The sequence below is a fragment of the Humulus lupulus genome, chromosome 3 (genome assembly GCF_963169125.1).
Source record: "Humulus lupulus chromosome 3, drHumLupu1.1, whole genome shotgun sequence".
Lineage (NCBI taxonomy): Eukaryota > Viridiplantae > Streptophyta > Magnoliopsida > Rosales > Cannabaceae > Humulus > Humulus lupulus.
The window spans coordinates 197,909,924-197,982,012 of NC_084795.1; the positions used below are offsets into that span (position 1 = coordinate 197,909,924).

At 39.2% G+C, this 72,089-nt stretch overlaps 2 protein-coding genes and 2 long non-coding RNA genes across 4 annotated transcripts; 2 read left to right on the plus strand and 2 right to left on the minus strand.

Annotated features, from left to right (window-relative positions):
* Positions 1–5,120: 5,120 nt before the first annotated feature.
* LOC133825301 (acetyl-CoA acetyltransferase 2-like) lies at positions 5,121–9,950 on the plus strand. The gene is made up of 8 exons (XM_062258263.1): positions 5,121–5,225; positions 5,331–5,386; positions 5,631–5,763; positions 7,298–7,399; positions 7,590–7,655; positions 9,270–9,336; positions 9,664–9,752; positions 9,828–9,950. The coding sequence occupies exons 1-8, from the start codon at positions 5,121–5,123 to the stop codon at positions 9,948–9,950; spliced, it is 741 nt and encodes a 246-aa protein (XP_062114247.1).
* A 104-nt stretch (positions 9,951–10,054) lies between these two features.
* On the plus strand, positions 10,055–11,327 carry LOC133821486 (uncharacterized). The gene is made up of 3 exons (XR_009887618.1): positions 10,055–10,259; positions 10,556–10,641; positions 11,235–11,327. It is a non-coding gene; the product is annotated as an uncharacterized LOC133821486 (long non-coding RNA).
* A 13,834-nt stretch (positions 11,328–25,161) lies between these two features.
* LOC133821487 (uncharacterized) lies at positions 25,162–25,877 on the minus strand. The gene is made up of 2 exons (XM_062253753.1): positions 25,475–25,877; positions 25,162–25,409 (listed from the first exon to the last, which is right to left on the minus strand). The coding sequence occupies exons 1-2, from the start codon at positions 25,772–25,774 to the stop codon at positions 25,395–25,397; spliced, it is 315 nt and encodes a 104-aa protein (XP_062109737.1). The 5' UTR covers positions 25,775–25,877; the 3' UTR covers positions 25,162–25,394.
* A 2,674-nt stretch (positions 25,878–28,551) lies between these two features.
* Positions 28,552–29,423, minus strand: LOC133821489 (uncharacterized). Its single transcript, XR_009887619.1, has 3 exons — positions 29,364–29,423; positions 28,684–28,826; positions 28,552–28,593 (listed from the first exon to the last, which is right to left on the minus strand). It is a non-coding gene; the product is annotated as an uncharacterized LOC133821489 (long non-coding RNA).
* Between the last annotated feature and the right edge of the window lie 42,666 nt (positions 29,424–72,089).

Genomic DNA, 72,089 nt, shown 5'->3' on the forward strand with positions numbered 1-72,089 from the left:
CGACTCTCAGAGAGTGGTACCTTCGTTTATTGGGTTGGGTAGGAGCGGAGGCCTTAGTGATCAAGAAATGAATGTTGTTGACACATTTAGCACCCCTGAACCAAAGAGGAGGTTCCGGGGCGGGGATGAGAACTGGGAGACTTACTAGAGTATGCTCGGTGCAGAAGATGCCACTTAGGAGAATGTCATGCTAAGGCATGTTTCTGATGCAGCGTGGAGGGTCATCTCAGGAATGATTGCCTGTAAATTGAAAAGGAGGAACTGAGGGAAAGAGACAATTCAGTTTCGGCCTGAGTAGTTGCTTTGGTACTAGCAGAGGCTGAGGGTAGTCCCTCATTTGTGATAGGTCAGATTTCTAGTTTTAACTCTTCTTACACAGTATGAATTTTGGCACTAGGCATGCAATTTTTTATTTTTATTTTGTAAGGTTATAGATGAACTAAGTAGACCCTGTGATATGTATGTTGTGGGAGTTGGGACGTTGTTGCCTATTGGAAATCAACAACCTCTAGAAGGCAGAATTAGAACTTTGTCTGTAGAGGTAAATAGTAGGGAATAGTCTACGAACATGATAGAATTAGTAGTGAAAGAGATGGATATGTTACTGAGTATGGATTGGTTGATCAAGTGGGAACCACCGTAGAATGTAAGAAAAAGTGGTGACTTTTGAGTTTGAAGGAGAGAACCTGTTATTGTTCATGGCTACTATGAACGGGCCTCGCAGTCCTATGACTTTGATATTGAAGGTCAGGGGCCTATCTCAAGGAGGGTGCATGGGATTCCGAGCTAGTGTTGTGGATATCACAAGGGTTTTACCAGTTGGATCATAAGGTCTACATGTATTGCTAGCGCACTAAGAGATTGAGGTCATTACTGAATGGACACTAGAGATAGAACCGGTATCCAAGGCACCGTTTGGAATGGCACTGGTAGAGTAAAAAGGAATGAAGATTCAGTGGAAGGAACTACTTGAATTGGGGTTTATTAGACCGAGCTTCTTACCATGGGGTGTGCCAATATTATTTGTTGTGAAGAACGACAATTCACTGAGGATGTGTACCGAATATGGATAATTAAAAAAGGTGATTATCAAGAATAAGTATCCACTACCAAAGATTGACGATTTGTTAGGCTTGTTGCAATGTACGACAATGCTCCTAAGGATTGATCTTCAATCTGGTTATTACCAGTTGAGGATCAAGAGAGAATACATTTCAAGAATTTTCCCCCGACACTAAACATGGACGTTGTGGATTTTCAGTGATGGCTTTTCAATTGACCAATGCTTAAGCAACCTATATGGAGATGATGAATAAACAGTTCGAGGATTATTTGGATAACCCATGTTTGAATTTATTGGTAATGTACTGGCCTACTCCTAATCAGAAACAGAACATGAGTTGCATCTCTTTTTGGTATTACAGAGGCTAAGGAAACATAAATTGCAGACAAGTTTCAAGAAGGATGAGGCTGGAATTCTTTTAGTTATGTTTGGGTCACATTTTTGGAAAGGATGGGATAGTGCTTGTTCTAGCTGAGATAGAAGCAGTAAAAGATTGGACAAGGGAACACTTAGAGGTTAGAAGTTTCTTGGGACTGGCGGAATACCATCACCATCTTGTTGATGAATCATTGAAGACTGCAGTACCCTCGACTGAATTAACACGTGAGAAAATGAGGTTTGTCTTGATTGGAAGATGTGAACTGAGCTTCCAAGAATTGAAACAGAATTTGATTATTATGCCTTGGTATCAATATAAGTATGTGGTGGATTGATAAACAGAGACTTTGTAATGGATAACGTCTTTGTTGTTTAAAAATGAGAATTTCGTGGTATTTTGAGGTGCGACATGACAGAGACTAGGATGGTTCTATATGTAAGCTGGGAAGGTGATTGGGTATGCTTTAAGGTAGTTCAAGGAATAAGAATAGAGATATTCTACACGGGACTTTGAGCTGCCAACCATGATGTTGCATTTAAGGTGTTGTGACTGTTCTTATGTGGGGAGAAGTGTGAGACATACACTGGCATAATATTTTAGAGTGTTTTATTACCTGTAGGGGTTCGAATATGAGATAAAGATGTTGGTGAGAACTGGTGAAGGACTGACAGTGAAATCCTTTATTATCAGGGAAAACGAACATGGTGGTTGATGCCTTGAGTTGGAAAAGTCTAGGCCAAGTGTATGACTCGAAGCAGATAACAACAAGGACAATGGAAGAAATGAATAGAATTGTTATAGAATTTATGATTGATCAATTGGCAATTATAAATCCACAAACGGTTAAATATAGAAAGAGAATCCTAATAGGAGTGGCTAAGGACACTACTATTTGACTTGGATAGGTTGAGATATTAGGATCGGCTATGTGTTCTGATGGATGCTGGCATCAAGATGGAGATTCTGGATAAATGTTAAACCACTCCATGCTCACTACACTTAGGAACGATGAATGTGTATCAAGATTTGAAATATGTATATTGGTGGATAAGCACCTATCCTTTCATCAAGTGAGGGTGAATACCAAAGGCCAGCGGCGTTATCATGACCTTTGGGCATTTTAGTATAAACATTGGGGTATATAATTATGGACCTGATGGATGAATTGCCCAGGATTGTGGGTAAAAGGATTTTGTTATGAGCAGTTGTGACTTGATACAAAATCTGAAAGAACAATTCAGACGTTAAAGAATATGCTTTGGGCATGTGAATTATGTTTTTAGGGACCCTGGATTAAGTACAATCTATTGATGGACTCTGTATGAGATATTGTGAGATATGAAGTAAAGACCACCCATTTCTGGGGATGAAATGGAAGAGTGGAAGTATTTTGATCCTGAAACGGTTTAGGGGACCAATGTAATTATTGGGAAATGTTAGAGCAAGAACATTTGCTTTATTGAAAGGACAGAAAAGCTGCACAATTATAAATATAGGAAAGTGGAGTTCCAGGATTGGAGATTTAGTGCTTCTCCGAGTATTGAAGATTCAAGAGATAAAATAATTTGGAAGAAAAGGATAAGTGATCCCTAGGCTTGTGAGACCTTTGAAATCCCGACGGGAATTAGGCAAGTGGCCTATAGATTAATCTTACGCTAGCATGAGTGGTGGCTCTTAGGGTGTTGTAGATATCGATGCTAAGGAAGGATGTGTAGAGTACTACACCCATTTGGGTTAAGAACCCTAGAATTATAGTGAGACTTATTATGTGAAGAAAAGCCAGTAGAGATTCTGGATAGAAATGATAAGGTCTTAAGGAATAAGACTATAAACTTAGTGAGAGTTGTATAAAGAAATAACACAGGAAAGAACATGACTTTGAAGTTAGAGTCAGATATGCAGGACCGGTATCCAGAGACGTTCAAGTAAATTTTGAGGACGAAAATTTTATAAGGAAGGGATAGTTGTACGTCCCAAAACTCCTTATAAGATTAAGAGCTTAGATTAGCGTGTCGGGAGGGCGCGTGGAACAAATATAGGACTTATATTAGGATATAATCGAGTATTCATAATTACGTGTATTAAATGTGTTTAAAGACCCGCTTTTCTTAAAAGGGGACATTTTCATAATTTTGACTCATTGAGGGTATATTTGTCATTTATGCACTATATGTCTGAGACCACATGGTTATATTTGTGATATTCGATAGGAGAGCGAAGAGGTATTTTGGTAATTTTAAATATTTGAGAAATTGTTGGTAATGAAATAAATTGGTGAAACGTTGGTGTTTGAGTGCTTGGTGGATTAATTAGGAAATTTGAGGTATAGTTAGATTTTTAGGCAAAATGACTAAAATGCCTCTGAAGATTGTTTAGAGGGTCATTAGTGGTAGGGGCAGAATACTCTTTTTGACCATTAGATAAGGGAAAAGAGGTCAAGTGCTGATGATGTTTAAACTCTCACGTAGACATATATATCTTCTCTATTGTTGGTTTTCTCTCAAAAAATGGGACTTTGGTTGGGAGATGGGAACTTATGAAGCTTTTGGAGACAAATCTTTGAGGAACGAAGCAACCATTAGGGAAACTAAGAGCTATGTGAGTCTTTTTTCAGCCAGGGGTTAACAAATTTGAGAGGAGTAGTAAGTTCTATCTCTAGATTTTTCATGCTTTGGTGTGTTTTTGTAGGATTGCTGAATTTGTGATTCATATGTTCGAACTGTTACTTTAAAGTTGTTAATGGGAGATTCTTCAATGTTATGATATGGCATATTAGTTCCTTTGAGGAATTGGGGTTTGATGCTTAGTCTTGAGGCCCATTATCAGAATTATTTCTTGATGAACATATCGATGATGTTGTGACTAGGGTTCCGCGAGGCTCAAGAAAAGAGGATCACACTCGAAGTCGCTTTGTCATTAGCACAAGACTTGAGGTAAGAAAACTGGCACATGCGTCGGGTGTAGGGCTTGAGCCCTAATTAGTGAGCGCGGGTGTGACCATGCCATGACTTTGTTTAAAGATGAATGTGTCTCTATATAAGTATTTGTTGCTATAACTGTTTTTAATGATTGGTTATTTCTTGTGATTAATCGGTTTGGAGATCGTCATCGACCTTGAGGTCGTTATTGGCACTAGATGCCTAATGTAGACCATAGTGGTGGGGCCATTACAGGGATGCGGTGTGCATCTTCTCGACATAATTCGCTATACTTGTTGGAAGATCCACGTGAATCTGGTTGTGATTTATAAAGCATGTATTTGATGGCACTACACCAAATACCCATTTCCAAAACACACGAATATAATACTAATCAAAAAGTGTTATGCTAGAGTAATATATTGGGCCACTTTATGAAAAAAGGGCGGTAATAATTCCACCATCCCGCCACACTTAGCTTTTTTTTTCATTTGTGAGACCTGCAAATATGTGAGACCCGAGAGACCCAATTCATTCCCTTCAATTCTTTCTCCTTTTTCCTCATCATTCTCTCTCCTCTATCTCAGATCTCTTTCTCCCACCAGACCCGTCGAAGCTTCGACCACACGGGCCCAAGCCCTCACACGACACCAGAGGCGAACGACGACACCGGAGGCCAGCTCTTCTTCTCCTCTTCCCTGTTTGTGGCCAAGCCTTCTTCTTCCCTGCGTGAGACCAGCTAGCTCCGGTCGGTTCAGCAATGACGGTTTCATCTAAGATGGTTTCGGTTTCGGTCCAGCTAGCTCTGGCCTGTTCAGCAACGACGGTTCAGCTAGCTCCGGCTTTGCCTTATGGTAAATTGCAGGTGACCTAGGATTACCTTTTCTATTAGTAGTTTTCTTTTTATTCCAAATTTTGGTGTTTAATGATTCCATTTTAATCAATTTGGTTTGTGATTTTAATTGTGAAGGTATTTCCCTGTGCTCGAAATGTGGGGAACTTGGGTAGGGATAAGAGGAAGAAGAGGTCATGAAAGGGAATACGAAGAAGGGCCTGCTGAAATTATCTGACAAGGAAATGAAATTATTTTCAAAAAGAAAAGGATCAGGGTCTCGAAGAAAAACAGTCAGCTAGATGACTTAAGTAGAAAAGAGGTCTGGATATAAATATCAAGTTTGGGTTCATTTGTGTATATATCTCCCTGTGAAGTGCTTTCTCATGTGGTTCGGCCAAGATTTAAACACTCAATCTTATTATATTCATTTTGCAGGATGTTGATAAGGCCACCTAATCCTCTTGCACCAGAATCTGAAACTTTTGCTAAGTATAGAAACTCATTGATGTCAGGACAACAATTGATTGAGAGTGTTGCCGAACAAGTACCAAATTTTGGAACTGAACTGGTATTTCTCCTATACTGTGTATCATGTCTCTCCAACACTATTTGTTATCAAGTTCTCGTCCATTAGGTTCCATGAAAAATGTTTAGTCTCTTCCAATTACATTAATTTGAGAGTGGGATCTGTTATTAGTCTGTCTTATATGTTTTGAGTTTATCTATGTGTTCAACTCATTTTGTGTTTGCTGGTATCACTACACCAAATATCTTTTTATTTGTATTTGGACTTGAAATGTTTTTAATTTTAGGTCTCATTTGGATTGTGTTTCCTCTTAATATGGACATTTATTTGACTTGTAAACTTAGGTCTAGGGAAATGCAGATAAGTAATGTTGTCATCATTAAATAATACTTAAGTCTATTCTTTGATTAGTTTTGGATTAGTTGACTCTCTTATACCCAATATTAACAACAATGCACTTCAGGCGTACTGCTAAAAGAACTCTTATTATATATAATTTTATTTGTACCATATTTGTGGTTGTGGTATGTATGCATTGTCTCTTATTAGGTCCATTATTATTGGCTTCTACACTGTTGGAGAGAAAAGTTATTGGGCTTGGCTTTGTATTCTCTTTTCTTATTTTAAGCTTTAGTATGAATTAAGGATTTGTAATGGTTTGGTATTTGTTTGTTTTTTAAAAATCTGAGACCAATCACAGCTGGTTGCAAGGTATTTATGCGATTTTTCATTCACTACACCAAGTGACCAGAAAATCAGAAATGATTGTCGTTTTAGCTTTTGGGAATAATACATACTTGTTGTACATATCTTGTATTTGGCATTTTACTAGGTTAAAATTGATGTCACTAATACTTGTCCTATTTTTCTAGTTAGTTCACTTCTTATTTTAAAGATATTTAGCACATCCATCCTGAAATGTAACAATTATAGAATAACTATCTATTTTATTGAGTAGGTTCCGAAGGCCCAAGTTGTTGGTGTTAAAAGTTTGTGCTTTTCCCCAAATTTCCAAATGGATTAAAGGTTCTTTCTTTGATTCTGTATCTTAATATATTGTTCTATATTATGACATAATATAATTGGTTTGTCTTTAACAGTCTCCAATAAAAGATGAGGTTTCAATAAGAATGGTTTAGTGTCCCCAATCTGGTTTCTCAAGGTCAAATTCCCTGGTCTTGTAAGTTAACATACCTTATAATTTTTTAGGCTAATGAGTTCTTATGAATATTGTTGACTGTTTTTAATAATAGATAATTTTTTAATTGTTTCATCTTTCTTTTGTCCAAGTAATCTATAGTGATTACTTTCTTTTTTAATAGTTCAGGGTATTTCTTTTTTTTAATACTTTCTTTTGTCAAACATCTTACTTGCCTAGATGTCATGTTAAGGATTATTTATTTCTTTAATTATTTTTATTGTTACACTAAATAAAGAGAAGTTAAGTTTTCATTTTTACAAAAACATTTACTTTTGCCCTTTGGCTACTGAAGTAATATGATAATTTGCAAACCTCTTTTTTTTCTCTATGGGATACTAAATTGTAGAAATGACAGCTTAACTGTCTATTTTGCAGATAGATGTAGGCATTGGATCTTCATCATTTGCAAGAGGTGTCATTGACCTTGTCTTGGGATATGTCACAAGCTTGGTGATTGACTTGGCTATTTCGATAGAGGTTTGTGTCTTGATACTAAGGGATATGTTTTCTGTTTATCAACTAGCATTTCGTCATTTTGTGTGGTCTGTCTAGTTGTACTTCCTTATTGCTTCTAGGAAAGCCAGACTTATTGCTTTATAAAAAGATTATTTTTATGGTTGAAGTTAATTTACAATATCCATCTTGGTTCACAATTTTGTAACTGTAGGTTGAAGTGCCTGGGGGCCGAGGGAAGCCATCCAAAATTGTTGACAAGGATGAAGGTCTAGAAAAGGTATGCACATCTAATATAAATAGAATTTACTTTAGAAAATTTGTTCTTTTGATAGTAAATTACATAAATTACTGTTGTAATTTTTTTTTCACAATGCAAAAATCAAAATTAGAGTCAGTTCAGAATCCATATTTCTTCTCTAGTTGTGAATGCTTCTTGCTGGCTCATTTGGAAAGCAGTTTTGTTCCATAATTATAAGTTTCTACTAGTGCAATTTATTGGCTTGATTGCTTCTAGGGTACTAGGATTTTCTGAGTCCATTTTTTTAAAAAAAATATATGGATGTGGGTTATCTTGATACTAAATGGTATCACTACTACAAATATAGGCTTTCTCTGCGCTTTTTTTCTTGCATTAAATTAAAAACGTAGAGAAAATGTTCAAATGATTCTGAAACACGAAGTTGGAAAAAAATAGACTTTTCTCCGCAGTTCCATAAAGAAAACCGTAGAGAAAAGTGTACAACTTTTCTCTGCGGTTTTCGCCCTTTTCTCTGCGGTCTTCTTTATGGAACTGCGGAGAAAAGTGGTACACTTTTATCACTTTTCTCTGCGGTTTTCTTTATGGAACCGCAGAGAAAGCCTTTACCCTACATAAAACCCTCGACTCACAACATTTACTCATTCTTCTAATTTCTTCCACTTTGGCAGACCCGAGAGGAACGGCGAAAACCCTTCTTCCCCAGCCACGGTTAGTGCTCTTTTCACCTTTTTTTTAGTTTTTTTTTTTTTCATTTTCTTCCATATTTAGGCTACAACTCATGTAAATATACATATATATTGATTTGTTTTGAAGTTTTAGGGAAAAAATGAAGATATATTGATTGAGTATAATGTGTTTTGAATGTATGTTTATAGGGTGATTTTCAAGCTTTTTTCCAACGTTTGTGAATGATTAAAATACATTTTATTGTTTAAATCAGGTATTGATCACTAAAACTTAACTTTTTTTGTTTTTTTTTTTTAATTATTTCACTTTTTTGTTATTTTTATATTATTTATCTAGTTTATATATTTTGATCATGTTAATATTAATTATGTTTACTCCTTAAAATGTATTGTATTTGACATAATTTTTTATATTTTTTATGAAATGTATATATATAATATTGAAAAATATTTATCAAATTAGGTTATAATATTGAAAAAATATATATAATCATAATTTAAAATAATTATATATAATCGAAATTGAAAAATAATTTTTTTTTATTAAAATGGCTTTCTCTGCGGTTGTATGAACAAAACCGCAGAGAAAGGTACCATTTTCTCTGCGGTTGTGTTGAATAAACCGCGGAGAAAAGGGTACCTTTCTCCGTGGTTTTTTCAACACAACCGCAGAGAAAAGTGTGGCTTTTCTCCGCGGTTTTCATGCCACTTTTTTCTGCAGTCGAATACACTGCGCTTTTCAATACTCTCGAAAACCGCAGTGTATGAAGTAAAAAAACCGCAGAGAAAGACCTTTTTTGTAGTAGTGTATATACTAAATTTTGTGAACTTGTATAATTATTAATATTTATATCATAGTAAGGTTTTCTAGTTAAAAGTAGATTCTAAGTCAGATTTTTCAATACTTGCTTCAGTACTTTTAATTTGTTTTTGTCTCTCTTCATAGTTTGATGCTGCAAAATTAAGAAAGCTAAGACCAAGTTTCAAGCAGAACGAGGGCTCTGTTACTGCTGGCAATGCTTGAATCTTAAGGTTCCCACCTCTCTCATTCCCCCCGCCACCAATGCTGAAAAAAAATTATTAACTTAGTGTGGTAATGCAATCAGATATATTGTTTCCTATGCCTTCTGTTTAGAGGCTTGTACTATCTAAATACTCATTTACTTTCTTGTACATTTAAGCAACTGGTGTGCAACACTTATTGTAGTTTATGCTACAACAAAACTAGTTTATTTTCCGTGGGCAGCCTTTTTCTTATTTTTATGTGTGTGTGACTAGGGTTTCAGATTTTAACTTGCCTTAATATGGTTTGGTTTTTATCATGAATAGTGATGGTGCAGCTGCATTAGTCCTAGTGAGTGGAGAGAAGGCACTTCAACTTGGATTGCAAGTAATTGCAAGGATTAAGGGCTATGCTGATGTAGCTCAGGTACTCCAATGAATTGGCTTCCTAGTTCTATTTTAGTGTTGCTGAAACATAGCTCAAAGAAGATTATCTTCGCAGGCACCTGAATTCTTTACAAATGCTCCAGCCCTTGTGATACCAAAAGCTATTTCAAATGCTGGTTTAGATGCTTTTCAGATTGATTACTATGAAATAAATGAAGCGTTTTCTGTAAGATTTTAGTACTTGTAATCCCTATACTGTGAGTTTGGAGAAAACTAGATAATTTCTTTCAAGGTTATTTACTCTTAAGTCTGAAATGTATGCTATTTTAAATGTGATCACTCTTCCATTTTCTACAATTTGTATAGTCATTCATCTGTCCACAATGCATTTCAGCTTTTCTCCATTTTGTCACTATCCTTATCTACATTTTTTTACTCTTCCAATTTCCAAATATCTCAGGAAAGCCTTAACGTACATGGTGGGGCTGTATCATTGGGACACCCATTAGGATGCAGTGGAGCTCGTATCTTGGTCACATTGTTAGGGGTAATCTATAAGCTTCCCTTCTCTTGCAATGCATTCCTAGTTTGACATTCTAATATCATTTATATAGTTCTCTGGTTTTGTTTACATGTTTTCTTAATGATCTAAAGTCATAGTCCGTGGTCATATCTAAGCTTATGCTTTCTACATATACTCATGTGAAGTGATCTCGTGTTTGTCATTTATTCTTTTAAATTTCTGTTGAGAGTTTAGCTGTGGAATAAAAGAGACATTGGTAACTATGCTCTCTCTGATATATTTTACTTGGAATTTCTGAAATAAGAATAATGTTGTTGCAGGTATTGAGACATAAAAATGGAAAGTACAGGGTTGGTGCCATATGCAACAGTGGCGGGGGAGCTTCTTCACTTGTTCTTGAGCTCATGTAAGACCTGTAATTGTTTTTGAGCTTATCTTAATTGAATTCTCCTGATCGGCTAGCCAGCTTATAAATAAAGCTAATTGGCTAACCCAATTGTACTCATCACTTGGTTCATTTTCAATAATAAGAATCAATTTCTCATTATTCTCTCATTTTTAATATGTGTCTCCAAATAATAATGGATAGTTAAGGTATATTTATTATATATAACAGTAGTTGTATTTGTTAGTTTTAAGTTGACTAAATTTTATTCTCTGTTAGTTGATTAGTTGTAATTTTCTTGTTCTTGGCTATTGATATTGTGTGAGTGGTTTTAGCTTAATTTATTTGTATTTTATCTTACAAACTTTTTCGGTGGTGTTGCTGTGATACAAGTAAACACTAGAGACATATTAAAGATGGTTCTCACCAGAGCTTACACACTTGGGTAATGAAAGAAAGTCCCATTTTTTCCTTATGATTATACAATGAAAAAGTTGCCACTTGATTTATTATATTACTAATTTTCCATATTTTTTTGGTAAATGTCTAATATTGGAGTTTTCTCTTGGTGTAATTGAACTGAATTTAATAATTGTTAATTATGAATTAAACAGGCCAAATTAATATTGAAACAAGGAGAAATTGAAAAACTGATTGATCCAAAGCTGGGAGGGGCCTATGATATTACACAGCTGAAAAGACTTGCCTTTGCTGCATCACTTTGCCTAAGGTCACTCACAAAATGGCGGCCTACCATCACCAAGGTATTAAAAAAAACCCTTTTAATGACACACCATATATCTATATGTATGTATATATATTATACTAATACTATAATAAACCTCTGCTAAATGGTATTTAAAAAATCATGATTCATATCAATAGAATAGCAAAACTTGTTGCTTATTCTTGCATTGTTGAGAGGAAATGATATTATATTATATATATATAACTTTGGTTCTAATCTTCTGAGATGCTTTCCTTATTAATATGGTCATATTATTTTTATATATGGAAATGAATAAGAATATGTAAAACTTTGTCAATAAACTATTTTTTCGTGGAGGAATATCATGGGTTTAGCTTAGACTACATATATTGTGCCACATGTTAATACAGTAGCCTTTAGTTGACTGACCTGGCCAGTAAGCAACATATAGTTTTATATATATGATACCATATTTGAATTAATATTTGTTTTCTTCAAACTATTTATGGTGGTTAATAATGAATTTGTGTCTAAAAACATGATGGTTCTGTTTCTTGAATTGCATGTCATACCATTCAGTATTTCGTTCTTTCTTATTTTTCCCATTTGCTTTTCATAATAGGTCGTCTTTATATTTTATTTTCTTTCCAATTGACACTTACCAGGCAAGAGCTCACCTTGCTTTAATTTGTCATATATATACCAGTGTTTATTGAGATCAATTTGTTTGAGAATTTTTGCTCTTTTTCTTTATTTAGTTCAATTAGTTGTCTTCTCAGATTTTGTTTGGTTATGAATTCTCATTTTAGTTCACAAATTCAAGAAACACCACACAAGAGACATTAAAAGTTCATAGTTCAAAGCTTTAAGCATTGAAGAATATATTTTTCTTCTTATTATTCTCAGTTTTCATATCCACCACAACATCATTTTCTTTACTCTTTTAACTGTTAACTGAAATATATTCAATAGGACCCTATTAATAATCACCATTCTCGGCTATGATTATTTGTGTGTGTGGTGCACAATATTTTAGTACTGTTGTTAAAGCAGCCAAGAACAGATGACACTACATATGTTTTTGTTTCGTTTTGGCAAAGTTAATCCCATTGCTTATTGGTCTAATTGGTATGAAGCCAAGAAGTTCCCAATCATTTCTTCCCATACTTTTGACTCAACTGGCCATCCCTTCAACATTTCCAGGTTGTTATGGAGGGTTGTCCTATTTTCTTATCTAGTACATGTTTGGTTTTCAGGTTGTACAGCTATTTTAGTTAATCCTATGCTATCAGACTACATAATTTTTTTGCTTGCTGTTTTTTTATTTTGCTGGTTTGTTTTCTGATTATTGTCTTGAATAATGAAGATCATTTTTCAGTGTTTAGATTTAAAAAAAAAAAAATCAAGTATATGGTTGCTTAGTAATTTTTTCTAATACTAAGAGTCTAAGACCTCTACTTTTTGTCTTCAGTACACTCCTGCAATAGATATTTGGAGCCTAGGATGTATTGGCTGCATAATGATTGTCTTTCAGGGTCATTTATTGATTATTAACTTGATTTCTCTTTTTTGAAAGTGAAACAATGTAGGGGAAAAGATATTTTCAAGATGTTATCTTCTCTATTTTATTTTATTTTCCCTAAAGAATTTGTTAACTGTACTGGTCTGTGCACATGCTCCTTTTGATGGTTTATGGATTTGGCATAAGTAAAATAATAATAGTTAGTGGTAGTTTACTTTTGGAAATTGGTGAGAAGATGTGTTCATTAAAAATCGATTAAGTCATGGAGCTTTATTGGGTCAAAACATGATAGGTCTGTTTCCTATTCTATTACTAAGAATGGTAAAGCTGATATTGATTGATAGTAAGATTTTCTTCTGTGCTTTTTTTGTCTCATATGCATTCTAATTTGGTTGGTTAATTGGTTATGGTCATTCTTACTAATCAACTGAGTTGAGGATCTTAAACATTCAAGGATCAAAGAATCAGAAAGAAAAAAACATATAAAACTCTGCAGCAACAATCTACTGCAGTAATCTTGTTATTCACTTTAAAGTTAAGACTTCCGGCAACAACACCTCTGGCATTCTACATATTCCCTAGGTATGGAGCTATGCCTTCTCTCATATTCATATCTCACACATAAGTTTATTAGCAGTGGCAATAGAAGTAACTAATTGTTGTTTTTTCCAGAGCATTAAGTGTCTTCCTCCTCTCTTCTAATTCTTTGACTTCTTTTAATTTTGCATTAATTCATATGCTCCCTATCATATAATATATATAATGCTATAGTTAGCTATGGAATTTCATATATATAATGGTCATTTTTGTATTTTAAAGAAACAGAAGTTGTTTCTAGCACAACTGAGCCTGAGAGCAATGATCATAGAGGAGAAAGATCCTATCTTCATATATTAAGTACTAGTTTAAGCTTTATGAGGTATTGGCATCATCTGAAAAGTTGATTCCTTAAGGAGAATACATAAAAAAATTAGGGTCGATAGAAGATTCTGATCCTGCAATTTCTCTTCTTCATGCTACTGGCTTTTAATATTTATCATAATAGGCAACAGCTTCCTAAGGAACCCTTAAAATAAATCAATAAATGAGTAAGCAAGAGGAATTATAATAAACTCTAGTGGAATCCTTGAGTTATTGATAAAGAAAGTCTAGTAAGTAATAACTCAGAGTTGAGGGTTCAGTTCCAACAGAGTTGTGCTGAGGATAAGTTAACTTGATATGCCTATAAACCTTGTTTTATTTAATTTCTCATTGAGGAAAGTTCTCAGTTTGAGTTTTCCTTAGGAAGTTAAGAGAGACTAAAAGAGTAGACAAGTTGGAGAAGAAATGCTATTACCATAGTTCTGATAAAAATAAAAAGTTCTCTAGAATTCACTCTTCTCTTCCTGCGGGTGGTTTATGCTAGTTTTCATTTCAAGTTGCTGTCATGTTAGTCGAGATGGTTTTTGGAATAGAAGTTCAATAGTAGTTAAGTTTATAAATTAGCCCCTAGATACTAGATAGTTTTTTTTTTCAATCTAGTTTTAATACTTATCCCTGTTGAAGGTGGAACTATTTTATGTACTAACATAGCAAACTTTCTATGTAATTAAAGAAGAAACTCAATTAATAATAAATGTGAGGATGTGACTTTTCTAATATATCATGAACAAACTTTTCCAGTTCAATGATTGTTTAGGAAGGCGTAGATTTTGGTCCTCTTTCAACATTATATATACTTATCAAAACAGTAATCATGATATATATGGTTGTAGTGCCAAATAGATGAAAACATATATTAATCAATGCATTAGTAAAGAGAAAAAGGGCTGACACACCCTGTGAAACTGGAAATTATAATTAAGACATTGATAAGAGCATAACATTATAAGGAACAACAATGACATGAATAAATATTAATAACAAAATTAAAAAAAAAATGTTACTGATGATGGCAGTGAGCAGCAACCCCTCATCTCTTTTGTTCTTTTATGCTGGTGCTGAGCTTGCCTTATCAAATTTTGGAAAAAAATTTATGTTTATTTTTTACTCATAGGCATATGCTATCTCCTGTGCAAAAAATAATTTTTTATTCAATATGTGATATATAATTAGTCTATGTAATTTGGTAGTTATATGGCATAAATCAAACTTCTGGGGCATGATGTGAAGACTATTATCTTAAGGGTTTCTTAGTTAGGTTCAGGTTTTGCTTAAATCTCTTAATATGAGAATTCACTTGACAATGTAGAGAAAAAGAAGTTGAGTCATTGTGATGTTGTTAATATATAGGAGCTCTATTTATTTAATTATTATATCATTTTCAATTTTAGCTCAATTTTTGTATACTTAAACTAATAATAGAAGTTGAGATTTAGTTTTTGACCATGTAGTTTACTTTTAGAGTTTGCACTGTTGTCAGAAAACAACACATGATTACATCAATACAGTGAAAGAAATTTACGAGATGTGAAAGTAGAGGAACCGTTTTTCTCCAGTTTCTACTTTGTTTTCTTTTGGAGTTGTATATGCATTAAAGGTTGTATGGCATATGATGAAGTTCGTCATGGTGCTTTTGAACTTCTTAATAAACATTCATCAGAAGCTTATGGTTGCTTTGCTAATGAATATACTGTGACAGTAACAATAGAACTATTGACTTTTAGCTATGTTAGTTAGAATGGTATAAATCTTTTGATCTTAGGTTTATTGGTAGATTTGACAATGGTGAAAAGAACTCAACTTTACCAAACTAGCAAATGCTAATCTATTCTGTGCGACTTCAGTTAATTGTTTCTTTTGCCCACCTGTCATAACCTGATGAAACCAAAAAAGAAAAAACTGCTAGTATTTCCTTTATATCTTATGTGGAGACTTGGAAATTATGGTTTTTGACACACTTAAGTAAAAGGCTCATTTCTGAGTAGTTTCGTAGTAGAACGGTTTTTGTTTGCTTTGGTGTAGTTGTGAATTCATTATTTTGTATGTGGTGTCCTTTCTTGGATATAATTTCCATAGCATTTTTCTTGAAGTAATTTGTGATGCTAGATAATAACCATAAAATATTTCTTTGTTTATTTTGCAGATGTGACAAGCGAAGTAGAAAAGGATACTTAAGACTCCTTGAAAGTAGTAACTTTTAACTATGTTGAATATTTAAGACTCTTTGAATAATTAAAGAACATTTTGTTGTTGATGACAGTGTTGAAAGTTTTAAACTAATTTGTGGATTGTTAATACAATGTTGAATGTTCTTACTTTTTGTTATTTGAAAATCAAGTTCATTTGATGATACTAGTATATATTAGAAAGCTAATTTTAATTATATAAAAAAAAATTAAAATATAATAGAATAAATTAGTGTTATATAAATAAAATATATAATGAGAATTTAAACATATCTAAATATAACAATAATACGAAAATTGTGTTATAATATCTATTACAATAACACTTTTTATGCAAAGAATTCTGTTATGCAAACTTCATTATATAACACAAATAATGTGTTATACTAAAGTGTAGTATAACACAAAATCTGTGTTATACTAAAGTGTAGTATAACACAAAAAAAAGTGTTATACTAAAGTGTAGTATAACACAAATTTATAAGTATTGAAATGTGTTATATAATCGACTATAAATAACATAATTAAACACTTATCTATATATTAAAATAACACATAAAGTGTGTTATCGTTGACAGTATAATAACACTTCTGTATGACACTGATAAAGTGTTATGTAAAGTACCCTGACCTACGATAACATAGTTGGTCTTAACACATCAAAAAGTGTTATGGTATGTTTTGATAACATATTTTCAGTGTTATTAAAAGAATTTTTTCTTGTAGTGGGACGTGCTTATCTGAATATCTGTTCTAACGACCCAAAACTGCTAATAGGGTTCAGTGCCTTGATTAGCGTGATTAATTGATTAAATGCATGACTATGTGGCATGCATGATTTATATGATAATATGACCATATTTAATTTCATGTTCATGAGTATTAATATGCATGTGGGCACGTTCTTGTTTATAAGGGCATATCTGTAATTTTGGCCCGTTAAGAGCATAATTGTGATTATATGTGCTAAATGATTGAGACCACATCATTATGTTGATATATTTGCAGTACACGGCTCGAGGCAATCCTAGTGAGCAGATTAGCGGAATAGTCACAGCAGGGTTTAATACCCGGCTCAGGGTGAGCCTAGGGGTATTTTAGGAAACTTAACATATACCTGGGACTTATCAGGTAACGAGTAATGAATTCGGTGAATAGTTGGGCATGTCGGGAATAATTGGGAATTGGTAGGATGTGTAACGACCCGGATTTTCAAGACTCGATAATGCGGAAATATAAATGTTTTCATTTAACAAAATGTCTCAAAAACCCATAGAAAAAAAACTTTTTGAAAAGTCGTATGGCCATACTTAACATTTAGTTACAAACATGTTTTACAAAGATTAGAGTGATCCTAGTTTAGGAAAATTACACAACATTTCCAAAAATAAAAAGGCTTCCCAAAAGGTCGGTCCACATGTACATTTGCAAGGAAGACTCCATCGCTCACTGCTCTGCCCTGCCCTTGCCCTTACCTACAACATGAAACAACTAGGTAAGCGAAAACGCTTAGTAAGATCAACTTTCAAACAAAGCAGATAGAGAACTAGGGACCCGGACCCATCCGGACCCTACACAATCAATTTCAAGAATGCTAAAGCATCCTGGCAAACTTATGGTCATGCCTGATAACCAAGGATAAATTAATTCCTATCTGGATAAAAATCCTGCACTCAGAAAAATCCCAGAACAAGCAGATATATTATATCACAACTATATCTTATCAACAATTATATCCCTGCACTCAGAAAATCCCAGAGCAAGCAGATATATTATATCACAACTACATCTTATCAACAATTATATCCCTGCACTCAGAAAATCCCAGAGCAAGCAGATATATTATATCACAATATAATTCGAGACCAACACTCGGCAATTTCCAACAATTCAGGCGAACGCGCCCTCCAACATAATTGCTAATCTGTAAAAGAGAACCGAGTCCCCACACTAAGATCTAGCCAATAAATATTCTCATCAAGGGTAACTATCGTGTTACCTAGGGCATCGCTACATATTCAAGAGTGTAATTCAATTTACACGGTTTTACGGAGACTTCTATGTTAATCAGTGGTGCTGGTGAGCAGCTGCCCCTAGGGTGTTCAGCCTCACTCAATCTTGGCAACCCCTAGTTTCTCTAGGCACTCTCACGGAATGGCCAATATTCACGACTGCTATCCGGGAATAACTTATCAGAGCACTTGCTCAGATTCTAACCGTCCAATGATTAAGTAAGCATGAGGGCCCCTAGGTCCCATTTATCTTGGCGCCCCTAGGTTTAACCAGCTTATCCTCATCTCATGGCCACTCGTCGCGGTAATGAACCGGACATAAATAAAATCAAGCAGTGTGATGGGGATCAACCGTCTAGGATATGACGGACTTCTACCGTTCATATTTTCTAAATCAGCACTCACTAGACTAACGTCTCTAAGCAACTTTCTATGACAGCCTATGTATATGCATGTATCCCTATACTAACATACAAGACAATAATCATTTCATGTTGCAACCATACAATATAAGTTGACTAACTTGGAGTCCTTAGCGCTCAGCAGGTTTTCACCCTCCAACGTTCAGTCCAGTTACGCTTAGCCAATACTGTAGTTATCCATACAGTATACTCGGATTAATTATGGCACTAATAATTCATTATTATTATTTTGGGCAGTTTGGTCATTTTAATAAAAGTCATTTGTAAGGATTTATAATCCTTATTTGGTTTTAAACCTATTAAGGAAAGTCATACAAAATATTCGAGACTAAACCCTAAGTCTCGGGGAGACCTATCCTAAGGTCTCGATACCTAGGCTCGGGTATCACAATGGTATTTCCCCACAACCCGCTAAAAATCTTACTCTTTCAAGGTATCGCTATTAACCCGCACTTTCGACTAGTCGGTTAAAATATGTAAGATTTTAGCCGGTATTATATCTAGAAAATACAAATAAATTCCTTAATTATTTTTAAAGAAAATAAACTCTTTAAATTTTCCTTTTATTTTTCTTAAGGTATTAATATCTAAAAACCGTTTTAAGAAAATTGCCTAATTTGTCTTAATTAGGAAAACCATTATAAATTTCTCATCTTGACTAATTAATTTTCCAAAAGCAATTAATCAATTTTACTTACTAGGAAAATAATTTATTTAATTATTTTATCAAAATATAGGGTTTTAAACCCTCTTTTAATTTATTAACTATTAATAAATTAAATCTCTCATTTTTAGAAAGAATAAAAACTCTTTAATAAAAATAATTCATTTAAACTCAAAGGGATAATTTTAGTGAAAATATGATTTCAAGACTTACCAATTTATATCTTGAAATAAGCAAAATTTTACTTTTTACCTTATGTTCAAAAATCTCATTTTTACACTAAGTGTGAAAAACCTAATTTTCACATTTTTAACTACATACTTCGTTAGTTCATAACTTGAAATTTACTTACCCAATTGTTACCAAAATTTCCCAATTCCATTTTTGTTATGCCATTTAGGTCTTTGTAAAATCTTAGGTCAAAATGAGCATTTTTTATTGGTGAAATCATTTTCCAACAATGAGGTAAAAATGACCTTATTTTCAAGTCCTTATTTTTTCCAAACTTTGACAGTTAATAACTTTCAAACCGTTCAATATTTTCTTACCAAATTTTACAGTGGACTAATAGGTTATGCCAGAAATATGTCCACAAAATTTTAGAAAAAACTGGGTTCATTTTCCATATACAGTGGCTGTCCAAACTTGGTTCCGAAAATAAGAATACGAAAAAACAGTTTTTTACCTAAACTTTGAATTAGCATAACTTACTCATTTCTAAACATTTTTTAGTGTTTCAAAAGCTCAATTTTATGTACTCAATCTCAAAAACATCACAGTAAAATTTAATTTTACAAAACCAATATACAGTGACTGCTTGACCCCTTGGAATTCACAGCTCAAAACATGTTTTGTTTTAGGGTATCCTACAAAACTCTTGGGGGTTTTGGTTCCCATTTTCAAAAATCAATACACATGCATCATAAAAATTATTAAACAACTACCATAACCTTATTACATCACCAACAAGAAACTTTAAGCATTAGATATACAAAATAATGCTTAAAACTAAAAACCCTACAACAAAATCATCAAAAGTAAACTTTTTACCTCTTTGGTGTTCTTGCTTAAGGTTTGGACCTTCCTATTAGCTTTGGCTCCTCCAAAACCTTTCAAAAAACCTAACAAACTTCCCCCAACAACATAGTCAATTAGCTATTTGAAACTCTATGCTTAAAACTTTACAAAAGCTTAGATTAGTGAAAGTTTACCTTAGGGAAAATACTTCCTAGACCAAGACTTAGCCTCAAAGTTTCCTTGGTGTTCTTGGGCTTGAAAAATGGAGAGAACACTTTGAGAGGTCATCAAAAATCAGATGAGTGAATGAGAGAGGGTGGTGTGGTCGGTTGGGGAGGGATGGAAGAGTTATATACTATCTAATTTATCTCAAAAACACTCAAGTGTTTTCCTCCCACTTGCCCACTTGACTTGACTTAGTTAAAATGAGATTTTATCTTTATTAAGTTGGGTTCACACCACCTAAAATAGCACATGGCCGGCCACCTTATGCCATATATGATCATTTCAATTTTTTATTTTTTTTTAATAAAGGTTTCATAAGAAGAAAAGTCCAAATTGGCTTTTGACACCTTTTTTCACTCTTATTAAGTTTTAATCACCAAACTTAACATTAATTAATTAAATTAAATGTCTCTCACATTTAATATAATTAATCACATAGTAAAATTTAACCTAAGGTCCATTCATGGAATAAAATTCCCCATTTCGGTAAAATTAGGCATTTAACACAAAATGCCCTAAAATTTCCATTTTCTTTTAGGTTTATTATTTTTGACCAAACTTTAACTTTTATGAATGTATTTTATGCCCAAAATATAATTGCCATGATTTTTCATTTTATTTTCCGAGATTTTTACCCGATCAGGGTTTTTGTGTCGGTCCAGGACCGAAAGTCTTATCTTGACTTTTAAAATCACAAAATTCATATTTTGGCTAGCAATAACTCATGGAATACTTACAAACAAAATATAATATTATTTAAAATAATATTCTTAACCCGGGGGAAAAATCCCGACCCGAGTCGTTTAAAGGTACCCAAAAACGTAGGACGTTACAGGATGTCTTGAGGAATTAGCGAGAATCTAGGTTAATGACCTTTTTGCCCCTGAGGGAAAATAGGAGGCTGGGTTAGTATAAGGGGCATTTTGATCATTTTAATTAAAAAGATGTAGTGCGAAGAGTTAGATTTAGGCTGGAGTGATCATAACTTAGTGGAACATATCAGGATACCTTAAACTGTCTCTCTCTCTCTTGCCCTCATGTTCTCACTCTCTTTCTCCCTTTGGAATGCTTTGAAGTTGAGGGAATTTCTGAAGAAAAAGGCAGGGGATTTCGCAGGGAAGTCTTGGAAATTAAGTTGGGATTAGTCAAGCAATTGCTGTGGATTGAGGCTATAAACTGAGGTAAGAAATCTGTCTTGTTTTTTATGGGAATTCAAATTGTGAGGTTTAGTTTAGACTGGTTTTTGGATGTTGATTGATTTTTGATTTGGGGTAGTAATTTCAGTAGGTTTTGGGGTGATTTGCTATGCCTAAACTATGTGGTTAAGAGTCCTAGACTTGGTTCTGGGTTTGGTTGAAGGTTGCAAGGGAATTTTGGTTGAATTGAACTGGGAAAAGTTTGGACAAATCGAGAGAATTCTAGGTTAACGGGGGCACGTCGCGACCCAGTTCATGGGCATTGCGGCTCATGTGCCCCAGAAGGCCCACGGGGCTTGCTAACTTGTGGGCGCGCCACGACCCTATGGGGGGCAAGTCGCTGCCCGAATCCTCCCTAAAGAAAGAGGCTGGCACCTCTGACTTTAGGTGCACCGCGACCTTTAGGGCCAAGTCGCGGCCTGCCTAGGCAGCCATAGCCTAGGTTGGTTTTTTAGTCTCGGGGACTTAAACCTAAGCACTCGAGACGAATTCTACTACCCAGTTTAGTAGAATTTGAGGTCCCGGAGGTTAGTATTTGATTCCAATTAAATTAATTGGATTAGAATTTGATAGTTATCCATTATTTCTTGTGACTAGGATTATTGTTAAGTCTCATAACTGAGGATCGTGCTCGGGATCACTCTTTACCCTTCGCTCGGGACTTGAGTCAAGAAAATTGCACCAAAGTTGTGAATGAAACTGAGATTCCATGTAAATGAACATGTGTGTTCTATAACTTGTATATTTGTTATGTGTGATGTTAAAGGACGACCTAAGGGAGCTGGGGCTGATGATAAGTGTACTGAACACAACTCGACCTAAGCAAGTCGGGATTAGCTAAATAAACAGAGGGCTCAGTCGAAGGGCGTCAACACCTAAATATTGTATTGAAGATCTTATTATTTATTTGGAAGTGGATGAGTTTATCGTTGCCTAGCTTAATACTTGTATTCTGCTGATTAGTTGAACTGATTGGACTAAAGTTTGTTATATACACGTGTTGTTGTCTATCTTTGTTGATTATGGTTTTCTTGCTAAGCCTTGGCTCACAGGTGCTACGTGGTGCAGGTAAAGGAAAAGGAAAGTTGAGCTAGCCATGAGGTGGAGAGCTTTAGGGGCGGTGTGTACATTAGCAGCTACTCAACCGCCACGACCGAGCGATTTACAGGGATTAGAGCTCAAAACTATATTTTTCCTTTTGGACTAGCTTTTGTTGTTCTAACTTTTCAGGGTTGTATCTTCCATGTTAACACGATTTTTTGGATCCCATGTATCAAACACTTATTTTAATGAAAGTCAACCATACTACGATCAAAATCTTTTAACCCTACACTACTACAAAATTGACATGGGACGATGGTTTTAAACCGTCTATGGACTCTCATACGTTGGTTCTAATACCGTCGTCCCATGCAATGTCATGCCATGTAAAGCATAAAACGACAGTTGAAATAAAAGTGTCATCTCCTGTCGTATATGAGATGATGGGTCCTATACAAACGTTGTCTCTTGTGGTACATGAGACGACAATTTCTGTGCAAGCGTCATCTACTGTAATAAATGAGACGACAGTTCGCACTAAAGCGTCATCATCCTGCAGTACATGAGATGACAATTTATGTGCAAGCATCGTCCCCTGCAATACATAAGACGACAAGTTCATGGAGACCGACGTCCCATGTAGAATATGAGAATTTTTTCATTTCTCTATTTTCAACCATTATATTCATTCATAATTTCCTGTGTAATTATAACATAGTTCAAACATAATCAATAGGGAGACAAAATCAATAGAACATGTTCCAAATCTAAAATTACAATATCAAAATATACACTTGGAATAACTATGTAAGTACTAACTAAATACTACAATTAGTATATTTTTTAATTCTGATTTCAAAAGTTACTCTAACTATGACTCATCCGCTCAAGAAGCTTGGCTGCCCATTCATTTCGAGTTTCATTAATTTCACCAAGTGTATATGTATTATTTCCACCACACTACAAAACACAAAATAAAAACTAAGTCATAAATTAAATCCAATAGAATTGTAGTTCAATACTAATAAATACACGTACATTACTAGTTAGCCATCACATTGGTGTCTCATTCAATCAATAGTCCTTCATCATCCTTATGATATAAAAGCCGCATTCTACTGACGACGTTTGACGAGGGCAATTGACTATTTTCCACTTGTAATTTTTTTCATTCCTTCCTGTCTTTCGCTTAATGTGTGAAGAGACACTATATATACATCAATATGAAGAGCATATTAATTTTTTATTTCCATATCAAATAACCATATTATATTCTAAAATGAGTTTCAAATGTATTACTTGTTCATAAGTTTCTTCAAATCATTTGGAGGAGATTTTCTAAGTGGATCAAGATAGTAACATGTATGGTCATCTGGATCAATGATCACTAACATCCAGTGACGTCTGCATTTAAACAAAGTTATTAAAATAAACATCATAAGGTATAAGTAAAATTAATATTAAATGAAAAAATTACTTACAAGAAATGATATGGCATTAACCAAGTTTGAGCCATTACTGTGTTATTGATACACTCTAAGATAATTTTAGCCCGATTATCCATATTTGTCCCAATTCTCGATGACCACGATGGCTCAATGAAACCAAAAAAGTGTGATATCTCTCTATCGCACAACTCGGAATATATTATACTACATACATAAAAGTTAATGATATTATAGTTATACGTAAAATGAAACTAAAATATATAATGTTTATTAATTTAAAATTTACCTGATATAGAATGAAATGCAAGACGCGCCGATTTCTTCCATAAGTCCAAAGTGTACTATATCCTCATGTGAGATATATAAGGTATATTGTTCGCCCATAATATTGGTCTCCATAAGAATGTCAATCATAAATCCTGGTTCTACGTACTTAACTGAACCTAGAAGTATCTTCAAAAACATGGGAAGTCCAGTGGGAACCTTGAAGATAATCGGCGACTTACTAGCCATACATGATCCTGCCTCTTCTTGAGTAGTGGGAAGATGTTGTGGAGGATGTTTTAGGTCTTGTGTTGGCAGACAAGCTGCTGAAATCCTCTTTCTCTTTAGTCTCTTGGGTTCCTTCACAATTAACATAGAAAAATTAGATAAAAAAATCACAAAATACATTCAATTTATTATCAATGCAAATGCCCGTCCAAAATTGATCTCTTCCTTTCATATATACATGTTTAAATATATATATAATATTCTTCATGGAGGGCTATAATTCTTTTAGTTGTAGTAAGTGAGAACAAATGTATTAAAAAATGTAAGAATTTAGGAGTGTGAACATATATGGTTGTACATGGGAGGCATAATGAGAAAGACATTTTGAAAATATCGCAAAAGAGAAGTTTCTAACACACTATTTTATTATCTGTCTACAGCAGCACTTGCAATTTATAGATTGTATTTTAACCAAAACCAATAATGTAAATATATAATTTAAGAGACTAATTAAGTATGCTATGTCAATTCCTTTGGCACATGGCTCCTCACCAGTACCACACCATATATTTCTTTGTCAAAATCCCCATCTATTACACAATTTACTCCCTCTCTCTCCATGAAATTAAACATTTATGGATCTTTCAAGATGAAATTTTTTACAGCAAACTAAAAGTTACCTGTTCATGTCATAAGTAATGATCAGATGCGATGGCCAAGCAACATAACTATTGACCGCATGAACCACAAGAGTCATCTCATCCCCAACTGAGACAGGTAGTTTTGCACTCCCATCTAGAAATCTATCAACAACCATGCGATAGTTACCAGGTGCTAAACTTTTCCCATGTACATTGCCTTTGGTAGCCACCACCCGTCCAAGAGCCACAACATCACCACCTTGCTCAATGTATAATTTTCACTTAACATCTTTCTGCAATGATGTTATAGTTAGTATAAGTTAAATAATCATTTCTTAAAAAATATAAGAGAATTTACCTTTAGTGGCTCAGGATGAATAGAAGGTGAAGGTGTAGGTGTCTCATACAAAGTACTAGTGTCAACAGGTGCCTCAACTCCTGGAGTAGGGTCCATCAGTACCTCAACTTCTGGAGTAGTGTCAATTGGTGCGTCAACATCTGGAGTAGTGTCCATCGGTGCCTCAACTTCTGGAGCAGTGTCAATTGGGGCCTCAACTTCTATTGTATTGACTCTAGAATGGCTGCCAAAGCTAGAATGACTATCAAAGTTAGCTTGCATATGTGCCATCTTGGTTGATAATTCTTCAAGCTTGGACATGAATGATTCTTTCAACTTTTCAATCTCTTCCCTATGTCGTATGTTGGATTGTCGTTCGAACTCAATTTGTTTTTTCTGCAAGCCTCTTAGACCCCCCCCCCCCCCCCCAACAGGCTTATGAAAGTAGTCTCTTTGTGTGACACCACGACTCTGGCCTCGAACTCGACCGGGGTGCTCAGCAGTACCTAATACTTGTGTTAGGATGTCATTTGTTCCGATTTAAATCAGTTTGCCCTCTTTTCTTTGCTCAAGCATGTCTTCCTATACAAAATTTAATCAATTATATGTTTGTTACTAAAATATAAAACAATTACCAAAAGTCATTTAACATTTTACAACTTACGATGGCCTCTCCCTTGACCTTGTCATGCTCGGTGACATAGTTTTCAGAAGAATCTTTTCTGGCCTCCTTCCAGAGTATAGATCAATCTATTTGCTCTGTTGTGCCCCACTTAGCTTGCTGCATGTAATAGAATTAGGTCAATTTTAACATCAAATGAAGAAAACATAAAATCAGGCATAATACGTTCTATATATGTACTTACTAAATCAGCTTCCAATTCAGTATAGCTATGGCGTGAAGTCCTATGAGGGTATTGTAAATGATTACGCCTTTCTTGTTGTAATTTTCTAAAATCTTGAAACTCTTTGGATGTCCTTCTCTTGACAAATTCTTTCCAATGTGTTTCTTCTATATGATAGCTTGGTGGAGGTTTATCGAGACCACGAGGGTTTCCTTCCAAAAGAGATGGGTCATTAAGGTAAGGGACTATAGCCTTCTTGTTCAAATTACATTTGAATTGTCTCCACTTATTACCCACTGAGCCAATAATATTTTTTCGCATATTCTCATCTAGGTGGAAAGCCAGCTGCAAATAGTTTAAGAAACTTTGTAAGCAAAAGAAAATATAAAACTCATCAATTTATTTCAAAACATAGTAAAATGTCTTACATTGACATCCTTCCATAAGCTGTCAAATATAGATTTAGGAACTTCGCGCCAATTGTCAATGTTAATTGGCACCATACTTTTGGCTTGCATTCCTAAATAACATTGAAGCTCTCTGTTTGGGGTCCCGATTGATTGCCCCCTGCTATTGAACCTCAAATGGCATTTGATTCATTTAATTTTATCTGCTATGATCTTCGTCAATCGCACTATGCCTCGTGTCCGCTTATGTGTTTTCTTTTTATCTTCCGCGTTCTCTTTATTATTATCCTCCTCCTCGTGGTCAACATCCATGGAAGCACCATCAGTCTGCTCATCGATGGAATCAACATCAGCTTGCTCATCATCACCCTCTAGGTACTCCTCAAGAGTACTGAAAATAAATGTAAGAAAATTTCCTTCACTTCATTTGACTTGTAGGAAGAAAGGAAGTGCTGCCAATACACAATGCCATTGTTTCAGCACGAAACTGAAGCAGTATGTATTGTCTCAAAACTATAAGATAAGAAAAATAATAGTTCACCTTTTAGGCATTATTTTCTTTTTATCTATATATATTTCATTTTTTTCCCTTGCCTTGAATATAGTACAGCTAAGGAAAGCATTCTCTGAATTATTCATCAAGTGGAAAGTACACAAGTTCAAAGAAATTTGATTATATAGGTACGAAAACACTGGTGCATAACATAAAAAATAGAACAAAAAGTCACTCACCCAATGCATTCCTAATGACAAAGCAACTGCCTTTGCTCTGATTCTTGAAGCAAATATCTCTGGTAGAAGAAGAGCAGGCACAGGACCAGCACCAAGTGAAAACGACAAGACATAGTTGTTAATGAAACAAAAGGCCAAGTTCAGGAATTCACGGTGATAAAATGGTCACTATGTGAAGGGACTCACTGAGTCAGAGTACTACTACATTATATTTATTTTTGAAGGAAAAAAATAAAAGAAAAAAAGCTTTTCAAAGGCTGCCATGAAAAGTAAAAACTTACAGAACTGTCCCAAGAACAGCAAGGGGGCCAGAATATGGTGCCAGAACCTTCCAAGTAAAGGACAGAGAAAGCAGCATCATAGAGGCAGCCTAAACAAGTCAGCAAGAGCGTTATCAGTTTTAATAATACCATAAACTGAGAAAGTTTCACATTGAAAGACTCGAAAACAGAACATCCCACACGCTACTTGCAAGGTTTCAGAGATATCACACTTCTATCAAAATATATTTTATGTAATTGGGAACACAGCAACAGGTGAAAGTGGTACCATCAATACATGTCTAATTCAAGCACTACCTTATTGGATAGGTACAAACTTTGCTCTTGATTACTACATAAATTCATTAGTAGTTGATTAGTAGTAAAATAGAATTTTCTTCTCTTTATAATCTATGTAGATTCAGTGTCCAAGTTCACAAGCTACATGATTAGACTCTTGTCAGTGCACTTGTCTAATATTGGATCAAGAGAGCAAGACTAAGCAATCCCAAGTACAAATTGGATTAGTTCTAGAAGCTTCCTCTCCCTAAACAAGAAAATTGTCTAACTTCTGTTTGAGTCTCCTTTCAATCTTAGTTCTTAAATACAAATTCATCCCTAATGTAACTAACCTAGCAACAACTTAAAAAAATCCTACAATTAAATTCTTAACAGAAAAACAGAGCTTTAACAACCCTTTAACATATACAAAGCTTATCACTATATTCTTGAATATAGTGGAATACAAGAAAACATAACTTTTTTACATCAGTTGATGAAAGTATAAATACGTATATCTATATACAAATAAATGTTCATGGGGAAAAAACACAGTACCATTCCACCAAAGCTTGTTCTTCCTTGTCTATCCATCAAGGATGATGCAACAGCTGTGCCTGAAAGAGAATCAGTTGGAAGTATTTATGGCATGATGCAAAGTGAAACCAAAATTTAGAAAACCAAGTACAAAAGACACAAAAACTAACCAAAGACATTTGCGGCTCCAACAAGAGCACTTGCTACAAAGAGGCAATCCCCGCACTACGGAATACAGAAGTTGAATAGTATACAATAGCATTGATCCCAGCCAACTGTTGAAACAAGAAAAGTGCTGCACCAACGCTAACAACTGCAACAAGAAATAGTTGTCATGGAAAAAGAAAGAAAGGAAAAAGATTAACAACATTAATTCTCAGCCTAGTCTCTCTTCAGCCTATATATGCAATCATATTCTGGTAGCAGAATGCAAGATGGAGATCAATTTACATAATAATGGTTTCTTTATTGAAAGTTATATTTCCTTACTTATTGCCTTGCAACCTTTTCTTCCTAGTATATTTATGTTGATTCAAACCCAGTTTCACATTATATTGAGATTTTACTTTTCTTAAAGTATCAAAATATTTACTACCAGAAGAACTTGAAATTTTTCAGTCGTGGCCACGAAATTAATTGCAATGCAACAATGTTCAACAAACACAGAATGTGGTGGCAACTTTGATGGAACTTTGAAAATTTGTACAATATGTCCCCCGTCAATCAATGAGAATTACTCTAGTTTTGGTCTTCAAGAATTATGAACTTGACAAATCATCTTATTATCTAAAGCACATATTCATCTCTTCACAATATTTGACAAAAGAATTCAATCAACTTATGTTTCTACCTTTCCAATAGCGGGTACTAAACAGATCAAACCAGCCTGCGTCAGGTTCAGTCGAGCCTTGGCTTAAAGCTGATAATTCTCGGATTTCCTCAGCAACTCTCTCCTTTCCATTTAATGTTTTGATAGCTTTCTTAGCTTGAGGAATCTTCCCTTGCTGCCAAAGGAAAAAATATAATATATATACATATATATATTCATTAAATGAACAACTAATACAAATGATATGTACTTATCAACAACTTAAGGAACCCATCAAAGCCATTAACAACTCCACTAGCATCAGAAAAGAACTTCTGAGAGAAAAACCTGAAAAAGCCATCGAGGACTTTCTGGAGAGAAACACATTCCAACTGCCAATAGAATAGAGGGTATAGCTGAAATTCCAAACATTGTCCTCCACCTGATATTCATAATCAAGTAATAAGTATGCTAAAATTCTAATAAAAACGGAAAATAATTAAACAAACTATGCGCCCATGGAAGAGAATAATAAATAATTGTTTGTTTATTGTCAATATTGGTGGTAAACACCATAGATATTACTTTGAATATGTTTGATAATTTTTTTTTTGATATATTCCCTTCAAAGCAGTGTCTATTAACATGTTTGATGAAATTCCTCCAGTATATTCTCTTGGGTGCAGACTCACAGAAGACAGAAGAGTTAGTCTAATCCATTTGAGGGATGTGACTTCAAAAAATACCATTTGACACTATTTTTAAGCTTTAAATTAGTATTATGTGGTTCACAAAATTATTTTCATTTTATTTCAAATCCAAAAAGGTTCTCATAATCGATTTACTTCACTGAACACTTTGAAGACTTTTACAATAGAAATATAAAGCTTTATGTTCATTCAGATCATAATGAACTGTCACTTGACCAGGCCACATTCCCCATCAATCAGTTTTTGCAAGGATGGAGATGGTAGGAGAGAAGGGTAGAAGGCGAGCAAAATCAATTGTTTGGCAAGAGGGAAAGTGGGAGGGAGATGAGAGATGGAGGGATGAGGTCTCCCTCCTAATCCTCCAAAATCAATCCCTCAAAAAATGGGAGGATGAGAGAACAAAACAAAAAATGTAAATTACAAAATTATTCTAAAAAATTAATATCTATTTTATAATAGGTAATGTAGTAAGTTTATATATATACTTGCCATCCATCTCTTCTACTCTTATCCCGATATCCATCTCCTTCCATCATTCTTCACATCCTTCCAAAACTCTCCATCCATCCAATCCTTCTTCCATCCTATCATAGGAAAGATTAATTTTGGAGGATTAAAATGGAGACTTCATTCCTTTATCTCCCCTCTCCCTCTCACTTTTCCTCTAGCAAATGCCTTAAAATCCAAAAAGAACAAGATTGTCTCTCTTATTGTATCAGCTTTGATCCCTTTGCTCTGAATTTTTGAAAAAAACATTTGTTCCAAAACAGTGAAGAAAAAAATCAATCTTGGTGTTGTGAAGACAACTCTCAGCTGTAATGACACCTTGAACACCCAAAAATAATTCCTACACAATATCAAGATCCTGTAATGACACCTTAGCACCAATAATAAACATTTATGCACTCAAACTCAATACAAACAATGAAACAAACAACTGGTATGCACAGGAAAGAATTAAGAACAACAACTCTTCAAACAAGTACTTTAAAACTAAACAAAAACCAGCACTTCAATCTTTTATGTACACATAAAACTCTCGGTTGCAGAGTGATTCTCTTAATTAAAAATAATTCCAACACAAAAAAATACAGTGACTATATTTAAAGTATTTTCTCCATATTAAATTGAATCTAAAAAAAAATTACCTCATAAACAATTGGAGGTATGCCTAGTTTACCCCAGGGTGGCCTGGTTCTTGCGTCGGCGGGGGGGTCGCCTGGTTCTTGCGTCGACAGGGGGGTCGCCTGGTTCTTGCCGAGGCTGAGTGTGAAAGAGAGCAGCTCGACGTTATGGAGAGAGACAAGATCTGAGTTCTTGTAGAGGCTGAGTTCTTCCAGAGGCTGAGTGAGAGAACGAATCGAGAGGGCTGAGTGTGAGAGAGAATAGATCGAGCGGGTGAGCGGGTGATCTGGTGAGCGTGAGAGAAAAACGATTGAGGCTATTTTGAGTGAGTTTTAGAGAAGCCAACTGGTAGAATTAAAAGATTAGGGATTTTTCTTGTTTTGTTAAATTTCATTTAGGGCTATTTTTGACAATTGAGGGCTATTTTGAGTAAGTCTCTTATTGTTTTGTTTTATTAATTTCGTGTATATGACTCATTACTTTAAAAAAAAATATATATCACATATTAAACATGCAAACATTTTTTTTCTTTTTTAAGGAATAATCTTTTTTTTACAAGTGGATTAAATTTTTTTTTATATAAATTATTTTTAGTTTAAAAAAAATAAGAAACATATGCATGAGTAATATATCTTAATATTAGACATATGCATGATTTTATTTGATTTAAGTTTTAAGTATTATTAATATAATATAATTAATTAAAAGTATAATATTATATATAAAAATTTAACAACTAATTAAAGTATTAATAGATATGTCAAGACAATATTTTTTTTAAATATTAAAATATATATGTGATCCAATAATATTAAATATATTAATACCCTTTTAAAAAAAGGCTTATTAGGATTTTTTTTTCCGGACTATTACGACTACCAAATCGTGCCTCCTGAATTTTTTGGCCTGTTAAAAATTCCCCCTGAACTATTCATGTTATTGAAATGAGGGACTTTCGTCCAATTTTGCTAACAGAATAGTGATATAGCGACACTGGAGTGCTGATATAGATTGCTACTTGTATAATTTAAAAAATAGATAGGTTTTTACCCCCCAAACTATTACAGTTACCAAATTATGCCCATCGAATTCTAAAATTTAATATTAAAAGGATATTTTGAATATTTGATTTAAGTTTTAAGTATTATTAATATAATATAATTAATTAAAAGTATAATATTATATATAAAAATTTAACAACTAATTAAAGTATTAATAGATATGTCTAGACAATATTTTTTATAAATATTAAAATATATATGTGATCCAATAATATTAAATATATTAATACCCTTTTAAAAAAATGCTTATTAGGATTTTTTTCCGGACTATTATGACTACCAAATCGTGCCTCCTGAATTTTTTGGCCTGTTAAAAATTCCCCCTGAACTATTCATGTTATTGAAATGAGGGACTTCCGTCCAATTTTGCTAACAGAATAGTGATATGGCGACACTGGAGTGCTTATGTAGATTGCTACTTGTATAATTTAAAAAATAGATAGGCTTTTACCCCCCAAACTATTACAGTTACCAAATTATGCCCATCGAATTCTGAAATTTAAAATTAAAACAATATTTTGAATATTTAAAAGAAAATATTAAAAACATTAAACTAAAAAATCATTTTTTTTAAAATTAAATCATACAAAATAAAAACTTAAAGCGATATAGGGGACACCAAAGTTGAATGTCGCAAGGGACCCGCATGAGCCCAGTCTGTCGACGATGTCACTACCCTCATTCTGACGCATGCCCAACACCCAAGCCAATTTTTTGTCACCATCAATTTTTTTTTTTAATTTTAATGATTTTTTCATTTTGTTTAATATTCAAAAGATTGTTTAATTGTAAATTTTTAAAAATCAGGGGGCACAATTTAGTAATGGTAATAGTTCGGGGGCAAGAATACTATTTATTATTTATATTATAAATGAAGCATTGACGTGGCAATACCACATCGGCCACCAAACTACCACATCACCATTCCATTAGCGAAATTGGAAGGAAGTCTCACATTTCAGTAACTTGAATAATTAAGGGGGAATTTTTAACCAGTTCAAAAATTCGGGGAGCACGATTTGGATCGGTAATAGTTCGGGGGAAAAAATCTCAAAAAGCCTTAAATAATAATAATAATAATAAGACGACGCACATAAGACAACAGTCTAAGTAGAACTGTCTAATTGTGTTAAAAATAAACACGTGACGACATTCTTCTAAGAACTGTTGTCTAATGTAAGTTTTGTTGTGCATGGCATGACGGTTCTAGAGAGTGAGTCGTCATATGTTTATTTTTAACATAAGAAGACAGGTCTACTAAAACCGTCGTCTCATGTGTGTCATCTAAGTACAGTTTTGTAGTAGTGCTAACTTGTCAGTTGACTTTAGAAGCACATTTATGTTCAAATGACTTGATTAGCGAGTCTTGCACTATTTTAAACACACAGTGTAACGATCTTGGTTACCCAGGGCATTACATCTATCTTACTTGATTGAGTTTTCTTGCTGGACCTTGGTTCATTAGTACTTTGTGGTGCAAGTAAGGGAAAAGGAAAACTGGACGAGCCATGAGTTGGCTGTCTCGACCACCATGATTGAGATACTTTTGAGGAACATGATATATTAGCTCGATTTCATCGCTTATGTCGGCTAGTTCTGTAATTTTGTTATACCTTCATTTTGATTTAAAGCTTTTGGGATCCCTTGTAAATATTCAAACATTTTTAATGAAAAGTTTGACTTCATTCACTAAAATTTTTAATACCAAAACCAATGTTCAATCTGAATTACACGTTTTGAGTCCAAATGACTCGTTTAACGAGTTAAGCACTATTTTTAACACATGATGTAACGATCTTGGATTAGTAGGGTGTTAGATGGACCTTAGCCATGGTTATTTGTTCTACATCCACAAAAAGAAATTGAATATAAAGGCAAGCCCTATTTTGTGGACAATGAAATCTAGCACCATAGTCCTTAATAAAACCTATAAATACATAGCTCATAAGCCTCCCAACATCAACTTATAAAGAATGGTTTGTTTAAAAGAGTAAATATATCATTAAATTTATAATAACTAAAATCTGTATAAAAATTTGTAGTTGAAATCTAAATAATTGAAGATAAAGCAAATCAAAGGTATACTGATAAGTGGCTTGCAAAGACATGGAGCAATAACACAATAAGAATTTTGAAGAATAGTCCCAACTCTGATAGTATTGGGCCGCTCATCAAGAGAAGAATCAATGTTGAGTTTATGTTGACCCATAGAAGGGGACATCCAACTACTTGCTGAGGTACATTTAATTGAAGCATAATAAACTTTTGCGAGCCATGCCTAACTATTACAAGATTAAATATTCACCTATTTTGTATTATATAGAATTATATAAATACATGAAATATAGCAATATAAAATGTTTACAAAAGAAGAGATAAAACTCGACCTGATAGTACTTGTGAGACAATGTATTTATTTGGGAAACAACCACATTTAGAGGTTTTAGAGGATGTCCATAAATAATACTATTCCTTTGCCCCCAAATATACCATGCTGAAAGAATAAAAAAACTCAAACTCAGAGTGGGAAAGCACTTCGGAAGCCTTAAGGAGTACATGTTGAAAAGGAACTTCAAAAAGCACAATTTTAAGAAAGCAAGACACCAAAAGCAACATGAATATTAGATTCTTTAGAACAGTCGCATAAGGAACAACTCGAATTAGGAAGAACTTTCTGCATACATAATCCATCTATAGTAAAATTTTGTGAAATCCTTTCCATGCAAAAATTATTATTTTACTCAGTAAGTGTAACTTTTAAAAGATTTTCCACCAATCCGAAAAAACAACTCTTGAAGGCAAAGTAGAAATTAGGTCTAAATTTGTAGCCAAGTAATATCCACTTTCACAAAATAATTACAAGTTGATGTATAATGCAAAAGACAACTATTAGCCTTCGAAATCTTACTTAGAGAAATAAAGTAAATACATTATTGATCCTCCACATTGAAATAATCTTAAATAAGTATCAAATTCCAACCCTTCCAATTATCCAAGATAAGATCTTTTACTAGCAAATTAGAGTTTGTTACATCAAATGTTGTGGAAAAAGAGGAAAAAGGGTAGGGTAACCAAGGATCTTTGAATGCAAAACTACTTTCACCATTCCTCACATGTTTACAAAGACCTGTCATTAGGAGAGAATGACCCAAACAATACTTTGCCAAACATAACTTGTTGTGTAACCAATTGTAGCATGTAAGAAATGCTTATAAAAATGATATTTTTACTTATACACCAGTGCCAGTAAATAATTAGGATTAGTTCGTAGATGCCACATTTGTGCTACCAAAAGAGCTTGCTTATGATACATAAAAGAGAAAAAAATCTAAACCCCCTTCAGTTTTCGGTAAACATAACTTATACCAAGCCAATATCAATGTTTTGATGATGAATAGAACAACTCCACCACTAAAAATCCATCATGGTTTCCAACTCATCACCTAGATTTTGTGGAATTTGAAAACAGGACATTACATACGTTCACATTTCTTGAATAACTGCTTTCAGAAGAACATCTCTCCCCCCATAAGAAAACATCTTAGGATTCCACTAATTGAGTTTAAACTAAATCTTGTCCTTTATGTCAGAGAAAAGTCACTGCTTATTTCAAGAATTTAACATTGGAAGACCCAAATATCAATTGAATTAGTGATAGGTATATCAAAATTTGACACAAATAGATCTCTCATTGTGACTACTATATTAGGAGAGAATTACATAATGGACTTACTTATGTTAATTTTCTGAAACAAAAGGAGGGTAGAGTAGTAACATTAAAAAGCTCATAATAGAAAACCTAATAAAGGTATGAAATTAAATAAAGTTAGAGGAAATCAATAGACTAACCAAAAACACCATATAATGAAAGAATGTGTTAATATACGCATATAAATAAATTTTACCATCATTTAGTGAACCGTAATTAGCTATATTGAATTATATATTTAAATTCAAGAAATATCTTATATGATATAATTAAATATGAAGGATGAATATTAATAAAGTAGTAGAAACTTGAGAAAGTGTTTGTCCTAAAGCTTTTGAATATAATGTAAAAATATTAACAAATGTGTGACAAGATTTTTTATTGGCATGACCAAAAAGTAGACTATCATCCATGAAAAAAAATGAGTGATAGAAGGAGATTCTCGAGCTACTTTATAGCCTAGAAGATCTTGATTTTGTTCAGCTAGACAAAGAACAGCAAAAAATCCCTCTACACAAAATAGGAACAAATACGGAGACAAAGGGTTGGCTTGACGCAAACCTCGAGAAGGACAAACATTCCCAAGAACTTCTCCTTTAATATTAAAGGAGTAGTGAATTGAACGAACATACTTCATAAGTAACCCAACCCAAATGGGGTCAAAACAAATTGTAGCATAACATATTCTACAAATTCTCATTCAACTCGATCATATGCTTTACTCATACCTAACTTCATCACCGAATAATACTTTCATCATTTCTTAATAGACCATAAAGAATGCAAAAGTTTGTAAGCCACCATAGCATTATCCGTAATACGGTTTCCTTCAATGAATGCACTTTGTACTTTATGAATTACACCATCTAACTAAGGATGCAACTGGTTAACCAACATTTTGGAAACAATCTTATACAACTCACTACAAAGACTAATAGGGCAGAAATCGCTTAACCTATTGACCATCTTAACCTTTGGAATCAGAGTTTTCACTATAGAATTAATTACTGAAAGATTAACTGACTTGTAAAGATATTCTAAAACTGCTTTAGAAACCAATGGGCCCAAAGTATCCCACTGATTTTTGTAGGACATTGCATTCATTCCATCTTCACCCAGACTCTTGTATTGAGACATAGAAAAAAAAACATCTCTACGAACTTCATCACTAGAAAAAGAAAGTAACAATGAGTGATTAATAGTCACGGTCACACTACTTTTGATAGTGGATTTAACTGCACCATTGTCTACATCAGATGGATGAGAGATGCAAAAAGGTTCGTATAATACATCTTTATAATACATAAAACATTTGTAGAACTTGTACACCAAATTCTATTTTAATTAAATAGACCTGTTATTAAAACATCATTAAAATGTTAAAAAAAATAAAAATAATAATAATAAGAAGAAGAATAATTATATGGAAGGAAAATGTAATAGGTAATGAATAAAGTGTCGAAGAAATTAGAACACAAACATAGAGAAATAATAAAACCAACTCCAATGAATCATCAAATAAATGTATTAATCTTATGTATATACAAGGAGTGCAGTGGAAATCACATTTTCGAAAAAAAAGAGCACACATTGGAAAAGAACTTTGGTGAAAGAAAATTGAAACTATGACAAGAACCAAATTTGATAATAATTAGTTCTAAACTCATGATATTAATAAAATATGGAAATGCAACTGGTGAAGCACATATTTTAGATTGCAAGGTGATATTTAATTATCAATAAGACACACAATTATTCATTAAACAAACTTACCTAGTATAAATAAGTAGTGATGAGATGAAATCTTTCCCACCCACTACTCAAGTGCTAAACACGTGTTAGTCTATAATAGATGCATGTTTGAGTTTTGAGCGCTGTGATAACTGTCTTGTTAAATTTTTGTCACCACAGGGGTTATAAAATCTAGCCCTTTGGATCCCAAACTGACCCAATCGAGTGGCCCAGATTGGTTCTCGAAGTTTACGTACAAATAGGAGAAACAGACCTGAACCTCACCACCTTTGCATTAAAAAAAATTCCCTTTCCTTCTCAGATCACTTTCAGAAACCTTTGACATTCTCTCATTCTTTAAAAGCTTTCAGGCTACTATCTTTGGAGTTGTCATCACGTCCCTCGATCGAAAATCTAATCTATAAGTATTTATATACCCAGTTAAAATTTTTCCCTTTTATTTTTCAATAAGTTTTAAGAAATTTTCTAGTATAGTTTCTTACTTTAGCCATGTTCGAGTTTAATAGGTTTTTTTGATAGGCCAAAACAATAGTACTGTGTTTGATTAGAAATAATTTGCATAAAAAGTGAGTAATTTTCTGGGTTTTGAGGAGAATTTCCTGTGTATGCGTAGAAATTTGAGGGTTTTTAGGTTTAGTTCTAGGTTGCTTAAGGGTAACTGTTGACTGATGATTTAGCCAATGACACAGAGTCACCAAAACGATAAATATTTATAAGCTAAATGCAAGAACTAAACAACACAAAGATCTATAGTTGTTCGGCCCCAAATATTGGTAATAATCTACTTCCACTTAGTGTTTTTATTGATGTATTATAAAACCTGCGATCAGGAAACTAGGGTTCACTGAGTTTCACAAGCTCCATAAAAGGATACAAAAGTCGTGTATAAAAATCACTAGTTCTCTGTGAATGCAAATTATTGCGTATCTCCTTAAATGAGTCTCTTGAGTCCTATTTATAGGCTCAAGGATGTACATATAGGTCGATGGGCCATGTCTAAATTTTGTTACAAGCATATTTGAATAATAGCATAAAGCATAATCTTTACCAAAAAATAGGGTCAAATATCTTTAAAATATCTGACGTATAACTGTATTTGAACTCTAGCTTCGTTACCACGACCAGACCTGGTCGCATATGTCAACACATCTTATGTCGTATTGTTCAGCATCTTTCTTGAATAGTCACGTACAACCACGTGCACACTGATTTTGCCACATCAGCAAGTAATTATTTTTCAGGGTAAACATTTGCCCCCCAAGTTTATTTTAATGTGATCAGCATTTAATAAACTTACTCGACCAGCAATCCATTTGACCTGTCACATCTGTCAGTACTTTTTCGAAAAAGCAAGTAATCATGAACTTTACAGTTTCCTAGAAATGTTTAGACGATTATTGCGATTCCCCACACATCAAAACCCTATTCCCGTCATTGCCTTTTATTACCGCCCAGAGCAGTATAAATACAAGCGTCTTTACCTTTTTCATTTCTTACCCAAACCTTATCTCTCTGCAAGAACTCAGAAAAACCTTCAAGAAACATAGAAACTCTAGTGCGATTCGAGACGTCTCTGAGCAACGTCGAGCAAAACTTTCCTGGTTTCTCCTACAATTCGTACTCCAAGTATTTCTTCAAATCCATCCTCTTATTTTTGTAAAAATTTCGTGTATTCTGGTTTTGATTCATGAGTTTCCGTAACTAGGTTTTTACTATTCTTGAGAAATTTCTTGGGTAACCGAGTTTAGGCGAACATACATAGAATGAGTATTCTAAAATAGGGATTTTTAGGCAACATAAAATACTAGACAATGCTTAAAAAGCAATGTGGGGTATAGGTTCACTGATTTCAGGCCCAAAATCGAAGTGAAAATTCGATTTTGAGTATTTCGAAAAAACTGGATTTTTCCCGCCTGTTTTCAGAGTTGAAATGTTTTCCGAAAAAAACTTTTCACATTCACTTTTAGATCTTCTTTTCCAATATGCTCTCATGTTTATTATGTTTTTATCAGGATGTTGCTGGTCATATAAAAGCCTAACTTTTATACATGAGCAATGTTATCCTTGTCTTTCACTTTCTTCTATCTATTGGTCGTAGATTCTCACTTCCCCTTTGCTCTACTCAGATATTCATGCATGATCCTTGGGGAGGTAAGAGACCAATAGATGAAAATCTTCTCGCCCTGCTGTTTGAGGATCAAGAACAACTTTCCTTACTTTTTTCTAAGCCTTCGGTTTTATACCCAAACCCTACGACGAGTCCTCCACACAATCTGCCACAGAACCCATCAAAAATGGGCTGTGTCAAATACATTGCTCATAGAAAAAAGAAAACCATAGATTCACATTCCAACACCTAGGGTCCTTCAAGTGATCCTCAACCTTTAAATGTTTCTCTACTAGACTATTGACGCGGTTCTTCGCCAACAGGTAATTAAGAGAAGAAGAGAAAGGGATTAGTGCTAATAATGAACCGAAACAGATATACGATCTTAGGAAATGGAAAGGTGACTCAAGACACGGTTTTTAAGTGGTTCAAAGGTTAAAATCCTTATACTCCACTAGTCAATATTATTGCTCTATTCTGGGTATATGATTACAGGATATCTCTTACAAAAGATAATCCAACCCCTATCAACTCCCAGGGTCTCCATATTTATAGGAGAAGGCACCTGGGAGTTGGTAAGAAGGTCATCCCGTGACCTTCTTACCTATCATATCAACTCTGTGACATTCATGATTAATTCCTAAACCTGACACATAAGTGTGGTCAAATCAATAGGTAAGGAGATAATGGGCTGCACGGCCCAACCCAGTCGTGGATGTCTGAATACGCACGTTCCTGCTGCGTGTCCGAGAAGTCAGGGGCATATAAGACACGTGATGTCTGATATATGCACGTTTACCTTGCATGTGTTGACTTTACAAAGGGTCATAGCCTCCATATCCAGCTCGTACCACGAGCTGGATACTTAACTCGACCTTTGGCCTTCAGAGTCCAGACTCAGGTCTTAGGCAATCTTGGCGAACCCTTGGGTTACCTCGAGCTAAGGAGGTACGACCTTATGACGGAAGCTCCGGTCTTGGGGATGTCCACGAGATAATCATGATTAGGTCGCAGCTCAGCCCGCTAATCAGCCCGTGGGAAAATCAGGGCGTACATCTGCCCCCCAAGCCCCTGCTCGTGCTATACCACGTCGTATAAGACCACAGTAGGGGCGTTTAGGCTTCCCCATGAACTCTTCACATTCCACCTCTTACGCAGGCGCCTGATACGTGGAACATCGTGGTTGGTGACGGTACGTCTTACGACAACCGCATTTAATGGCCTAGCCTATGCCCAGCTGTCGTTCCGTATTTCGGGTGGAGGGCCTCGGATCCCTCATCAGGGCCATCCAACGGCCCTCTACACGTGACCCTTCATGTATATAAAACAGGTGGCCACCCTACGCATGGGCCACCCTTTCATTTGAAATTTCTCAGAACTTCTCTACTTCTTCTCTCCTCATCTCAGAAGAAAAAGCCCTATTCTCTGTGACTGCTACACTCAGCGTTCAAGAAGCTCAGACGTAAGGATTTCTTCAAAGTTTTGGAAGCCAATACTCCGACGAAGCTTTCACCTAGGTGATACCTTCATCCACCTCCCAGTCAAACATTGTAAGTTTCTTGACCATGTGTGTTTTGAAAATATATTTCACTATAGCTTAGGTAAATATTTTACTGTAGCCGCATGCAAGGGTTTACTAGGTTTTGTGGATACGGAAGGTGAAATCCTTTTAGGTTAGGGTATTTTTTCTGTAGGAAATCACTTAAGAGTATGGTTTACAAGATGCTTGTTCTGGGGACGATTTCTGGGTAGGATTTTTGACATATTTTGGGTGCAAAACCGAGTAGCTTAGGGGACACACCTCACAGGCGGTTTTGCCAACCTTGCCTATCGAAACTTTCCCCCCAAGGAAAATATTATCCTGACCCTCCTGACACACGAATTCCGAGTAATCGGGGATCTGTTGGGAGCACAGGCGCGTGTTCATTGAACCGCGTGGTCCCACTCTCCACGGGCAGGGCTTACCTCAGCTCGTGCAAATAACATTTGATTTTTCCTCACACTTGGGTCGCCTTTTCTGAAATATTTTCTTTTGTTCGTTAGGCGACCAGATGCCACCGAAAAGGAACGCTCCCAAGAAGACCGTCAGCAGCTCGGCCTCACAGCAGGACAAAGGAAAGGCGGTGATGCCGGACTCCCCAATCCCAACCTTTGGGCCGGCGGTGGAGCAGGAAGTCGATGTCTCCCCCGATGCCTTCTTTGAGGCGGCGAGGATCGTCTCAAAGGTCACCGACCAGGCGAAGATCAACAAAATCTTTCTCTCCCACAACATCGCCCTGGGGAGAACATCCGTGGTGGCCCGGCCTCCCTTGGAAGGCGAGCGGAGCTGCGTGCCGCTTGACGAGGTATTCGCGGCCTGGAGCGGCGAGCATTTCAAGGCGAGAGCATTCCTCCCGCTGGACCTGTATTTCGCAGACTTCATCAATTATGTGAGGTTTGCACCATTTCAGCTCCCCCCCAACTCTTATCGGTTGATGGCGGGGTTGAAATATTTATTTTTGAAGCACGAGTGGGAGGTCCCCACTCCAGCGGACATTTTATACTTTTTCTGCCTCAAGGCCAGCCCGGATCAGCGGGGGCGAGGCGACGTGTTTTACTACTTAACCCGATTCCCCAATACGGTTGCGATCATCGAGCTGCCCAGCCATCCCAACGACTTTAAGGATCAATTCTTCATGTCGACGGGGTTCAGGAATTGCGAGCTCGACTACTTCAATCGTCCTCGTAAGTGTTTTTCATCCTTAGCTCATAAATAAAGTGTCATTTTAGCTCCTCCCATACCCCTTTCTCACTTAGACTAATTCTGCAGCCATCTTCGCGAGGACAGAGAAATCTGTGACCCTCGGGGCCCAATACGAGACGCTGGCGGGCTTGCCCCCCAGCGAGAAAGATTACCGCATGCTCGTAATAGACGAGACGATGATAGCCTGCAAGTTGATTTTCCCAAATCAGACTTTAAACCTCAGGAGGCTCTGGGGGCTTCCCCTAGCTCGCGACACAAGACCAATCATCCTGGAGGAGGTCGTGGGAGACGAAGACGAGAAGGACGAGGGAAAAAAAGTTCCCCTCGTGAGGAATAGGAAGCGGGCCTTGGAGGTCGCCCAGAGGACGGGCGAGGAGAGGATCCAATCCGGAGCAGCCGCGGGTCCTTCTGGCCAAGGTAACTCTTACATGTTTAGGAATCTAGATAGGGCCACAGCAGACCCTCGGCTGGCTAGGTTCAATCCTAGGGAGCTCGTCCATCGTCACCAAAATGATCCGGACCTGAATACCACCCTGCTCCATTGTGTTGACCGGCTTGTGCTGGACTACCAAGATAGCCGGCCTAGGGGTACCGTAGTAGTAGATAACACCCTAGCCTTTAGGTTGATCCTATTCGAGGAGTATGGGACCAACCTTCGTACATGGCCATCACTCCGGAGGGGTGTCGTAGCTCTGGGGGTTAGGCAATACGTAGAGGAATCTAGCCCTGAGTCAGACTCGGACCCAGAACTTGCGCCAGCTCGGGAAGTAATCGACTTAGATTCTTCTTCTAGCTCGGGGGGTAGGATTCCCTTAGTATTCATATAATTTTTATCTTTACCCCTTTGTTTTTGTATCTGTATGGTTGCTAACTCGTACTAACCATGTATTTGTTTTGACAGAAGAGATGTCTCAGCCCGAGGAGAGCCTGCGAGGTGCGGTATTCAGGGGGAACCCTTCAGCTGGGCCAAGAATGAAAAGGCTCCGGACGTCCAAGAACGCCACTGGGGTCCCCACCAAGTCTCCGGGTAAGGAGAAGGAGCAAACCCCGACTGCCCAGGTCGCGGGAGCGATTCTTCCTGCCGCAGGGGGAAGCAACATGCCTCCACCCCCTCCACGAGCTCCAGCCGCCGCCCGGGACGCAGGAACGGAGCTCGGGACTTCGGCGGTTGTACCCTCCGATGTACGCATCCTAGTCAATCCCCAGGACCTGGAGAAGATACCCGAGGCCTTCCGGGGAATGGTGTATGAGTCAGCGAACTACGCCGTCAGCCACATATACAGGTTCACCGAGAAGGAGCTCCAGGCCATCGAGACACTGAGCCCGGTGGGCGTGCTGGAGTCTTCATTGGGCATGGCCATTACGGTAAGCTAACTTACTTTTTCGTGGTTTTTATCATTACACTTTGCTTTGCTTTGCTTTTCCTTCCCTTTTTTTCCTGAGGCAATTGTCTTTTCAACTTCGCTGAGCGCCGTTGCCCTTCATCGGAGCATCGTCAGGACCAAAACTCAGCTCGAGGACATGAGGAGCGAGCACCAGACTACCCTACAGGCGGCTAAGGATGCCTTGGCGGCCTCGCAGGTCGAGTTGGAAAAAACCCGCTCGAAGGTTCAAGAGCTCGCTTGAAGGTTCAAGAGCTCGCTCGAAGGTTCAAGAGCTCGAGACCTCTCTCGCCACCTCACGGACAGACCTAGATGCCGCAAAGACTGAGGTCCAGGTCGCCCAGGCTGCCTTAGAGGCCGAGCGGACAACTTCAGAAAAGTCCATGGAAGATATGTTCTACCATTGCTGGGTCTACAATTCAGATGCAGACTTCTCCTTCATGTCAGCGAGCCTCTGGGAGTGCTTGCTGGTGAAGTTCCAAGCTCGCCTTGATAAAGAGGCGCTCTTGGAGACCAGGGATGGTTCTGGCGCAGCTGAGCAAGGCGAGACGGCGACCTCCAAGGGGCCACCTGGCGGAGCTTAGGGCGTTTCTTTTCTTGTGCCCTTCAATATTTTTAAATACTTTTTATGTAACCTTTGCATGAGGTGCTTTCACCTCGAGACAATTTGATTTAACGCTTTCAATTGATCCTCTTTTTTTTTCTTTACGCGCTTTGGTTACAATTTCTTGAAAAACTTAGTTCGTGCTAACTTTTAACCATATCTCGAGCTCTTTAGGAAGAACAATGATCGATAGATTTAAATCAACTCCTATGTTTTATGACCCGGTTAGGACTAGGAACTTAATTTGAAAACTTAGTTCGTGTTAACTTTTATCCATATCTCGAGCTCTTTAAGAAGAACAACGATCAATAGATTTAAATCAACTTCTAAGTTTCATGACCCGGTTATGACCAGGAACTTATTTTGAAAACTTAGTTTGTGTTAACTTTTCTCCATATCTCGAGCTCTTTAAGAAGAACAACGATCAATAGATTTAAATCAACTTCTAAGTTTTATGACCCGGTTATATCCAGGATAAGACTTAGTTAGCATTTAATCCTTATCAATATCTCGTGTTTTTTAAGAAAAACAACGGTCAATCGATATGAATCAACTTCTAAGTAATTAAGGAGACCTGGTTATATCCAGGCACCATATGCCCCCCAAGTAATTGAGAAAGGGTCTTTCGTGGTTACTTTAGATTATACTTGCAAACATGTAAAAAAAGCTGATTCTCATTCATACATAAAAAGTGGCCTTCCAAGCCTTACAAGTGAATCATTGATAATATTTCTTTAGGTGGATGGTGTTCCAAGTCCGCGGGACCGCCCCTCCATCAAGTCGAGCTAACTTATAAGTTCCCTCCTTGATGATTTCGATGACCTGGTATGGTCCTTCCCAGTTTGGTCCTAAAACTCCATCTTTGGGATCTTTCCCGGCTAGGAAAACTTTCCTTAGGACCAAGTCGCCAACGCTAAAGGCGCATTTTTTGACTTTGGAGTTGAAGTAGCGAGTGATTTTCTGCTGATAATGGGCGAGCTGGAGTTGCGAATCCTCTCGCCTTTCATCAACTAGATTGAGGGAATGGCACAGGAGCTCGTGGTTTCAATCTTGGTCGTAAGACTGGACTCTATGTGAAAGCACCTTAATTTCAACAGGGAGGACTGCCTCACTCCCAAAGGTTAGGGAAAAGGGAGTATGACCTGTAGGAGTCCGATGCGAGGTCCGGTATGCCCATAGGACCTTGGGGAGCTGTTCGGGCCAGACCCCCTTTGCTTCGTCTAATCTCTTCTTGGGGCTCGCCTTTAGGGTCTTGTTGACAGCTTCGACCTGGCCATTCGCCTGAGGATAGGCCACGGAGGAGAAACTTTTTACAATTCCGTGCCTTTCGCAAAACTCGGTGAACAGGTCGCTGTCGAACTGAGTGCCGTTATCAGAAACGATCTTCTTGGGCAGGCCGAATCGACAGATAATGCTTTAAACCACGAAGTCAAGCACTTTTTTGGAAGTTATCGTTGCCAAGGGTTCTACCTCAGCCCACTTTGTAAAGTAGTCGATGGCTACAACGGCGTAACGGACCCCGCCTTTTCCAGTGGGGAGGGCGCCAACCAAGTCTATCCCCTAAACGACAAATGGCCATGGGGACGAGATCATCTTCAGCTCGACTGGAGGAGCTCAGGCAACTGCGGCAAATCGCTGGCACTTGTCGCACTTCTTCATGTATGAGATCAAGTCTTTGGACAGATTTGGCCAGTAATATCCTTCCCTTAGGACCTTTAAGACCAAGCTTCGCCCCCCAGTGTGGTCTCCGCAAAATCCTTCGTGCACTTCCTACAGGATGGCCTTTGCTTCGCTAGGAAGAACACACCGGAGGAGAGGTAGGGAGTGCCCACGTTGGTACAACACCCCATCGACTATCGCATACCTAGGAGCTTGGTACAGGACCCGCCGTGCATCGTTACGTCCTTCAGGAAGCTTGCCTTCGGCAAGATATTCAAGGATGGGGGTCATCCAGGTCGGCCTGACATCGATCATCTCGACCTCCATCCTGACATCTTCTCCGCTTGGTTTCTCCAAGAATTTGACTGGTACTAGCCCCAAGGTCTCCGTTTCCCCAGAGGTGGCGAGCTTGGCAAGAGTGTCTACGTTAGCGTTCTGATCCCGAGGTATCTTTTCAATCGAGCCTCGCTCAAACGTGGACAGCTCAACTTTTACCTTCACCAGATAGGCGGCCATCTTGGGTCCTCGTGCTTGATATTCGCCCAGGACGTGGTTTACCACGAGCTGGGAGTCACTGAAGCACTGGACGGAGCTCGCCTTAAACTCCGGGGCCATCCTCAGTCCCGCCAGCAAAGCTTCGTATTCGACCTCGTTGTTGGAGGCTTTGAATCCGAATCTCAGTGCTGAGTGGAATCTATGTCCCTTGGGGGATGTCAAAATGATTCCAGCTCCGGAGCCGTTCTCGTTGGATGAACCATATACAAAGACCCTCCACGAAGCCAGGGGCGAGCTGATTTGGGGTGAGTTTTCTGCGAGATCCTCCTGGAATCCCGTTCACTCTGCCATGAAATCGGCCAGGGCCTGACCTTTTATAGCAGTTCGTGGAGTGTACCAAATCTCGAACTGACTGAGTTCGATGTTCCACTTTAACAAACGTCGCGATGCTTCAGGTTTTTGCAAAACCTACCTTAAAGGTTGATCGGTCATGACGTGAATCGAGTGGGACTGGAAGTACGGCCTAAGCTTTCTCGAAGCCATGATAAGGCAGAACGCCAATTTCTCCATCAGCGGGTATCGGGATTCAGCCCCGAGAAGTCTCTTGCTGATGTAGTAGACTGGCTTCTGAACTTGGTCCTCTTCTCGTACCAGTACGGCACTAGTTGCGTCCTCAGTAACAGCCAGGTAGAGAAAAAGAGGTTCTCCTGCCTTGGGTTTTGATAGCACGGGCGGCTCAGCCAGATGTGCCTTTAGGTCGAGGAGTGCACTTTCGCACTCTATTGACCATTCAAACTTCTTGTTTCCTCGGAGCAGGTTGTAGAAGGGAAAACACTTATCGGTGGACTTGGAAATAAACCGGCTGAGGGCTGCCACTCTTCCTGTCAGGCCTTGGGCATCTTTTCGTGACGTGAGCGAAGGAAGCTTGAGCAGTGATCTGATTTTGTCGGGGTTTGCCTCGATTCCTCGGGTATTGACTATGAACCCCAGGAATTTCCCTGACGCAACTCCAAAAGTGCATTTCTGTGGATTGAGCCTCATGCCATATTCCCGTAGTATCTTAAAACATTCTTCCAGGTCGGAAACATGGTTATCGGCAGTCTTTGACTTGACTAGCATGTCATCAACGTACACTTCCATGTTTTTCCGATCTGGTCCGCGAACATTCTATTTACTAGCCTTTGGTAGGAAGCTCCGGCGTTCTTCAGACCGAACGGCATGACCTTGTAACAATAGACGTTAGTCGGGGTCATGAAGCTGGTGTGCTCCTGATCCGCCGGATTCATCACGATCTGATTGTAGCCTGAGTATGCGTCCATAAAGGACATGAGCTCGTGCCCTGCCGTGGCATCTACCAACTGATCAATCCTATGGAAAGCAATCCTTGGGGCAGGCTTTATTCAGGTTAGAGAAGTCGATGCAGCTCCGCCATTTCCTGTTAGGCTTCGGGACCAGCACGGGGTTGGCAACCCATATTGGAAACTTGGCTTCACGGATAAAGCCGCATTTCTTGAGTCGGGCTACCTCTTCCTCTAGGGCTTCAGCTCGAGTTTTTCCTAAACGCCTTTACTTCTGGAACTTGGCAGGAACGCTTTTATCAAGATGAAGTGTGTGCATGATGACACTCGGGCTGATTCCCACCATATCCTCGTGCGACCTGGCAAACACGTCCAGGTTATCTCGCAGAAACATGGTCAGCTCCGCCTTCCTCTTGCTACAGAGGTTTTTCCCGAGCTTGACCATCCGTGATGGATTCTGCGGATCAATGTTCACTTCCTCGAGCTCCTCAATCGGCTGGAGTTCGGATCTGTCCTCGCCTATTCGGGGGTCAATATCCTCACTTAAGACGACATTTTTCCCCTCGGCGCTTTGAGGTTTTTCAATCTCAGGATCTGCTAAGGGTTCCTGAGATTCCTCTTCACCTTGAATGGCCATTGCCATCTGCCTGGGTTTAGATTTTAACTTCATGGAAATGCTGTAGCATTCCCTAGCAGCGAGCTGATCGCCATGGATAGTGAAAATTCCCGTCGAAGTAGGGAATTTCATCATGAGGTGGCGAATGGACGTGATGGCCTCGAACGCTATGAGCGTAGGTCGTCCCAAAATGGCGTTGTAGGCAGCGGAGCAGTCAATGACTACGAACTCGAGGAGCTTGGAGACTGTCCGAGATCCTTCACCTAGGGTGATCACCAGCTCCATCGTCCCTATCGCTGCTGATCCTTCTCCCGAAAAACCATACAACATCATGGAGGTTGCCTTCAGCTCGGCCACAGTCAAACCCATCTTCTCTAAGGTGGATCGGAATAGGAGGTTCACCGAACTCCCGTTGTCTATCAGTACCCTCCTCACTCTCCAGTTGGCGAGATGGACTGCTACGACCAGGGGATCATTGTGAGGGAACTGGACATGGCCCGCATCTTCCTCCGTAAAAATGATTGGTTGCCTCTCCAATCGCTGCTGCTTTGATTGACGCTGCTCCGGGACGAACTCCACTTCGTTATGAGCCTTTAGCTCGTTCACGTATCTCTTCTGGGCGCCTCTTCTCGTGCCGGCCATGTGCGGACCTCCAGAGACGGTGGATATCTCTCCTCCTACCACAGGAGGAGGAACATCATGGTCTACCCGAGACCCGGGCTGACTGGTCGGGACTTCCGGTGCAGGTCGGTTTGCTGGAACCCTGTTCCGTGCGTATTGAGCCAAGGGGCCTGCTCGAATGAGAGTCTCGATCTCATCCTTTAGATGTCTACAATCGTCGGTATTGTGGCTGACATCGTTATGAAAATGACGAAACTTGGAAGTGTCTCTCTTCCCCATGTGGTACTTTAATGGCTCCGACCTCTTCCAGGGGACTCGAGTAGAGTTGGCTGGGAAGATATTCTCCCTAGACTGGGTGAGCTCGGTATAAGTCGCGAAGACGGGCTTAAACTTGTCAATGGACTTATTCTTCTTTTGACCGTGTTGGCTGCCTTCACCATTCCCCTTTCTTTTGCCTCCTCCGAGCTGGTTGTTCTGTGTGATGTTCTGGGTCGCTGCCACGACCTCCGTCCCCACTCTAGCGGGCTGCTCAGTGACCTGGCTGGTTCCTACAGCAGAAGCTTTGGCTTCTTCCAAGTTGATCCATTCTTGGGCTCTGTTAAGGAATTCGTTAACCGAGCTGACTCCCTTCCTTTGTATATCCTTCCAGAGATCTCCTTCGACGAGGATTCCAGTTCTCATGGCCATGAGCTTGGAGCTATCATCCGCGTCTCTATCTCGAGCAGCAACGTTCGCGAATCTGCTCAGGTAGGCCTTCAGAGTCTCACTGGGCTGCTGCCTTACGTTAGCCAGGAAGTCGGCCTGAACAGGGGCGGCCTGGGAGGCTTGGAATGCCCTTTTGAAATCTGCCGAGAAAGTCTTCCAGGAGCTGATTGACTGCATTTTACCTTGTTTAAACCACTGCCTGGCAGGTCCAGTCAGTGTGGAAGGGAAGATTAAACATCTCAGCTCGGGGCCGATGTTGTGAGCCATCATCAAGGTGTTGAACATTCCTAGATGATCCGACGGGTCTCCGTCTCCATTGAACTTTGACAGGTGCGGCATACGGAAGCCAGGCGGGTACGCCGTTGCTGCTATACTGGGGGCGAAGAGTTCCATCTCGTCCCCTGAATCATATTTGTAACGCCCTACTTCCTTAGAGCCGTTACTAAGTGATTTTTAAGAAAAAACAGTGTGCAATGAACTCGCTAACCGAGGTTTTGAAACAAAAGTGCGACTAATTAAAAGTTAAGGCTGTAATCTTTGAAAATGCGTCATTTCATTAAAACTTCTATTATTAAACATTTGGGATCCCAAAATAAGGTTTGGAAACTAATTACATCTTGAAATAAGGTTACAGTTAAGAAATCATAAAATCATAGATTATTACAGCCATTTTCGAATAAACCCCCAACCAAAGCAGTCGGGCAGGCCAAACATGTACACGTCGCTTCACGCTCTCCGTACTCATGGTTGGTTGACTCAGTCATTGCCTTTACCTGCAACACAGAGCACCCGTGAGCCGAAGCCCAGCAAGAAAACTCATGCAGAACATAACATATGCAATGTATACAGTTTATCATAACAGATAATCCACAAATAAACAAGTCAATCATTAGACTAAGCAAACACGGCCATGCCGCCCCAGAAACCTTACCAAAGTCCTGGGGTATCGGTTCTCACCGCGAGGATAACTCATGTATCCCTTGGGTCCCACCCTGACTATAGCATCCCATGTGCTAGGTGTTACTTCCGGCCCCGCTGCCGTACCCGGCCTACGCCGTTCTCGGCCCTTGCCGTTCAATTCATCATAATCACACATAGCATAAATCAAGCAACATTCAAACAAATGCTAATTCAATTAAATCTGCACCCTAACATGTAATGCAGTATAGGGCCACGCCCTGCAACCATCTCATCATGCAACATGCAATATAGGGCCGTGCCCCGCAATCACACTATGGGCTCATGCCCTATCCTACGGGTGTTATAGTTTTCTTACCTTTCCAATCAATAGCTTAGATCACCTGACTCCTTGAGCACGATCCCACCCGAGCCTTAGCGCACACCTAGGCACAAACATAGGTCAAAGTCAACACCGAACCCCAAGTCCGAATACCTAGCCTCGGGACCAATCCCGAGCCCCCGGGAAGTCCTAAATCCCCAAAACAAAGCGGCGGAATCAAGCCCCGAACCCTAGGTCAAAATCCCTCATAAAAACCCAAAAATTCACCTCTGTGAACAGTGCAGCGCTACAGCACTCTAAAGAGGGCGCTGTAGCGCTACAAGCAGAACAGGGGCTAGCACTACAGCGCCCACTGACTAGCGCTGTAGCGCTAATTGCAGCCCAGCAGAACCAAAAATCGCATCTTGCGATTTTCTCCTCCCATTTCAACTCCAAACTTGTCCAAACCTTTTCCAAACCCAAAATCAAGCTTATACACCCTCCACACTCATCCCAAGCATCCCAAGAACTCAAAACCCAATCACATTCAACCCAAATCTCAAAATCTAACATGATGAACTCAAAAACCAGAAATTCAATCAACAACAAAGTTAAAGGCTTAGAATTCTTACCATTGATGCAATTTCGACCTTGATTCAACCCTAGGCCTCCTTAGCTTGTTCATCCTCAAAGCTTGCCCAGAAATCCCCTAAAGTTCCCAACAACTCAGTTCAAAACACAGCTCAAACCAGCCAAAACCCTAAAACAGAAATCCTCAAGAACTTACCTCAAGTTTCAGATGTCCTTGCTAATCCTTGCCTAGTCTTCAAGTGTGACCTTAAGATTCTTGATGCACAGCCTATCCTAGCTCCCCACTGAGCTTGACCTCAAGAAAAATGAAGAGAAGAGGTGCTAGAACCCCCAAACCGATCCCTTAGAAAACCCATCAGTTTTCTCTCTTTTCTTTCTTTCCTTTTTCCTTTCTTTTTCAGACCCTTCACTCTATTCTACAAAATCCACTAAGTGTATAAAGCCTTATTTATTCTATCTTCAAAAGCCAATTGACCAAAATGCCCTCCCTATTAATTCTAAACCCTTTTACCCAAGTAGGGCCATTTTAGTCATTTACCCAATTCCCACTAATCCTCAAGTGTCTCTAATATTTTCCCGTTGCTTCCCAATACCTGATAAATCACCAAATAATTATCCCCCATCATCAAAATAAATCTCAATCTATTTCTCTGAATTCCTGTTCATACCTCTAGGCTCGCCCCGAGCCGAGTATAAATTCTTGTCAACACTTTCCGCTAGCCTGCTCACTGGGATCGCCTCAAGTCACAAAGCACTGATACATCCACATACCACTGTGGCCTCAACAATCAACACATATCAATACAGTTACGCCCAATTATGGCCAAAATTACAATTATGCCCTTCTAACACGATCCGGGCCTACATGCACACTAACTTACATAGTCATGCATCTCAGATAACAAATAGTCATATAACATGCTTTAAATCATAACCATGCATTTAAATCATTAAAATCACACATAAATCCCATCATGCCCTCCTGGCACGCTAATCAAGGCCCTTAAGCCTTATTAGCGGATTTGGGTCGTTACAACTATCCCCTCCTCATAAAAATTTCGTCCTCGAAATTTATCCAAACACATCAGTCAATAAACCCGCAACTCTGACCATAACTTCCAAGGTCCACCGCCTTTACTTTACTTTCAACTACACTCTTCCAAGGCCCCAGAAGATCTTGTCTAATAGCCATACTCTCGATAGCCTCTCGTTTACACCGCAACCCTGTTGAAGCCTCAGGGTCTGCCTTGATTACAATGACCAATTCATTGTCTTATTTCTGATTCCAGAGATGCTCAAAATCATCACCTCTACTAGGTGGGATCAGCTTGTAGGCCCCGCTGGCCTAACCCTTAGTACAACTTCAGAATTTATGATGAATTAAGAGTCAGAACTCTCCCTTCGTTCTCTAAACACCTTACAGATCCTTGTCTGTTATTACGCAGAGGCGCAACTCTTTCCTTCCGGAACTTTATTTCCTCATAACTTAGCAATTTACCAGCTCTTTATTCTTTCAAATATGCAGACACTCCTGCCTTAAGGATTCCAACAACCTCTCTGGCTTTCTCTCTGAACCAATGCCAACTAGTAGTATTCACTATGCGTTACATTAACAAGACACCAACAACTGCCACCACGACTAACTCGTCAGGGATTACACTTCCCTTAATACCTCAAGTATTCGCCTACTCAGCGCTTAATTCTTTAAGATCTTTGATAACTTTCAGACTGCCAATTCACTTGCAATCAACTGATAATTCCAGGTTCCCACTCTGTTCTTTTTGTCCTCTAAATCCATTCCAACAATTTAAAATACTATAGGGTCTCAATTCCGTATCATCGACGTTCTATCTCGAACCCAGTTCACTCGACCCAATCAACATTAACTCAAACAACCGAGTTAAAACTCTTCATGTCCAAATACCTTACTTAAGGTCTAATGTGGTCTATCCCCATGATACACTACCACATCACCTAAACGCTGCCACCCGCTCAGCCCTCCCGGTACAATGTACCCTAGGAGGTGGAATGATGTCCATTCAGAATTCTCATTCATAAACCAAATCTAATTGGATCCTTCATCCATTCCTGGTATCCTAACTTCTACCACCTTAGCAGGGTTCTTCCTTGCTTCGACCCAAGCCGACACTTCAGATTCCATAGCTCAGTGACCCTCACCAGCTAATCAAACCAACTAACGTTATGCCAATCTCAGTCGTTGCCTTATATCCTCCATCACAATCTATGGCGTTGTTCCCTGACTGATACTCGCCTCACAGCTAGGAGCTCCGCCTCCAATTATATCTCCCCTCGCTCAATCGAGGATTTCAAGCACTGGTCGTCCGTCTGCTACTTTTCACCGCATCTGGGTCTCAACGTTAACCTTCTTACTAATACCCAACACTCAAGTACCTCATCATAGACCAAGTCCTTTATGCCACCACTCTTAACTTAGCCATAACACACACACATTCCAGCATTCCCAGATATTAATCAATTCTTACCTTGTCTTCTGAATTTCTTTCTGATTCGACACACTCAGTCCGTCTAACCTCAAGTTTTACTGTTCTCCTCATCTCTGATGTAGTTGTCCCCGGAGATGCTTGCGCAATAGATGACGCGCTTACCAGCCTCGTTATGCCTTCAATTCTTCAGACGCTCTTCATTAGATTCTTTGCGGCTTCAGATCAATTCTTCTCTTACCTGTCCTTTCTCCTTGTAGCTCTAATCTGAGTATTCCTGACGATGCTCACACTAACACTCCGTAGAACCTTACCTGAGACTCTGCCTTCTGGGTACTAACGTCTTCAGCATAATTACCAGTTGCTCACCATTTCCGTCTAGGAGTAATCCACATGCACTGCTCGTGAGCTTGAAGGGGACTTGCCCATACCATTCAGGCATTCTCCGCCTAAAGAACTTACCTGTGCTGCTGCAGCTTGAACCATTCCAGAATCCTTGTTACCAATTCCTCACACCCTGCCCGGTGCAACCAAATCAATTCACGAAAAGTCTTTATCCTTGGTTTCCAACTGGCAATAATCAGGTCGTAGATCAACTCTTGGGGACATCGTCCCATCTTGTATCCAACATTGTACTTTTCGTCATAACCCGACGATACTAGCAATCCCCGCAGTATAACACTCTGGCTAATCCAAGATCAAATTCTTTCGATTGCTTCAATAGACTTTCTGTCGGCCAAAACCGTCTTCTACAACATCCCTTATACCAACCTATCTGTAGTCTGACCTTGAAGTATTCCCTAAATCTTTCTTTGCATACCCACATAACTTTCCCACTGGTCAGCTCTGTCTCCTTTACGTACTCCAGATGAAATCCTCAACAATCCATCTGCCAGAGTTTCTAATTCCTTCTCAATAAGTATTACTGTCCGCGGCCTCTCAAATGGCACCTTAGAGGCAACCTCTCTATGTCCATTTCCCTCGCGGAACATTCTCAACACCGAGCCCTTCTAGTTCGTTACATGCCCAAAGCATAAGCTCGCCAGTTAAATACTCATCCTTGAGGACTCAGCCTCGAACCTCGAATGTATCGATGCATTCCAGTTCTTCGTCCCCTCACTATGGGAAATCCATCCCAACATATCGAGTCATTCTATGTAGAAGTCCTCACCTGACCTCCTCTCAGGTGGCATCCTCTCCCCTATGCGCATACTAACTAACCTCCCTGGTTCCTGTCGCCAGCTCGACAACCACCTTAGCAATCAAGCTCCATTCAAATCTTAAATTAGGTGCCCAAGCACTGTCTGGGGTCCCTTCAACTCGATTATCACAATTCTCTCCTTACTAATTCCATCAAAGGAAGCACTGCCCTTGCGACTCTAGCACTCATGCTCTAATCATCAACCATCAGTTCCTCGAACCCCATGGCTCTCTCTGCCATCCACATACAGACCATAAATTCTTACATCAGAACAGCCCAAACTCCTTAGACTATTCCATATCTCAAATCCCTAAATGGGTCGCCATCAATCCCAGATACATCCATCAGTATAAATTCCCAAAATGAACTAGCCAATTCACCAAACCCATTGATCTACGCTGTTGTTACCCCCAACAGTCCAAACCAAACTTATAAGTCCACCAGTCTCCACAGTTCAAATCATGTCTTATAATCCCTTCTAACAATCATCATCTAGGTTCTTTCCAACCCATTGAGCCAGTGCCTCATCCCGAGTACCAATTCCAGGCATCCCTCTGCCTCAACATTTAACATAACCCCCTAATCAGGATCTCTCGTCCTCTTAACCAAGGGTGGAATTAACTCAGCTCATCTATTGATAAATTCCTTGTCAACTCGCACATTCCTCAACACTAGAGGATAACACCCTATACGCCTTTCATATAGTACCCTTATCTGTCCATACTTCACAGTAAACCATCACCGGTAACCTTACTGTTAAAACATCTAATTCAACCATCTCCCCAAAGAATCCGCTGTTCTTCTATCCCATCTCAACTAACAAACTCCACAGCTAACTCACACACTAGTGACCCTTTGCTGCTGCTCTCTGGGATAACTGGAGATCTCAACTCCAACTTACATCTAGAAACCCCCTTTTCAACACAATATCAGGTCCCCAAACCCTTCTAGGAACCGACAACTCGAGTTCATCTGTCAAAACCGACCAACTCCTGAACTCTGTGGTTCCTACTCTGAACCAAACCACCACTAGGTCCAAATATCCACAGGTATAATGCACACACAAGCATATACTAGTTCAAATCCACAATGATACATATTTAGCTACCAGATTTAACATCACTAAGTATATCCATGCTCATCATGCTTCATACAAGCCAATATACAGATATAACATATGAATTTAATCCAGAAAATTAACCACATACACTCAATATGGGAACCATTATGCTAATATTCATCCATATGCATAATAGTATTATTCAACATGCATCAATCTCAACATGCAATAATCAAGGGCCAGGCCCTATCAGTATCTCATGCATATGTCATCTCATTCCTCATGCTCCATATAAATAAGCAGGCAAACAGGGCATTCAAACATATATTCAAACATGTCAATTAATCATACCAACCAACCCTGAGTCGAGCTTGTCACTGACAGCGAGCGTACATGTTCGGTCGATCTCCAGAACCAATAAACCTTGGCTCGCTTTGATACCAAGTTGTAACGCCCTACTTCCTTAGAGCCGTTACTAAGTGATTTTTAAGACAAACAGTGTGCAATGAACTCGCTAACCGAGGTTTTGAAACAAAAGTGCGACTAATTAAATGTTAAGGCTGTAATCTTTGAAAATGCGTCATTTCATTAAAACTTCTATTATTAAACATTTGGGATCCCAAAATAAGGTTTGAAAACTAATTACATCTTGAAATAAGGTTACAGTTAAGAAATCATAAAATCATAGATTATTACAGCCATTTTCGAATAAACCCCCAACCAAAGCAGTCGGGCAGGCCAAACATGTACACGTCGCTTCACGCTCTCCGTACTCATGGTTGGTTGACTCAGTCATTGCCCTTACCTGCAACACAGAGCACCCGTGAGCCGAAGCCCAGCAAGAAAACTCATGCAGAACATAACATATGAAATGTATACAGTTTATCATAACAGATAATCCACAAATAAACAAGTCAATCATTAGACTAAGCAAACACGGCCATGCCGCCCCAGAAACCTTACCAAAGTCCTGGGGTATCGGTTCTCACCGCGAGGATAACTCATGTATCCCTTGGGTCCCACCCTGACTATAGCATCCCATGTGCTAGGTGTTACTTCCGGCCCCGCTGCCGTACCTGGCCTACGCCGTTCTCGGCCCTTGCCGTTCAATTCATCATAATCACACATAGCATAAATCAAGCAACATTCAAACAAATGCTAATTCAATTAAATCTGCACCCTAACATGTAATGCAGTATAGGGCCACGCCCTGCAACCATCTCATCATGCAACATGCAATATAGGGCCGTGCCCCGCAATCACACTATGGGCTCATGCCCTATCCTACGGGTGTTTTAGTATTCTTACCTTTCCAATCAATAGCTTAGATCACTTGACTCCTTGAGCACGATCCCACCCGAGCCTTAGCGCACACCTAGGCACAAACATAGGTCAAAGTCAACACCGAACCCCAAGTCCGAATACCTAGCCTCGGGACCAATCCCGAGCCCCCGGGAAGTCCTAAATCCCCAAAACAAAGCGGCGGAATCGAGCCCCGAACCCTAGGTCAAAATCCCTCATAAAAACCCAAAAATTCACCTCTGTGAACAGTGCAGCGCTACAGCGCTCTAAAGAGGGCGCTGTAGCGCTACAAGCAGAACACTCCCCCCAGAACAGGGGCTAGCACTACAGCGCCCACTGACTAGCGCTGTAGCGCTAGTTGCAGCCCAGCAGAACCAAAAATCGCATCTTGCGATTTTCTCCTCCCATTTCAACTCCAAACTTGTCCAAAACTTTTCCAAACCCAAAATCAAGCTTATACACCCTCCACACTCATCCCAAGCATCCCAAGAACTCAAAACCCAATCACATTCAACCCAAATCTCAAAATCTAACATGATGAACTCAAAAACCAGAAATTCAATCAACAACAAAGTTAAAGGCTTAGAATTCTTACCATTGATGCAATTTCGACCTTGATTCAACCCTAGGCCTCCTTAGCTTGTTCATCCTCAAAGCTTGCCCAGAAATCCCCTAAATTTCCCAACAACTCAGTTCAAAACACAGCTCAAACCAGCCAAAACCCTAAAACAGAAATCCTCAAGAACTTACCTCAGGTTTCAGATGTCCTTGCTAATCCTTGCCAAGTCTTCAAGTGTGACCTTCAGATTCTTGATGCACAGCCTATCCTAGCTCCCCACTGAGCTTGACCTCAAGAAAAATGAAGAGAAGAGGTGCTAGAACCCCCAAACCGATCCCTTAGAAAACCCATTAGTTTTCTCTCTTTTCTTTCTTTCCTTTTTCCTTTCTTTTTCAACCCCTTCACTGTATTCTACAAAATCCACTAAGTGTATAAAGCCTTATTTATTCTATCTTCAAAAGCCAATTGACCAAAATGCCCTCCCTATTAATTCTAAACCCTTTTACCCAAGTAGGGCCATTTTAGTCATTTACCCAATTCCCGCTAATCCTCAAGTGTCTTTAATATTTTCCCGTTGCTTCCCAACACCTGATAAATCACCAAATAATTATCCCCCATCATCAAAATAAATCTCAATCTATTTCTCTGAATTCCTGTTCATACCTCCAGGCTCGCCCCGAGCCGGGTATAAATTCTTGTCAACACTTTCCGCTAGCCTGCTCACTGGGATCGCCTCGAGTCACAAAGCACAGATACTTCCACATACCACTGTGGTCTCAACAATCAACACATATCAATACAGTTACGCCCAATTATGGCCAAAATTACAATTATGCCCTTCTAACACGATCCGGGCCTACATGCACACTAACTTACATAGTCATGCATCTCAGATAACAAATAGTCATATAACATGCTTTAAATCATAACCATGCATTTAAATCATTAAAATCACACATAAATCCCATCATGCCCTCCTGGCACGCTAATCAAGGCCCTTAAGCCTTATTAGCGAATTTGGGTCGTTACAATATTCGTCTTTTTCTTTTTCCGTCAGGAGCTTTCTCATCAGCTCCTCCATCTGAGTTAGGCGTTCGAGGGTTTGGTCCTGGTGTCCTTGGTTATTCCGAGGCTGTTCAACAGCTCCGGATCCATTGTACATATTTGGTGGGTTATTGCCCCTCCTATCTTGAGATAGGTTATTTGGGGCATTCCCTCCGTGACGTACTTCGGACAGGGCCCCCCCTGAGCGAGCGTGGCTGTCTCCTCCCATCTGCTCCCCTCTATGGGAGTTGAGGCGATCTCGAAGGTCTCCTCCTTAGGTGACTCGAGGACTTTGCACCGAACTCAAACGCTGGCGCAGGTCTCCCCCGGAGAGATCACTCCGGCGACTGCCGGTCCAGTGGCTCCTGCTAGATTGGTTTGGAGTGTGCCTTTGGTGGTGAGGACCTGGGCTTTCCCCTGGCGCCCTGCTATGCTGGGAAGATCCAGCTGATGGCGGATCTCTCCTGCTACTTTCGTAAGCAGGAATATCTCGAACGGGTCGAGGAGGGGATGGATATCTGATCGGAGACGGAGGATGCCTGACTGGAGAGGCGATCCTGGTTCCGTCAGCTCGGATTAGATTCGGTGGGGGCCTTTTGGCCCTGCCAACCCGCTGGTCTCCCGCCTGGCGATCTGGACGAGGCGCAGGACGGTTGTTGGGGACGGGCTGATGCTGTGAGCCTTCCCCAGATCTCCTTCAGGAATTTCCTCGGGCTCTCCTGGGCGCGCTCGAGGATGGTTGGGAGCTAGGAGTCGACGTTCTGACCGAACGGCTGTATTGCTGTTGTTCGGCTCTAGGCATTCCTCTGAAGTCTGCCTCTCGATGGTGTGATGAAGGAGTGGAGTTGGGCGTCGGAAGTCTGTCTGAACGGCTATGCCTGGACCGATTACCCCAGCGAGACTTAGAAGCCTCGCCTTGCCTCTCTCCGACGTTAACGTCGGTTGTGAGAGGGGGTAGTCGGGCCAACACATCCTTGATCTGCTAACTAGCTATTGCTAGCTGGCTCCTCAGCTGATCATTCTCCATTTCCACCGTAGTGTAATAACATGGGTTTGGGTTAGGCGGCCAGGGTGCCGAACTTCCAGTATCATCTTGGCCCGTCGGCTGTTTTCCTGGCCGCTGCTGGACTTCAGGAACTTGTTCACCAGGGGTGGAAGTATGATGAGCCTCCTGCCCATCATGTTGCTCTGCCTCGTTACCGTGCCTGGATCGAGTTGTCACCATAGTCGGATGTTTGCGACAGCACTAAATCGGACTTGCTCTCAATGAAAGCACCAAATTTTTGACGCGGTTCTTCGCCAACAGGTAATTAAGAGAAGAAGAGAAAGGGATTTGTGCTAATAATGAACCGAAACAGATATATGATGTTAGGAAATGGAAAGGTGACTCAAGACACGGTTTTTAAGTGGTTCGAAGGTTAAAATCCTTCTACTCCACTAGTCAATATTATTGCTCTATTCTGGGTATATGATTACAGGATATTTCTTACAAAAGATAATCCAACCCCTATCAACTCCCAGGGTCTCCATATTTATAGGAGAAGGCACCTGGGAGTTGGTAAGAAGGTCACCCCGTGACCTTCTTACCTATCATATCAACTATGTGACATTCATGATTAATTCCTAAACCTGACACATAAGTGTGGTCAAATCAATAGGTAAGGAGATAATGGACCGCACGGCCCAACCCAGTCGTGGGTGTCTGAATACGCACGTTCCTGCTGCGTGTCCGAGAAGTCAGGGGCATATCAGACACATGATGTATGATATATGCACGTTTACCTTGCGTGTGTTGACTTTACAAAGGGTCATAGCCTCCATATCCAGCTCGTACCACGAGCTGGATACTTAACTCGACCTTCGACCTTCAAAGTCCGGACTCAGGTCTTAGGCAATCTTGGCGAACCCTTGGGTTACCTCGAGCTAAGGAGGTATGACCTTATGACGGAAGCTTCGGTCTTGGGGATGTCCACGAGATAATCATGATTAGGTCGCAGCTCAGCCCTTGGGAAAATCAGGGCGTACATAGACATTCAACACAAAGCTCGTCCCCGTGATGGCCCTCAAGCAGAGGTAGACTGGTACATTGCCCCTCCTAGCATCATACTGACCATGATGGTGGCGAAATACCCCAAGAAGTACCGGCTTCATGGAATTACTCTATATAAGCCTACACCCGATTAGAGGGCAAACGTGCCTGGAGGTGCCTATAGCGCCTTGCCAAGAAATCATATAGAAGTAGGGGCAATCTTGCCCATGCATGACTTTTCCGAGGGGAGGCCAATTATTTCGAGGTCGCCCCTTTCCAAATAACACCCAACATATATAGTGTACTTTCAGCACTCTATATCCTATACAACCACAAAAAATGGCCTATGCCTACTCTGGATGAGATCAACTACTTGTTTGATCTCAAATCCAACCCCAATCTGAACAACACGGGGTTCTTCCACTTTTGCCACCGTGAATCTGCTCGCACATTCTTGATTGATATTATCGACAAGTCCAATGTAGGCAGAAATTTCCAAGAGTAGTTCCTGACAACCGACTTGGTTGCCGACAACATGGCATTCACAGGAGGAGGTAAAGCTCCAATCTCTAGTCTTTTTTTCGTGTTTCCGTATCCTTAGCTGTTTTGTTCTGCATCTTGGTCCATGGTTCTGACTAGACCCCACTCCAGAAATGGAGATAAGAGCTGCAACTCTGGAAAAAAATGTCAAGGAACTTGTAACGAAGAGCAATTTAAGGCTGGTCGACCTATTAAAACCTCATCAAGAAGTGAGGGAATCCACAACGGGGAGTGCCACTAGAGAGGGCACAGAAGGACAAGAAATCCCTGAGCAGCAACAAGATGTGTCACAACCCCAAAGGCAACGAATAACAGTAGTGACCATTCGAGAACCACCCCCCAACACTCGATCTGCTAATACCCTTACCCAATATTGGAGGGGAAAACAAAAACTACCGGAATACACCAACCCTATACTCAAATCTTCAAACGAGAACGGTATAGATTTCTCAATTGTAGATAATTTTCCCATCCCTTGTTATTTATTCGATAGGGTTGGCAACTTTAAATTTACGACCAATAGTTTTAGCTTGGACTTCTTCGAGTGTGAGTGTAGCAATAATTTTTTAGATATTGTAACAACCAGTAATAACAGTTCGGGTATACTACTTAGAATTTCTTTTTTACTTTGTTCCTTTGTTGTGCCAAACTATTTTTAACATACTTGCTCGTGTGTTCTTGTTTTGTAGTCATGCCATCTTACGTCGCCTTTGATATCTACACCTCTGCAGACGCTCCTCCGAGCTGGAAGAAGTCAAGCAGAAAACACCCTGGAGAAGGCAGTGCAGAGCCCTCCAGAAATAGAGCTCGATAAGAGGACCCTCCAACTCCTGCTCCATCCAAATCAACTACGCCTCCTCCTCCTCGCTCTGCTCCTTCCACCGAGTAAGCAGGAAGATCTCTGGGTGCAGATTTACTGAGCACTACCTATATCTTAACAAATGAAAAACTGCAGAAATTGTCCAAGCACCGTCGCAGCTAGGGGGCCTTCGCCAATCTTCCTGTGTTGAAACCCAGCCAGATCCTTGCTCGTGGGTTCAACGAACTGCTCAGTGTAAGTTTCTTCTGTATTGTGTTTTAGTCGAACAACATTTTCTTTGATTAGCTCTAAAAGCTTCATTCCTCTACTGTTAGTAGGGTATCTTAACCATGAACAATGGCTAGCGTCGCACCGAGGAGGTTGATGCAAAACATGCCGAGGAGATCACGACATGTGAGGAGAAGGTTAAGGCGACTGAAGACAAAGGAGCTGAAGAGGAGCCAAGAAGAGCTGGGGAAAGCCATTGCTCCCAAGGAGAAGTTTAAGGAAGAAACCAAACTTCAAGTAGACCTGGAGGCTAGCATGAAGGAGGCCACTGGTCTAGAGGAACGAGTCAAGCTGCTCGAGGAGACGAATTCCCAAAACCTAGAGAGGTCCAGAGGAGCTACCTTCAACTGCTTCTACTTGTTTTGAAAGAACATTCCAGAGGCAAACTTTGACATTCTTCCCAAGCAGGTAAGACAAGCTGATCTTGTGAAGTGTGCTGCTAGCCTAGAGGAGGAAATGAATGCCTAGAATGCCTCAGATTCTCCTAAAATCTCTTTGGCGACAGGCATTGATGGTGCTGAAGAAGACGTCGGAACTTCAGTTGACCAACAATCTTAGCAAGGCCCTCCCTCAACTACACAGTAACCATTTTATCTTGTAATTAAAACATACGAACAATAGTTCGTAATGTTAAGACAATTTTGCTGCCTAAGGCAGTTTTAATTTACTTTTAATATTTTTAATTACATCTGAGAAGCAATTTCTCGCAATGTAAAGACATTTCATTGTGATATTATAATATAGTCTCATTGCTATTATAACATCTGCTCGTATGACCGAACTTATCATAACACGTTATTAAGATTTCACAAAATTAATGAATTTTTTTGAAAAATACTTTAAGTGTCATAGTATGCTTTCCCTTATTTTGCTCATGTGTTTACATATGTTTATGTTGTTATGCTTTGCTGGCATAGTATCTTATATGCCCCCCAAAGTGATCGAGGAGTTTAAGGTTCTCGGTCACTTGCCATGACCAATACCTATTCGAACATTACCGCTCGCGTACTTTTAAACAATCAGTGATAATATAGCAAAACAACACACGTAGTGAGAAAATACTTGTAATAAATACAATAATTGGTAAGAATAATTGGTTGTGCACAAAATAACTTGGCTAACCTGTGTTGATAGCATTTGAAGCCATAATCTCTATGCACCACCTAGCAATAAAATTCCCCTCAGTTGCGGGAATATGCACCGTCAAAGGTGATTAGCTCGCTGCCAGAGAATGCTATAGCATTTCTATGAAGGGAAAATCAAAACCTAGGCAGCAAGCTATGGTCATAAATGACAGAGAGGCGAGGAGTCCCGAGAAGTAGAAGTTACTTGTGGGACGGAAGAACCTCAGCAAAAAGAGGACAATAACGACGCCCATCGCGATGACATTGACCCACGGATAGGCAAAGATAGGTCAGAAATCCAGGCTATAGAGGAGCTCGAGGAGGTAAACATTGACCCCAATGAAGCTTCAAGAGTCATAAAGATTGGGAAGAATCATAGTTATAAAAGGAAGAAGGAGTAGGTCAATTTCTTACAAGAGAATCTGGACAATTTTCCCTGGTCACATGAAGACATGGTGGGAATATGCCCGACTGTAATCATGCGCACTTTAAATTTGGACAAGAACATGCCTGCAAAATCCCAAAAATGGAGACACTTGGGAACTGTCCGAGCTGAAGCTCTTGAGAAAGAAGTAGCTCGACTATTAAAGTGCATGTTTATTCGTGAAGCAAAATACCCAATTTGGGTCGCCAATCCTGTGCTGACCCCAAAGCCAAACGAGAAATCGAGGACCAGCATCGAATTCTCCGACCTGAACAAAGCTTGTCCCTAGGATTGCTTTCCACTACCAAGGATTGATCAGTTGGTAGATGCCACGGCAGCTCACGAGCTCATGTCCTTCATGGATGCGTATTCTGGATATAACCAGATCGTGATGAATCCTGCGGACCAAGAACAAACTAGCTTCATGACCCCAAATAACGTATATTTTTATAAAGCCATGCCCTTCGGGATGAAGAATGCTGGAGCTACATATCAACGCTTAGTCAATAAAATGTTCGCTAATCAGATCAGGAGTAGTATGGAAGTGTATGTCGATGATATGCACGTCAAGTCAAAAGCCACCAATAACCATGTATTTATCTAGAAGAATGTTTTGGAATCCTAAGGAGGTATGACCTGAAGTTGAATCCTCAGAAGTGCACGTTCGGAGTGGCATCTGGAAAATTTCTGGGTTTCATAGTCAACACGAGGGGAATAAAGGCAAATCCCATGAAAATTAGGTCGTTGTTAGAAATGCCCTTGCCCAGGTTGCGTAAAGAAGTTCAAAGCCTAACTGGAAAGGTGGCGGCTTTAAATCGTTTTATTTCAAAATCTACTGACAAGTGCCTGCCATTTTACAACTTGCTTAGGGGAAACACAAAATTTGAGTGGACCGAGGAGTGCGAATAGGCATTACTCGACCTAAAAACACACTTGGCCAAGCCCCCAGTGTTATCTAAGCCTATGACTGGAGAACCTATATTCCTTTATTTTGTCGTGACAGAAAATGCAATAAGTGTCGTGTTAGTCTGAGAAGAAGGCCATGCTCAAAAACAAGTATATTATATAAGCAAGAGACTTCTCAGAGCTGAATCATGAAACCCACTGATTGAGAAGCTGGCGTTCTGTCTAATATTTGCTTCCAGGAAGCTCTGGCCATATTTCCTGCCCCATTCAATCAACATAATGACTAACCAACCTCTATGGCAGGTATTGAAAAAACCTGAAACATTTGGACATCTTTTAAAATGGGCTATCGAGCATAGCCAGATTGAGATATTGTACCTGTCACAGACCTCAATCGAAAGTTAGGCCCTTGCTGATTTTATGGCTGAATGCACCAGATTTCAAAAGGAGCTCTTGAAGGAACATGTGCAGGAGTTATGGAAAATCTTCGTGGATTGATCATCAAATGAGAATGGATTGGGAGCAGGGATCATCTTAATCTCCCCATATTTACATCGATTCCATGTAGCTCTGAGATTCAGATTTGAAGCATCCAACAATGAAGCAGAATATGAGACTTTACTAGCTGGGCTGAGAGTGGCAAGGGAGCTTAAGGAAAAAGCCATCCAATTCTATAGTGATTATCAGCTCGTGATCAATCATGTATTGGGAGAATACCAAGCTAGAGGTACAAAGATGGAAGCCTACCTAGTTAAAGTGAAGGGAGAATTGTGGAAATTTGAGTGCAGTTCTGTTGAACAGATACCTCGCGAGCAAAATTCAAATAATGACGCCTTGGCATGACTTGCCACCACAAAAGAAGTTTAGACATTGAATGTAGTGCGAGTGGAGTTCTTTGAGAATCCAAGTGTAACAGAAATGGTAGAAGTTGAAATGATCGACACAAGACCGACCTGGATGACTCCCATAATGGAATACCTCACAACAGAAACGCTACCTGACAATAGAAAGGATGCAAGAAAAATACTATATCAAGCTTCGCAGTATGTGATAGTGGATGGGACATTATACCGACGTGGTCATTCATTGCCTCTCCTATGATGTGTTCTGTCTGAGGAAGCTAAAACCATTTTGCAAGAAGTGCACGAAGGTTTTTGTGGAAATCATGCTGGGGGGCAAAACCTAGCACTAAAAATATTAACGCAGGGCTATTTTTGGCTCACTCTCACAAAAGATTCAATTTCGTGTCCAGAAGTACGAAAAATGCAAACGTTTTGCCGTAGTTGCTTGAGCTGCTCCAGTTGAGCTAATGATGATCTCATCCCCGTGGCCATTCTCGATATGGGGAATCGACCTAATAGGATCCCTACCTATGGGAAAGGGAGGAGTTCGTTACGCGGTGGTGGCGATCGACTATTTCACGAAGTGGGTAGAAGCCAAACCTCTGGCAACCATCACTTCAAAGAGAGTCCAAGACTTCATAGTGAAGAGTATTATATGCCGATTTGGGCTTCCTAAAAAGACCACATCAGACAATGGGACACAATTTGACAGTGATCTCTTCACTGACTTCTGTGAAAAATACGACATTATTAAGAGTTTCTCGTTTGTAGCATATTTGTATGCCAATGGATAGGTCTAGGCAGTGAAAAAAAACCCTAAAGGCAAGCCTAAAGAAGAGGTTAGACGAGGCGAAAGGATTATGGCCCGAACAGCTCCCCCAAGTACTTTGGGCCTACCAAACCTCCACGGGAAATACTCTTTTTTCCTTAACTTTTGGAAGAGAGGTCGTCCTTTCAGACGAAGCCATGGTAGGCACTCACAGGCAAAGGACATTTAAACAAAAGCAGAATGAGGGACTACTTAACACATCCCTTGATCTGATTGAAGAAAAATGAGAAAAGTCACAGTTACAACTCGCCCATTATCAACAGAAAATCACGCGCTATTTTAATTCTAAAGTTAAGATGCGTAGATTTGGATTGGGATACCTGGTTCTTCGAAGGGTATTTCTAGCAAATAAATATCCCAAGGATGGTATTTTAGGCCCAAATCGGGAAGGACCATATCATGTCGTTGAGGTTTTGTGTGAAGGAACGTTCAAGATAGCTTGGCTAAATGGGGAAGTAGTCCCACGGACCTGGAACGCCTTACATTTGAAAAAAAATTATTAAAATCCCTGGAAGTAACCAGGTCCAAAACATAGAGGCTTGGAAAAATTGATTATTCGACGACTTTTTAAGAGCTTGAGTTTTCAAAAAACCTAGCATGAAATAAGTTTAAATCATTTAAAATCCTGGATGTAACCAAGTCCGAAATTTAGAAGCTTGGAAATATGGATTATTCGATAGCTTTTTAAGAGCTCGAGTTTTCAATAAACGTAGCGCGAAATAAGTTTAAATCATTTAAAACCCTGGACGCAACCAGGTCAAAAACTTAGAGCTTGAAAAATTGATTATTCAAGGGCTTGTTGATGCTCGAGTTATCAATAAACCTAGCATGAACTAAGTTTAAGTCATTTAAAACCTTGGACATAACTAGGTCAAAAACTTGGAAAGTTGGGAAAATTGTTTAATATCAATGGCTTGTTAAAGATCGAGTTATCAATAAACCTAACACAAACTAAGTTTAAATTATTAAAAACCTCGGATATCACCTAGTTCAAGGCCTGGTTCTTAACAGATATAACCAAGCTTGATAATTCTATCCTGATCTAAAAATCAATTCCTAAAATCTCGAATGTACAAGTTTAAGGATTCATAAATATGAGAGATAGTAAAGGAAAGATAAATGGATCAAAAATTTAGATGTATATTGAAATAAAGCAAGAAAATTATCCAGAGGAGGAAAAACCTTGAACTGAGCCCGAGGGCAATTGTTTAATAATAAAATAAATGTTAAGCAATTACAAACAAATACAAAAGAGCTATCATTGAGCTCCATCAGCTCGCCCCGCTGAGATGACCTCCTCGCCATCTCCCTCCGCTGCTCCGAAAAACTCACCAACCTTTGACGGTTCTTGCAATAGCCGAGCCTTGAATCTTGCAAGGTACGGATCCCATAGCTCGGCTCCCATGAAAGAGAAGTTCCCATCCAGGTTAAAGGCCCAACACTGGAATAGCATCTCTTCTGTGGTCGACGATGAGCCTACCTTTTCTTCATTGACTGCGGTCTCGACCTCGAGCAGTTTTGCTTTGGCTACATTAGCCTCGGCCTGAAGGGCAGACAATGCAATCTTTGCAACTTGCTCGCAGTCCTGGAATGAGGCGAGAGCAGCCTTGGCATCATGCTTACCCTTTTGAGCAGCCGCCAAGGCAACTTTGGCACCGTGCTCGCCTTCTTGAGTGGCAGTTAGGGCAGTGTTGGTAGCATTCAAATCACCCTGGAGCTCATCATTTTAGCCCTAGGACTGGCTATGCTACGATACTAGGCCAGGACAGACTGCAGAATAACAAAACAAGTCAGAGATATACCCTTGATCACAATAAGAAGAAATTTTTCACCAAGGAAAGACAACTTACAGTGAGGTTCATCCCTATAGCTGATTCCATGACATTCTTCGGGTTGTGCTCCTCTATGATCCTCATATCCCTTGAGTTGGCCTTATAGGCGTTCCCCACCATATGGCTCGCAGTCTCTTAAATGACCCTGAAAGGGTTCAGGGATCTTCTCCAGGTCCTGATGATCTACTGGTTTTCGGATGATGGGAGCTGGGATAGTAGGAGCTGGGGGCTCAGCTTGTATCACTTGAGCTTGGGGAGGTTCGAATCGAGGTGGAGGAGGAGGAGGGGGACCTTAGCGGTAATAGAACTCACTGGAACTGATTCCCAAGTTGAGCTCGTGTCTTTCCCCTTGGCTGGGGATCTTGAGGTGTTTCTCGCTGTAGGGGGGGGGGGGGTTTCTTCATGATCGTGAGCCTCTTTAGGACGGGGCCCAAGCTAGCTTTCATAGTCTGGAAAGCAGTTCGGAGGTCAGGAGCTCCAGGTTGTTCCATCTCTTCGCCTGAAAAGAAGAAAAAGGAATTAGTTCACAAATAAGGTTGTCAGAAATATACAAAGAAAGAAAATAAACAAAGATCCTACAGTCCGGGCTGTGAGAGGAGTCTATTATCACAACCTCCGGCCTTGGAACTAATGGAGGAAAGGGGGATTCTACAACTAATATTTCTGGGATCCTAAGGGGTTCAGGTTTAAGTCCTTCCTCGGGGCTGGATTCCTCTACATACTGTCTAAATCCAGCAGTTATTCCCATACTCCTCAAAATGGCGGATCTAAAGTTTAAAGTGTTATCTACTACAACTGTGCCCTTAGGATAACTTTAGTCATGGCGTACCACTAGGTGGTCTACGCACTACAGCAGGGTTATATTTCGATCTGGGTTATAGGGATGATGATGGATGAACTTGTTTGGATTGAAACAAACTAACCTAAAATAAGCAAAACCCTATCTAATTCCCTAAAGTGGTATGGGTTGCCTTGGTCGGAGGGGCTGGCTGTTGCCCCTGACACAACTCTTTCTAGACTGGGTTCGTGGTCAACCTCGGGAGCCCACCTTTTTCGCACTAGAGGCACCTCATCCTCTTCACCCTCCTCGTCCTCAATGGCTGGCAAGGCCTCTTGAGATGATGGGAGCTCGGGGATCACCGAAACGATTGCCCGGGTCCTCAAGGCCAGTGTTTGGCCTTCACCAATTAGTTGGCAGGCCAGCATCGTGACGTCATTCATCACCTGGTGGTAGTCCTTCTCATGGGGGGGAAGCCCAAATAGCTTCTCATATTGACCCCCGAGGGTCACGGACTTTCCCGTCCTCGCAAATATGGCTGGACGAGAAAAAAATTCAGTTAACACAAAAAAAAAATATATCTTAAGAGGAATAGAAAGCCATGAGCTGAATTCACAAGGACAGAAGACTTACGAGGTCGGTTGAAGTAGCGGTGTTCGCAGTTCCATAATCGATTCGACATAAAGAACAAGTCTTTGTAGTCATTTGGCTGATTGGGAAGCTCAATGATGGAGGCCGAGTTAGGGAATCGTGTGAGGTAGTAGAATCTGTCACCACGTCCTTTCTGGTCAAAGCTTGCCTAGAGGAAGAAGAAATAAAAAATGTCTGCCGAAGTGGGGACCTCCCACTCGTGTTTCAAGAACAAATACTTCAGCCCCGCCAAAATTCTATACGAATTGGGGGGAACTAAAGTTGAGCCAGCTTCATGTAATTTAGAAAATCTGCCAAGTACTGGTCCAGGGGGAGGAAGGCCCCAGCCTTCAGGTGTTCATCACTCCAAGCTATGAAGTCGTCTTGGAGAGGGGAGCAGCTCCATTCCCCTTCGAACGTAGGTCGGGCTAAGAGAGTTCTCATTCTGACCTCTATGTTGTGGCTCAACATAATTTTGTTCACCCTCCCCTAAGTCGTGATCTTGGAAACGATATGCTCAGCCTCGAAGTATGCATTCGTGTTGACTACGATCTCTTTCTCCATCACCGAACCAAAGTGCGGGATAGGAGATTATGGGGTGAACGGCTTCCCTTTGTTTTTTTGTTGGGAGGACGAGCTCGAGGCATTCTTGTTTGGGGCGTTCTTCTTTTGAGGAGCCATTAGATCGCCTAATGACAGAACGACCTAGTTAGTAGGCGACCTAAGATGATCTAAAATAGGGACGCGAGAGTACGAAGAAGGAAACAATTTGCTTTTTTACACGAGCTAAGGTTAGCCTCAGCCCTATTGCGTGATGCCATGCGATATTCTAAGCTATGCACCTCGGTTTCCTAACAGACCCCTGATATTTAGCGATTCGTGTGTCAGAATGCCAGACTACTCTTTCCTTGGGAGGTGGTTTAGTACAAAACCACCCAAGAAACGTAACCTCTAAGCTATCTGGCAAGAAAAGTTCAAACGATCCAAATGATAGCCTAAATCATACTCCTAAGCATACATGATATATTATTTTGCCTCAAATAACAAGTAAGCAAGTTCTAGAATTGTTGAAAATAATTTTCACTTCTTATTAATCATTCCACTAACAAATTTCAGCAAGAATAATCAATATCAAAAACATAAATTTAACATCATAACAAAATATTCAACAAATGTTATCTAAACTAAAATGAACTGACGAAGTGTTTAATCAAGCACACAGATTTTGTTTCAGATTTCATTTTCTTTGAATTAGACTCATAACATTCATTTTATTCTCATCGACAATTGTTGTCAATTTTCATTCATCTTGGTACCAAATTAGACACACTGAAACAAAACCTTAAACACTAACATAAACATATCACACAAAACATCACTAACAAAAAAATAAGCTCCCTCCCCCAAACTTTAACTAAACATTGTCCCCAATGTTTAAAAATAAGTAAAGAAAAGAAAACTTACCTGGTGCGAATCACTTCAGAATGGTGGTGGGTCTGGAAATGGATGCCAAGGCGGTGGATAAGGGAAGTACTACCGGTCCGCCTCTTGGTTTGACCATCGGTAAAGCAGCTCATTCTTCCTATCAACTTGAGCTCTATGGAAATCATGAAGCTCGCCCAAATAATTATGCGTATGCTGGTTCTTCCGATTGATGTAATCAAGTCTGGCCAAGTGTGGATCTGGTGGAGCCTCCAGTGCCAAATATTGAGGGTATTCTTC

Coding starts and splice junctions, on each gene's coding strand:
- LOC133825301 (XM_062258263.1), top strand. CDS start 5,121: ATGACGGTTTCATCTAAGATGGTTTCGGTTTCGGTCCAGCTAGCTCTG. Junction 5,226..5,330: donor TGCCTTATGGTAAATTGCAG/GTGACCTAGGAT, acceptor TTAATTGTGAAG/GTATTTCCCTGTGCTCGAAA. Junction 5,764..7,297: donor CAAATTTTGGAACTGAACTG/GTATTTCTCCTA, acceptor TCTATTTTGCAG/ATAGATGTAGGCATTGGATC.
- LOC133821487 (XM_062253753.1), bottom strand. CDS start 25,774: ATGTCCAAGCTTGAAGAATTATCAACCAAGATGGCACATATGCAAGCT.